Genomic DNA, 70,677 nt, shown 5'->3' on the forward strand with positions numbered 1-70,677 from the left:
TCTAACTACACTGTCCAATTTACAGTAGCTTTTACAGTGAAAACATACCATGCTATTGTTTGAGGAGAGTAGCAAAAACTTGAAAATGTATATATTGACCAATCAGGCACATTTAGGCAGACTTGATACAACATTTTGAACATTTTGAACAGAAATACAATGGTTCATTGGATCAGTCTAAAACTGCACTACACTGTTCCCATCTAGTGGACAAAATCTAAATTGTGCCTAGAGTCCTAAATCAGATTATGGCCTATCTCTTGCATTTCATAGATGATGGAACAAACAAAACATGTTTTTTTTCATTGTATTATCTTTTACCAGATCTAATGTGTTATTCTCCTATATTAATTTCACATTTCCACAAACTTCAAAGTGTTTCCTTTCAAATGGTATCAAGAATATGCATATCCTTGCTTCAGGTCCTGAGCTATTTCTGTTACTTACAACGGCAGTTAGATTTGGGTATGTCATTTTAGACAAAAATTTCAGGTCAGTTAACAACAAAGGCAAGCATTTCGGAGTCGCCTCTTCACTGTTGACGTTGAGACTGGTGTTTTGCGTATTTAATGTATTCATGTATTTAATTAAGCTGGCAGTTGAGGACACTCATGTATTTCTCCTCTTGCTCAGTTTTCCTCTTTCTATTCTGGTTAGAGGCAGTTTGTGCTGTTTTGTGAAGGGAGTTGTACGAGATCTTCAGTTTCTTGGCTATTTCTCACATGGAAAGCCTTCATTTCTCAGAACAAGAATAGACTGACGAGTTTCAGAAGAAAGTTCTTTGTTTCTGGCCATTTTGAGCCTGTAATCGAACCCACAAATGCTAATGCTACAGATACTCAACTAGTCTAAAGAAGGCCAGTTGTATTGCTTCTTTAGTTAGCACAGTTTTCAGCTGTGCTAACATAATTGCAAAAGGGTTTTATAACGATCAATTCGACTTTTAAAATGAAAAACTTGGATTAGCTAACACAACATACCGTTGGAACACAGGAGTGATGGTTTCTGATAATGGGCCTCTGTACACCTACAGTGCCTTGCGAAAGTATTCAGCCCCCTTGAACTTTGCGACCTTTTGCCATATTTCAGGCTTCAAACATAAAGATATAAAACTGTATTTTTTGTGTGAAGAATCAACAACAAGTGGGACACAATCATGAAGTGGATTGACATTTATTGGATATTTCAAACTTTAACAATTCAAAAACTGAAAAATTGGGCGTGCAAAATTATTCAGCCCCCTTAAGTTAATACTTTGTAGCGCCACCTTTTGCTGCGATTACAGCTGTAAGTCGCTTGGGGTATGTCTATCAGTTTTGCACATCGAGAGACTGACATTTTTTCCCATTCCTCCTTGCAAAACAGCTCGAGCTCAGTGAGGTTGGATGAAGAGCATTTGTGAACAGCAGTTTTTAGTTCTTTCCACAGATTCTCGATTGGATTCAGGTCTGGACTTTGACTTGGCCATTCTAACACCTGGATATGTTTATTTTTGAACCATTCCATTGTAGATTTTGCTTTATGTTTTGGATCATTGTCTTGTTGGAAGACAAATCTCCGTCCCAGTCTCAGGTCTTTTGCAGACTCCATCAGGTTTTCTTCCAGAATGGTCCTGTATTTGGCTCCATCCATCTTCCCATCAATTTTAACCATCTTCCCTGTCCCTGCTGAAGAAAAGCAGGCCCAAACCATGATGCTGCCACCACCATGTTTGACAGTGGGTATGTGTTCAGGGTGATGAGCTGTGTTGCTTTTACGCCAAACATAATGTTTTGCATTGTTGCCAAAAAGTTAAATTTTGGTTTCATCTGACAAGATCACCTTCATGTTTGGTGTGTCTCCCAGGTGGCTTGTGGCAAACTTTAAACGACACTTTTTATGGATATCTTTAAGAAATGGCTTTCTTCTTGCCACTCTTCCATAAAGGCCAGATTTGTGCAATATACGACTGATTGTTGTCCTATGGACAGAGTCTCCCACCTCAGCTGTAGATCTCTGCAGTTCATCCAGAGTGATCATGGGCCTCTTGGCTGCATCTCTGATCAGTCTTCTCCTTGTATGAGCTGAAAGTTTAGAGGGACGGCCAGGTCTTGGTAGATTTGCAGTGGTCTGATACGCCTTCCATTTCAATATTATCGTTTGCACAGTGCTCCTTGGGATGTTTAAAGCTTGGGAAATCTTTTTGTATCCAAATCCGGCTTTAAACTTCTTCACAACAGTATCTCGGACCTGCCTGGTGTGTTCCTTGTTCTTCATGATGCTCTCTGCGCTTTTAACGGACCTCTGAGACTATCACAGTGCAGGTGCATTTATACGGAGACTTGATTACACACAGGTGGATTGTATTTATCATCATTAGTCATTTAGGTCAACATTGGATCATTCAGAGATCCTCACTGAACTTCTGGAGAGAGTTTGCTGCACTGAAAGTAAAGGGGCTGAATAATTTTGCACGCCCAATTTTTCAGTTTTTGATTTGTTAAAAAAGTTTGAAATATCCAATAAATTTCGTTCCACTTCATGATTGTGTCCCACTTGTTGTTGATTCTTCACAAAAAAATACAGTTTTATATCTTTATGTTTGAAGCCTGAAATGTGGCAAAAGGTCGCAAAGTTCAAGGGGGCCGAATACTTTCGCAAGGCACTGTATGTAGATATTCAATTTTTTTTTAAATCTGCCGTTTCCAACTACAATAGTCATTTACAACATTAACAATGTCTACACTGTTTTACACATCAATTTTATGTTATTTTAATGGACAAGAAATGTGCTTTTGTTTCATAAACAAGGACATTTCTAAGTGACCCCAAACTTTTGAACGGCAGTGTATATATATTTTTACTCAGACGGAGTCTCAAATTACTATTGAGAGTAAGATGAGTAGAATACACCAGCAAATTTGGTTGTGAAATTTGGTTGTGCATCAGCATTTTTTCTCTTGTTATGTCAGTCACTCAATTAGTCATGTCAGCTAACAATGTTTTGATTTGTAGTTAGTCTAGCCTTTCCAAACTTGTAGTAGTTATGGCTGAATACCGACTGGGCACGCAGGGAACATCCCCAGGGGCCCTGATCTCCAGGGGAAACCTATTGATTAGTTTAGTCATTCTCTCTCAGATATTGTATTATCATGGCATAGGTAATTACAAAATGGGTAGAATTGCAGGTACTTTGCTGAAAAACTGCAAAAATGTTCTCTCATTTTTTTGTATGTTTTCCAGATTCTATGTTTTTACACACCAATAGTGCCTTTGACAACAACAATATAATGTGCTTTTATCATACTAATCCCAGGTAATGAACTTAACACCCTTGAACCAATGTGGATGTGATACAATGTCTTCCTTTGAAAAATCACAAAGACCAGAGATAGCTATCTCAACAGCTCAAAAAACTATACATCAACAATCTGCTGGCCATTAAACCCCAGTGAAAGGAATGTGGTGGTGTTTATTGTTATCTGTTTTCAAACGCCCCTTATCTGAGGAGCTTAGGACAGATTCAGAAAATCCATTAATTCCTTGATAAAAAGGTGTGTTGCCTTATATGAAATCAAAGGATTTGTTGGAGAATAAATACAACCTGTAATAGATTCACCTCAGCAGTGCACATTGTCAGAGAAGTCAGACTGAATGACTGCACTTCATAGATAAGGCCCAGTACTCATGCTGCGAATACTAAAAGAGAGATTGTCAGAAGCCTTGGCTATCCATACCTGTACATTTTGACTGATGTTTCATCTCTGAATATGCTCCCTTTGTGAATGGCTGTTATGCTGAAAAATGCTGAATGCCGGCTGCTCTGCAGCTGATCCTTGCTACTCCCAGCCTGCTTGTGTTTTGTGTGGTGAGGATGGGTGCTGTGACAACAAAAATTACAAAATTAAATTGTCTCTGTACAAAGGCTCAATAAGTCGTATTCGTATTGGAACTGTATGATTCAGATTGATTGAAAACTAGGGATATAAACTCTGCTGTTGTGTTTTGTATTTAAATGGTGAATCCCTCTAAATGTATAGAAAATAAATAGAACTGTGTGAATTTTGATGGTGAACTCAAACAAACGAGGACTGCAAGTGTTGTGAAGAAAGGAATTCAGGGGCAAATCCCCAATAGGTCCTTGGTCACACCAAAAGGTTCATCTATAAGTCCATGTTTCTAATACCAAGCAATCTCTTTCTCTAAAACCACAACAATAAGGATCTTAGAAGCTCTGTACCCCTAATTTAATACAGTGAAATCTGATTTATTTTTCAGAAAGCAAAGCAATGGGGCCAGATTAGCTGAATCTCCCATCCCCCCCTAACACCCTCACCAAACTGCCCAGATTAGTTGGGAATTAAGTTTCAAACATTTTATATGTGTCTGGTCTATAGGCGGATTATGTTTTTTGCTTTCTCTTTTTCTTTGTTAAATTTCTCTTATAAAATGAGAACGAGTGGGTCTGTCGTTGAGCACAGATGCATTAACTGGATGCCTTGGCTGGCACTTTAAACACTAGTTTGAATTTCAAGTGAATTCTTTGGGCAGAAAGCTTGTCATGGAAGGGTCAAGTAGGATGGAGAGACAGAAGTTTCCATTCACCATTGACAGTATACTGAACAGATTTCCAAGTAACAGTGAGGAGAGTAGGCAGTCTGGTGCCACCCACAACCCTGTACCAAGTGAGGATGGAGCAAGATCAGAGAGTATTACTGCTGGGAGCCACATAGAACATCCACAGCACACCTGTTCATGCTGCTGCTACTGCTCCCACTGCGGAGAGGTGTTCCAGGCTGACTATCCTCCTGAAAGTAAGACTTAAACCTATGACAATTTTGACACTAGGATCACGCTTCATTTTACTCTCGCAATATATGTTTGTTTAATGATGATGTTTAAAGCAGTTCAGTTGTTTTTCCCATTAGCCATGAAGGCCTATATGTTCATGCTTTGATCTGAAATCAATGTTCTTTAAATCAATGTGCCTAAAACACTTAAATGTAAATTTGTAAGTTGTTGTTCGTATGTGTATGTTTGTTGTGAGAAAAAAATATTATTCAAAAATAAAAACACTTACATGTAAAGTTATTTTAATTCAGCATGCCAATATGCATGGTCCAGAAGAATGTTTCCGGAGCCATGCAGGCCAGGAGGAAATACCCACAGAGAGGAGCAGTCCTTCAGTCAGGTCCAGAGGCGCACCCGGCGACACCGCACCATATTCACCGAGGATCAGCTGGACGCTCTGGAAGAGCTGTTCCTTCAGAACCAGTATCCAGATGTGAAGACGCGGGAAAAACTAGCACTGAGTACTCATTTACACGAAGAGCGAGTAGAGGTAGGCAGCTACGTGTTTCTTTTTGTCCGCTTTTAAATCAGTTTGTTTTATTACGTTTAAAACGTGTAGTCAATGTAGCTTAATTTGATTTGATTTCGATAGGTGTGGTTTAAAAACCGAAGAGCGAAGTGGAGGCGACAAAAAAGAACAGCATTTAGTGTGCGAAACCTGGAAAACTAGAATATTATGTCGGATATGTCCATCGTGAAGACATTTTTGGATACTTTGCATCCAATGCAATAATGAGGCTAGATTAATTCTAAAAACGCCAGACATTTCTGGTGACGTCACGCGTGTACATTATCCCAATGACGTTCCTTGATTAGCAAAACGTCAACTAAGAACTATTGATATAACTACGTGAATTAAATTAAGGTATTCATACGCTTCTATTTTCAGAGGCTCTTTTTAGTTTATAACGGAATTATTTACATTCAGCAAGGTTTTGTTTGGCTTGCTAGCTAACAGAGAAGTCAAGGCCACCAGAGACCATTTCGCTAACTTCTTCTAGCGACCGACAATGGAAGGATTTGGAAAGGCGCTGATGTCTGGAACCCTTGTCCCATCCAATCCTGTCACAACAGTTGCTCTTCGACAGCCACCCGAGGAAACAAAGAAAACAAACCGAAAGGTTCTCGATGAAGAAAACTACATAGAGGTAACGTTAACGTTGTGGAACAGGCAGCTAACCTAGCTAGTTAGCCAGTGCTCATTTTAGCCTACCTGCAGCTGTCTAATAATACAGTAGGTTTACAGTGTTGCTGCAAATCTAAGTTAAGGTCAATACAGATAAATGTGATTTAACAAACACAGTGGTGATGTTATACATACAACCGCATTGTTTAGTATGTGCTGTGTGTGTTAAAGGCTAGGCCTTGTTGATAGTTGCCGATGTCTTCCTAACTTGTCTGTTTTGTATGACTTTCAACAGAGTTTAGAGAAGATCATCCAGAGGGACTTTTTCCCAGATGTGACCAAGTTACATGCACAGAAGGACTACCTCGAAGCTGAGGAAAATGGGGATCTTGGGAAGATGCGGGAAATATCCATTAAGTATGGGTCATCTTTAGCCAAGTCCACACCACGCTCCACTGCCCCATGTGAGTAAGGTGATAAGTAAATTGTGTCAAGGAAACTCTTTTCCACATAATGTACTGGTTGTCTATGAATGCAGCAGTGGTGCCATAATAATATGCCACCCACTGGTTTGTTTAGATGTTACTCCAGCTTCCTTTGAGACACCAGAGGGTCGTCCTGGGTCTCCCTCTTCTGTACTGGGCAAAAACAAGAAAGGAACAGATGTGGGTAAGTTCCTGTTCACCAGGGTGACTGAAAATGCCACTACTCTGTCTAAAGTTAACCACACCTTTCACAATTTAAAAATTTGATTTTGCAATGATTTGCGATCCACAACTAATTTCTGGGATCACAGGTAAATCCTAAAAGTCGTAGGTGCCGACCAAGACGTTGTAGGTCGCATAATGTGAGCGATTGAAAGATGTGCGATTTGGGTTCTTGCGCTTTCCTGATAAGCATATTAGGTCCTGATTTATTTATTTTTTATATAAAAAATAAAAAAATAATTCTGACATACGACCAAAAATGTCTGGTATCTTGTGTAGTGAAGGGGTGCGCTGACCAGCTGTCAAGTGTCTATACTTGACAGGAGCTGATCATGGACTATAGGAGGAAGAGGGCAGAACACGCCCCCCCATCCACATCAACGGTGCTGTAGTGGAGCGGGTCGAACTTCAAGTTCCTCTGTGTCCACATCACTAAGAATCTATCGTGGTCCACATACACCAACGCAGTCATGAAGAGAGCACGACAACACCTTTGCCCCCTCAGGAGGCTGAAACGATTTGGCATGGGCCCTCAGATCCTCAAAAAGTTATACAGCTACACCATTGAGAGCATCTTGACTGGCAGCATCACTGCTTGGTATGGCAACTGCAAGGCGCTACAGAGGGTAGTGTGTACGGGGCCCAGTACATCACTGAGCTACCTACCATCCAGGACCTCTATACCAGGCGGTGTCAGAGGAAACCCCTAAAAATTGTCAGACTCCTGCCACCCAAGTCATAGACTGTTTTCTCTACTACCGCATGACAAGCGGTACTGATGCACCAAGGCTGGAACCAACAGGACCCTGGACAGCTTGTACTCCCAAGCCATCCCATAAGACTGCTAAATAGTTAGTCCGGGTAGCTATTTGGTTAACTATTTAACTATCTGCATTAACCCTTTTAGCACTAACTTTTGATTCCTCACATACGCTGCTGCTACTTCATTATCTGCCACTTATTCCTGGTTATATGTACATATCTACCTCATTTACCTTGTACTCCAGCACATCGACTTGGTACTGGTACCCCTTGTATATAGCCAAGTTATCATTACTCGCTGTGTATTTGTTACTATTGCGTGTTTTACTTTTCTATTATTTCTCTATTTTCTTTCTCTCTGCATTGTTGGAAAGCGCCCGTAAGTAAGCAAACTCATGTCATATGAGCACACCAATTGCAGACTTTAGGATTACAAGATTTTGCCGAGAGTTCGCATAATGTAACTGCTCCCCCAATTTAAAGATTTTTGTTGTCATATAATGTATGCTTAGCTTAAGGACACCCAACTTTACAATGGCTCTCAAGACTATTTAGAATATAGGTCTTCCAGCTGTTATGATCTAGTGGTAATTTGTCGTTGATTTCTTATATAGTGCTATGTAAAGAACTCAATTACAGCAGTAAGATGTACACCCTGTGTTTTTTGATGTTGTGTGTTTGTAGTGAACAAGGAAGGAGACGAGGAAGAGAAAGAGCTGCCCTGTCTTGATCGCTTCTTGGCTAAGAACACAAGCGAGGATAATGCATCCTTTGAGCAGATCATGGTTCTGGCAGAAGACAAGGAAAAATTGAGGCATGCGTGGCTGTATGAGGCAGAGGCTGAATTTAAACAGGTACACTTGCCATAATCTCTCATTTGATCACATGTGAATTGCACACTACTCAAATGCTGTAGTATGTAATGCTCCTAGGGTGTTATTTCAGGAGTTGAAAACAATTATATTTTCTCCTTCAATGAACAGATATGTTATAACAGCATGTTTCTGATTTTTAGCGACATGAAGAAAACCTTGCACTTCCGTCATCTGAGAAGCAGGCCCTTGAGTGCGTAAAGGCAGGACTGGAGACCTGGGAGTACAAAGCAAAGAATGCCCTTATGTACTATCCAGAGGGTGAGGATGAGCCAAACAATTATTTTCCTGCATGATAAACGTACCTGTTATCTTGCTTGATTATAATGTGGTTTGAATAGGGTGCATAAAGCCACGAAGTCACACATACAAACACTATACTATAGACCAGGGTTCCTCAACTGGCGGCCCAGGCCAAATTTGTCCCTGTGGGTGGTTTTATTTGGTCCCCCAAGTTTTCTGAGCAAAAAAAAACGATTGTGTTTTTTTGTTGTTGGACGTAATAAATTGAGAACAACATAATCATAATCAGTGATTTTAATTCATGAAATCTGTTCAAGTATTCCCTCACATAAGAGAGACGTGATCGTATACAAATGTAAGCAAGGTTTGAGGGGTTTAGCTGTGTTTCATACCTGTTTCGGCTTCTTGTGGTCAATTTACTGTCGACAAATTATTTGCAATTATGACCATCCGCTCAAGAAAAATGTATTTAAATTGAAATGCAGACATATCTCATTTACATACACTACCGTTCAAAAGTTTAGGGTCACTTAGAGATGTCATTGTTTTTGAAAGAAAAGCTAAACAATTTTTGTCCATTTAAAATAACATCAAATTTATCAGAAATACAGTGTAGACATTGTTAATGTTGTAAATTACTATTGTAGCTGGAAACGGCAGATTTTTAATGGAATATCTAAATAGGTGTATAGGCCCATTATCAGCAACCATCAACCATCACTCCTGTCTTCCAATGGCACGTTGTGTTAGCTAATCCAATATCATAATTTTAAAAAGGCTAATTGATCATTTAGAAAACTCTTTTGCAATTATGTTAGCACAGCTGAAAACTGTTATTCTGATTAAAGAAGCAATAAAACTGGCCTTTTTTAGACTAGTTGAGTATCTGGAACATCAACATTTGTGGGTTCGATTACAGGCTCAAAATGTCCAGAAACCAATTACTTTCTTATGAAACCCGTCAGTCTATTCTTGTTCTGAGAAATGAAGGCTATTCCATGTGAGAAATTGCCAAGAAACTGAAGATCTCGTACAACGCTGTGTACAACTCCCTTCACAGAACAGCGCAAACTGGCTCTGACCAGAATAGAAAGAGGAGTGGGAGGCCCCGGTGCACAACTGAGCAAGAGGACAAGTACATTAGTGTCTAGGTTGAGAAACAGAGTCCTCAACTGGCAGCTTCATTAAATAGTACAAAATGTACAAAATATACAATGACGTACCATGAAACACAACAGTGCAAGCAAAAAAAGCTAGAAGTAAAATCTACTGGATTAGAGGTGCTAGTGTCTTGAGTACAACCAAAAAGTTTTGTCTCATTCAGTTGTTGCTTGACCAGTACAAATAAAAACATAGCTTCAAAGAGAGAACCATCAGGACAATTCAAGTTGTTTTAGCAATAAAGTACCACAGTAGGAATCATAATACCTATAAAACCTAGCGGTCAAACGGAAATGGTTCCAATAATTTTTTCACCATTCATTTTTCCCATAGGGGATTTTAGAAACACTTCAAATAAGGGCGGTGTTTTGTTTAGGCTTACCCTGGCGTGACGTTTTGATAACCGTGTAAATCTCTCTAAGACAAGGTGACTTATCAATATATTTGCCTGTATTTAAATCCCAAAAATGAAATGAAAATTAGCTGCTACTGTGGCTATCATAAAGAACTACAAATGCCATGATGAGCTGGGTGAGACTGCCGAATCAAAGCAAAGGTAATAATCTCTTGATTAACTATCTAATGTTAGTTAAAAATAGTAATGATTCAATTGGCTACATTTCTTTAAATTGATAATTCTGTTAAGAGGATCGGACCCTTTTTTTAAATTTTCGCCTAAAATGACATAGCCAAATCTAACTGCCTGTAGCTCAGGCCCTGAAGCAAGGATATGCATTTTCTTGGTACCATTTGAAAGGAAACACTTTGAAGTTTGTGGAAATGTGAAAGGAATGTAGGAGAATATAACACATTAGATCTGGTAAAAGATAATACAAAGAAGAAAAAAAACGTAATAAAATAAATGTTTTGTACCATCTTTGAAATGCGAGAGGGTATAATGTATTATTCCAGCCCAGGTGCAATTTAGATTTTGGCAGCAGTGTGTGCACTGTTTACGACTGATCCAATGAACCATTGTATTTCTGTTCAAAATGTATTAAGACTACCCAAATGTGCCTAATTTGTTTATTATTAACTTTTCATGTTCAAAACTGTGCATTCTCTTCAAACAATAACATGGTATTATTTCACTGTAATAGCTACTGTAAATTGGACAGTGCAGTTAGAGTAACAAGAATTTAAGCTTTATGCCAATATCAGATACGTCTATGTCCTAGGAAATGTTCTTGTTACTTACAACCTCATGCTAATCGCATTAGCCTACATTGGCTCAACCGTCCCACAGGGGACCCACCAATCCTGAAGAGGTTTTTTAACTGTCTTGTGCACTTTTAAAAAAAGAGATGACGTGCAAGAGATGACGTGCAGGGATTTGTAGTTTTGCATTATGTTTACTTTGATGCTAATGCGAGGCATTGGAAAACGTCCCTGGTCTTCGTGGTTGAATCTGTGTTTGAAATTCACTGCTCGACTAAGGGACCTTAGATATAATTGTAATTGTGTGGGGTACAGAGATGAGGTAGTCATTCAAAAATAATGTTCAACACTATTATTGCAAATTTTTACTCCTGAACTTATTTTTAGCTTGCCATAACAAATGGGTTGAATACTTGTTGACTCAAGACATTTCATGTTTTCATTTTAAATTAATTTGTAGAAATATCTAAAAGCATAATTCCACGTTGACATTATGGGGTATTGTGTGTAAGGCCAGTGATGGCAAATCTCAATTTAATTATTTTTAAATTCGTGCTGCACAACAAAATGTGGAAAAAGTCCAGGGCTGTGAATACTTTCTGAAGGCACTGTACATGATGAATTATTTGACGTTGTATAAGTTGAGTTGAACACCTTCATGATCTTTTTTAATAAGGTGTCCAAGATGATGACACACTCTTCAAGAAACCCAGGGAGGTGATTCACAAGAACACTCGCTTTGTGGGAGACCCCTTCAGCAAAGCCCTTAACAAATGCCAGCTTCAACAGGCTGCAGCCCTCAATGCACAGGTAAAGTGCTTTCCTGACAAGTTATTGGTTTTAAGTAAATGGTTGTATCCTATTTTTAGTCAAGGGTTTTAAAGTAGAGGAAGGTCATGGTATCTAAAGATCAAATTAAATGGATTGATCCTGAATGATTTATCTGACTGAGTGTTTATCTCCAGTTCAAACAGGGTAAAGTAGGCCCAGATGGCAAAGAACTTAATGCCCAGGATTCCCCTAACGTGAATGGATATGGGTTTGAAGGAACTCCTTGCCCTTCCCCAGGTAAGTAGTTATATTCAAGATCACTTTCAATATTCTCAACAACTAAATAATTATCAGAAATACTTAGTTATTTAAGAATAGATGTTTTTCCAACATTTGGTGCTGTTAGAGAGGCTTCCATAAAACTTTCCCAACTGCATAAAAACTAAACTCCCCTAACCTGATATGGTCCTACCAGGTATGGCTGAGTCCCCCCTGATGACCTGGGGTGAGATAGAGAGCACCCCCTTTCGCCTGGATGGGTCTGACTCACCGTTTCAAGAGAGGAACATCGGCCCATCATTTAAGGTACAAGCCAATGGCTGCCCCCCGCCCCCCCCCCCCCCCCCCCCCCCCCCCCCCAAAAAAAATGTTTTTTGTTCAGAGTAGTGTCTTAACCTGAGATAATCTGACACACAGATTCCAGAACCAGGAAGAAGAGAGAGGTTGGGTTTGAAGATGGCCAATGAGGCTGCCGCCAAAAACCGGGCAAAGAAGCAAGAAGCATTGCGAAAGGTCACAGAAAACCTGGCAAGGTAAAAACGGATTGAAGTTTTATTTAACTAAATTGCTTTGATCTTTGTATTTGCAAAACCTCATGTTTTTTCATAGCTCAATTCTATGACCTCTTGTTATATAAAATTATTAGTCCTTTTAAAATGCTTTTTTTATTTTAAACCTAATTTCTGTCTTTCAGTCTCACCCCAAAAGGCCTGAGCCCAGCATTGACCCCTGCCCTTCAGAGGCTTGTAAACCGCACCTCCAGCAAATACACAGACAAAGCTCTAAGGGCAAGCTACACACCATCACCCACACACAGAGGAGCAGGCTCCAAGACCCCCCTGGGTGGTCCAGCCACTCCCTCAGGCACTCCGACACCAAGCAAAGCTAGGACCCCCGCCTCCCAGGACCCAGCATCCATCACAGACGACTTACTGCAGCTTCCCAAGAGGAGGAAAGCATCGGACTTCTTCTGACTGGAGTAAAGCAAAACTGAGAGAGAACGGTTGTCTTGAGGAAGTGAACTCTTACATGTTTAAAGCAAGTTGTCATCAAGCAAATTACCGGCCATGTTTCTTTCTAACCCACCTCAGGCCCTCCCCCTGGATTTTATGGACTTGCCTTTTATGGCTGGAACAGTCTGTGCACAATGAAGGGCTCATAATACCAACTCTGAATTCAAGGATAATTGGAAAACTCAGGTCATTACTGTTTTTAGGGTGTTGGACAGAAATGCATAGTATGTACTGTGTTAGAAGCCTTCCAAGACTGGATAACTTACAATATGTGGGATCCAAAGAGATGATATAATTGTACATAGCCTAGGCTGATGTTATTTTAATCTTGGTGAATGTTACGAGGCTTTGTTGATTTTTTTTGTTTGTTAATATGTTCAAATGTAAGCCTCTATTGTATGCCTTTTTCTGCAATCTAATCTTTCAGTCCTCAACCTAAAAATTGCCTTGTTGTAAATCCCAAATGTTGACACTCACCATTGTCATAGCAGACTCGACATCTAAAAATGTAACGAAGTCTATATGGTTCTTCTTGACAAATATGTATGTTCCATTTATTATGAACTATTCAAGTGGAATAAATCCAGGACTTCAACATCAGGAATCAGCAGGGATGTTCCGATGTGGAAGGCCCATCTTCCCGTCTCATACTACCATCATGTGATTTGGACTGCACCCATACATGCTCAAGGACATCGTCAATCTCTACCCTCTGGGCCACATTGTTGTTAAGCATGCGATATATCAAGCCTTTGTACTTTGTTGGGACAGCTTTGCTGTGTGGGAAATCAATGCGATGCTCTTTCTGAATCTTCAGCATCTTTTTGATATTGGAGTCATCATAGGGAATAGAATGACCCCCCATACTCCAAACGTCATACACTTTGGGGTTGTATGGGACCCCCTGTAATACCTCTGGTGATGCATAGGCTGCAGAGCCACAGAACGTTTTGCTGAGAATCATTTGTCCATCCTCATATTTGATCCTCCTGGCGAAACCAAAGTCTGACACTTGGAGATTAAAGTCTTGGTCCAATAGCAGGTTTTCACATTTCAAGTCTCTATGAACAACATCTAGGGCGTGTGGGAATTTTATTGCAACTGACAGCTGTTTGAACAGTTTTCTGGTGAAATCTTCAGGCAAGGCACCCCTGAATTTGATGAACTCCAGTAGGTCCCCTTGCACACCCAGCTCCATAATCATGTACACCTTGCCTTCTGAAGATCTCGAAGGTCTTGACGATGTTGCGGTGGTTTAGGGATGCAAGAATGTCCAGTTCCCGGGGCAAGAACTTCTCAAAACAATCCGGCGGCGCCCTTTTTCTGTTAATAATTTTGATTGCCACATTGGTCTTCAGACGCTCGGGAATAAGCGGATTATACTTTGGCGTACGACCCTCGCCTAAACTGATGCCTCATGTATAGCCCCGTTTCTTAAGCACCAGTGAGTCGTTCATGGCTAAATAGGACGACCCGAACTATTTTGGTGAATGTTATAATACACCATTATTGACACCATGTTGAACTCTGTTCATAGTTGGATATCAAAGATAGTAACAAATACCCTGTGTGTGCTTAACATTCTATAATTTATCACTAACTTGGGAAATTACGAACTTTGTTTCTATTACATGTTTATTTGCGTAATAATGGAATGTTTAATTCCTCAAAAGCAGTCATTGATGTATGACTTTAGGCACATGGCTCATTTCCCAGTCATTGCATGTTATCTGAAAGGATGTTATAACATTAGTGAATTGTATATGATGCCTACATGTAAAATAATTATAATTAATGTGAATTGATAAAAAATAACTTTCATTACATTTCATGAAACGTTTCAATACCCATGCATAACATGTTTAGAACATTATTTTAAAAAGCTGTTGTCCATGAAGTTCTGTTGAAATTCAAGTATAGCCTAATTTGCAATCACTAAAAACCAACCAATTAATCAAAAACGAATGCTGTTTCACTACGGATACAATTATGTTAGCTACTGCAACACATGTATACAATAACCTTAACTCCGCCACCACTCGCAATCTGATCGGCGGTGTGGAGTGTTTTGGATTGTTGTGACTGGAGAATGGAGCCATCTTGTTTTATTTCTGTCCTGGAATACATTGGGCAGGCCGAACGAAAGACAGGGCTTTCGAATAATGATGTAGCTAGTTAGTGCGCTTGCTAACAATATTGCATATATTTGTATGTTTAGTGCTTCCACCACTCTAAATGTATTTGAATGACTAGGTACTGTCTTTGGCGTTTATTAGGGTCAAAGCAAACGCGTTGGTTCAGGTGTCAGTTTATGTTATTTCTGAGTAGAGGAGTTACTATGAATGGAGGATAAATGTTGCCAAAGGCTGACAGCAGCAGTTACGTTCTCCTCTCTCTTCTCTTCGTCCTCACATTAACAGACCCACCACGGGCAGGTAAGACCGGTGAAATGCAATTGGTTGTAATTTGTCACAATGTCGGATCTTAGTATACCGGTGAGCTATGGTAGGCCTATTTGCACGGGAATTTAGTTAGTGTAGATGGCGTTTGTAACTTATCACGGGTCTTAATTTATGCTGCTGGCTAGCCACTTACTGCGTAGCTAACAAACGTTAACGTAAATTATTTTAGCAAAAAAAATGTATTATATGGGGATATAGTTAAATATTGAGCTGTAAGTTAGCTACATTTTGCAGTTCCAGCGTCGGTGTGGCTCGTTGTAACTAGCCTGCTGAACGTTTTTAGTATTGTGCAGTTTTAGCTAGCTAACATTACTAGCTACGTGAAATTGGGGTGCTACACGTTATGTATAGAACCCAGTACTACTAACGTTAGTTACTAGCTAGTTCACCAGTAATTTAGCCGATTAAACTAATCTCCAGGATGCGATGGAGTTGAGCGGCAACTAGTGTTGGCGGACTGGCGCTCCGACGTTACATACAATTACGTTTTTATCCAAAACTACTGATTTCAGCATCCGAAGAATAGCCCACAATTACACACGATATTGATCGGTGTAATTGCGGGCCATTCCTTGGGTAGCTTATGTGATGTCGGAGCTCCAGTCCGCCTACCCCATTCATAGATGCGGTAAAGAGGTCAATGGAATTCAACACAAACAATGGAAAGATCCTCAATCTCCTCTTGCCCCCCAGCAAAATGAACCTACATTTAGGCAAATGTTTGTATTTCACACTGTTGATGTAAACATCGGAGTGTCGTGCTTGTATGGATGTCAACCCGAATACATGTTCATGTCATCGTTTTTGTCCACGCTTGTGTAATTTATGACCATTAGAGGGGGGTTACTCGACAAGCCATTTGTTTTACTGTTACAAACTGTCATACTATTTGTGCAACTAAACAATCAACTGCATTGCAGTTGAAAACGACTTTGACTACCACCACTGATTTCTGTATACCACTAGTTTAATACGCCTATTGACGGTAGTATCTTCTGACCGGGAGTGTTTTGTTAAGAGCCCCGACTCTTGCTCTAAACATTAACACGCATTGCTTGCGGTACAGTTTTGTAAACATAAGGAACGTATCCTTTATATAAGCGAGAATTTAGGGAGGGGGGGATTGAAATTATGTCGATGTGATATGAAAGTAGAGGGATTTATGTTTTTAGAACCGTACCACAATGGAGTCGATTCACGTTTCGATGGCTGTTTTTTGACGTTTGGAGCCAATTCGCCTTTAAACAGAACATGTTGTTAGCAAGCTGCATTTCAGCTAGAAAGCAGATGGGTTAGTTGACAACGTCATGATAACGTTGTGCGCGATTCCATTGGGCACACGTCAGCGTGTTGTGATTCCGAATGGCCGATTGCTTGCAAAAATGATACAATTGCCCCAAATGGCAGTTTAAGTGGCTAGTTTCATAATGTTATTGAAACCATGTCTTGAGGTGTTTTGACTGATTTCATGTCAATGCTAAAATTAGCTAGCTAGCTAACCAGCAACTAACTATCAAATTGCATTAGTCACATGCGCCGAACACACCAGGTGTAGGTAGACCTTACAGTGAAATGCTTACTTACGAGCCCTTAACCAACAATGCAGTCAAAAAAAAAATACAGATAAGAAGAGAAAAGTAACAAGTAATTAAATAGCAGCAGTGAAATAGCAATGTATTTGAGACAAGTGGTCATTGTGCAATTTTGTTTTGTTTTTCAATAAACATTGGAGACGAATTATATTTTACTCGTTAACAATCTAAGCAAACCCTGTCTGTTTTGCCACATAATTACGCGCGTGTCGGTTGTTGCTAAACAACCAATTCATCTACATGCACGAAGTTTCACCAGAGCTAGGTAGCTAGCTAACGTTAGCTTGCTAATTCGCAGGAGCAACAAAAGACTGGGCCAAATGTTGTTTTACGTTAGATATAGCTAGCTATCTAATGTTGTGGCGTTAGTTAGTTAATCGGATTTTAAATCTAACTGAAATACGAAGAAGCATTCTATTAGCTGCTACTCAATTTGCATTGACCTTTAGTTTGCATCAACCTTCCGGTTACTGGCCCAGTGCTCTAACCACTACCCTACTGCTCCGCCAAGCTGTGTTGTCTCCTTGAACCCATGCAATGATTTGGGGTATTATTGCCTTTTGCACACCTGTGAAATGTAGAGAGCTCTCATGATCCTCATGATGCCTAGTTTGTGTCGTTGAATAAAAGCAATGGCACAAATGGTGTAACTTTTTGAGTATTGTTGGCCCAGAGCGCATCTATGGTCATTGACTGGAGATTAGCCTCCTCTGTCAGTATAGCACGTGTTCAGATGGCAATGGGTCCGCCCTGTGTGGGGGTTAACCTCTAAAAGCCGGCGGGGGGGTTTCTTCTCAGCCAACATATGGAATTGTTTTAGGATGGTCATACCATTTAGATATTTGATTTGGAATTTTAGAACCCCTTTAAGTATAAAATATCAATATTTTTGGTTAAAATATTGAATTTGGCATTTACTACTATAGCCCATAGAAATGCATTGAATAACACATTCATGGATTTACTGTACAGTATTTATCTTTACTGTACTGTCAACTTGTGACCCCAATTGTGGTTTGGGACTACTGTGATTTCCCATTGCAGAAATGCTGCTACAGATTTGTAATCCCTTCAAAATACTTCATAAACAAAGGTGATGTCATTAAAGACACAAATTGATTGATCTGCCTTCACCTTAGGAGGGAGAGGATTTATAAAATATCTTAAAGATACAGTGCATTTGGAAAGTTTCCTTTTTCCTCATTTTGTTACGTTACAGCCTTTTTCTAAAATTGATCAAATAAATGTTTCCCTTCAATCTACACCCAATACCCCATAATGACAAAGCAAAAATAGGTTTGACATTTTTTGCGAATTTTTTTTTTTTAAAAAACATACCTTATGTTAATAAGTATTCAGACCTTTTGCTATGAGACTCAAAATTGAGCTCAGGTCTATCTTGTTTCCATTCATCATCCTTGAGATGTTCCTACAACTTGATTGGAGTCCACTTGTGGTGAATTCAATTGATTGGACATGATTTGGAAAGGCACACACTGGTCTATATAAGGTCCCACAGTTGACAGTTCATGCCAGAGCAAAAACCAAGCCATGAGGTCAAAGGAATTGTCTGTAGAGCTCTGAGACAGGATTGTGTCAGGCACAGATCTGGGAAGGGTGCCAAAACAATTCTGCAGGATTGAAGGTCTCCAAGAGCACAGTGGCCTCCATCATTCTAAAATGGAAGAAGTTTGGAACCACCAAGACTCTTCCTAGAGCTGGCCCAACTGAACAATCATGGGAGAAGAGCCTTGGTCAGAGAGCTAACCAAGAACCCAATGGTCACTCTTGACAGAGCTCTATAGTTCCTCTGTGGAGATAGAAGAACAACCATCTCTCAGCACTCCACCAATCAGGCTTTTATGGTAGTGGCCAGACGGAAGCCACTCCTCAGTAAAAGGTACATGACAGCCCGCTTGGAGTTTGCCAAAAGGCACCTAAAGGACTCTCAGACCATGAGAAACAAGATTCTCTGGTCTGATGAAACTAAGATTTAACTCTTCGGCCTGAATGCCAAGTGTCATGTTTGGAGGAAACCTCATGGAAACCTCACCGCATCATGCTGTGGGGGGTGTTTTTCAGCGGCAGGGACTGGGTGACTAGTCAGGATCGAGGGAGAGATAAACGGAGCAAAGTGCAGAGAGATCCTTGATGAAAACCTGCTCCAGAGCATTCAGGGCCTGAGACTGGGGTGACGGTTCACTTTTCAACAGGACAACGACCCAAAGCACACAGCCAAGGCAACACAGGAGTGGTCTCTGAATGTCCTTGAGTGGCCCAGCTCAATCAGACATCTCTGGAGAGACCTGAAAATAGTTTTGCTGCGACGCTCCCCATCCAACCTGACAGAGTTTGAGAAGATCGGCAGAGAATAATGGGAGAAACTCCCCAAGCTTGTAGTGGCATACCCAAGAAGACTCAATGCTGTAATTGCTGCCAAAGTACTGAGTACTCATGTAAATGTCATATTTAAGTTTTTTTAATATGCATTTGCAAATGTAAAAAACAAGTTATTTGTCATTGGGTTTTGTGTGTTGATTGAGGATTTTAATCAATTTTAGAACAAAGGCTGTGTAACAATAAAATGTGGAAAACGTCAAGGGGTCTGAATTTTCGATTGCACTGTATATGCCTTAATTAAAAAGTAGACTCATCTTTCATTTCTCATGGGTCCTTTTACATGGAAATCCTCATACATTTTTAAAGTGAAAAATCTGCATCTCAGCGTAATTCTGTTTATGTAGACTTGCCCTGTAGCGTAAAGTTGCACTGGTCATGCTTTTGGCCAATGTACTTTTTTGTTGCCATATGTGGAGATGAGCTAAGCTATACTTTTTGTAGAGAGAAAAGAGAAGCTATACTTCTCACCAAGTAGTCTAAAAATTACTTAGGTTACCTGTTGTTGCCTTGAAACATATTTTCTTTTCAAAAACATAAATCATCACCTGTTTAAATTGCAAGTAGTGTAAGAAGCTATTCTTTACTTCCAAAACCTCAATGTTTTCATTCAGGAGCTGGGTGAGAGAAGGGTGGTATTGGCTGACTTGCTTAGTTGTGAATAGCCTACATCCCAACCCAGGCTATATTCTATGCTTGCATTTAAACTGGATGCTTTTGCTAATTGACTTTTTAAAAGCAATCAGTGACATTATTGTAACGGTGGGTGGTCCCAGAATTTCTCATGGGCTGGTACCATTGCTCATTGCTGAGCAAAGACAACTGTTTCTAGTGAGATGTGACTCATTTTCATTTTATAAAGGGAGTGGCTCCTAATGCTAGCAGTATCTCGTGCGAACTTGGGGCTTAAGTCATTTTCACACTTTAAAACCGCAATAGCCACCACAATGTGAAAACAACATTTTGTCATGAGTTCAGTTCCATTTGCTTGATTTTGCAGACCCAGAACTGGATCACCTTTTAGCTAGCTAACATTAGCATGCTAGCGACGTTAGCTAGTTAGCCAGAAGGGTTGCATCGGTTTCCATTGGCTATGTGGCTAGCTGGATGACCTGTGCTGATAATGAGGTCAATTTAAGAGTCAATGCTCTAGTAAGTGCCATCGTGCAGAAATGGCAAAGAAAACACGTTGATGAGCTAGATAAGTTAGCTAGCAAGGTATACCAGTTATCAAAGCTGATGCTAGCTAGCGACCAGTGTTGTCAAAGATAGTAGACCTTCTCTGGTGTTGTCAACAATTAAACCAGGACAGACTGTCCCATTCCATGGGACGCAAAACGCAGGCGCCTACCGATGCAGTTCTCATGCAATGAAATGCTATTTTATTAGCTGTAGCTAATAAGTCAGTACACATTCACTTAGCTACCGTATGAGCGAACAGTTTACAACATGCAAAGTAGCTAGCTAGATGTCATCTCCATTAGCTATATATCTTTCACATTTAAAAATGCATATGACAGAATATCTCTCAGTACATTGCATATTAGTCCACAACTTCTCTGGCATTTGGCTTGTAGTTCTTGCACAGGAAAAAAGTGGAGACAGTTTTCAGGGGCCTCCCAGATCACGAAAAAAATAGTGTACAGTGAGGGGGAGAGAAGTTAAGGATAGGGAGAAATAAACCATACGACCACTAGGTGTCATCGTATACCCATAGTACTTGATAGAGTCGACTAGCTTGCTGCACTTGTGTAGAAGTTCACTATTGCATATGATTTGTATATTAACATACCTGTGACATTTGAGGACACTTATGGATCTCTAAGATGCATAAATACATGTGTACATGTGTTTTCTCTGTAAACTGATTTGGATTTTGGGGTTGAGGTGGGCCTAACTAAATGAGAAATGGAAATACAGCATACTTCGTGATCTCTAATGCCTTCTTACACACACTTTAAAATGGGGGCGCAACCAAGCTCACATGAAACCATTCATGAAGACAAATCATCTGAAGTATGTAGGCCCTACCTGCTGAGTATAAGAAACAATTGATGAATATAGGTACCCCAAAATAGCTTGAATGGGCTTGTCATTCACAAAGTACTGATGAAAAGTCAAGTACATTTGATTGAAATATGGGTATACGAGGACATCTAGTGGTTACCTTGTTTTTCATCCTCTCACTAGCTATCATAAATGTGTATCCCCTTCACAAGATTGATGTTGGGTGAGTCCCCTTTCCTATGCAAAGAAACACAACTAGAGATGTTATGCACTAGCATGCAATGTCAATGAGATATATTTGATGCAACATGTATTGTCATTGACTGAAAATATGTTTTTGTACCCTTATACTAGCTAGCTGGGGGAGTCTAGTCCCAGAGGCAGTCTGTTCTGCAAATTGGTTCTGCATGCCTTCTTGACTTGGATACAATGTGTTGTCATGCATTTGTGCATGCACACTGGTTACTGTCACAGTTATCGTGCTAGCTAAATTAGCTAGCTCATCAACCAGTATGTACTTTGCGATTTCCGCACAATGGCACTAATTAAGCCTTGAATCTCAGTGACCTCCCTGTCACCATTGGTCATCTAGCTAGCCGTTAGCCATCTTAGTTGCATCGGTTTCCATTGGACTAGAGCTTGCTAGCTAATTATCATGTATCAGCCTATGCTGACTAATGTCACTAGCATGCTAACGTTAGCAAGCTGGCTAATGTCAATACACTTAGTTGTGGGTCTGCAAAATCAAGGCCAATGGTACTGAACTCATTCCATCATGTTTCGACATTGTAGTGGCTATTGATGTTTTGTCTCATCCTTTATAACTACTGCTGTACATACCTCTTTTTATAATATACTGTCCATACTGTCTATAAACACCATTTGTATAGTGTACCAGTCAAAAGTTTGGACACCTACTCATTCCAGAGTTTTTATTTTTTTTATTTTTTTTTATTTTTTATTTTTTATTTTTTTTGACCACAAGTTCTCAGTGGGATTAAGCTCTGGGATTAAGTCCATGGCCATGGTTCCTGGCCATGGACCCAAAATATCCATGTTTTCTTCCCCGAGCCACTTAGTTATCACTTTTGCCTTATGGCAAAGTGCTCCATCATGCTGGAAAAGGCATTGTTTGTCACCAAACTGTTCCTGGATGGTTGGGAGAAGTTGCTCTCGGAGGATGTGTTGGTACCATTCTTTATTCATGGCTGTGTTCTTAGGCAAAATTGTGAGTGAGCCCACTTCCTTGGCTGAGAAGCAACCCCCACAAATGACTGGTCTCAGAATGCTTTACTGTTGGCATGACACAGGACTGATGGTAGCACTCACCTTGTCTTCTCCGGACAAGCTTTTTTCCGGATGCCCCAAACAATCGGAAAGGGGAAGAGAAAATGATTTTACCCCAGTCCTCAGCAGTCCAATCCCTGTACCCTTTGCAGAATATCAGTCTATCCCTGATGTTTTTCCTGGAGAGAAGTGGCTTATTTGCTGCCCTTCTTGACACCAGGCCATCCTCCAAAAGTCTTCGCCTCACTCTGCGTGCAGATGCACTCACACCTGCCTGCTGCCATTCCTGAGCAAGTTCTGTACTGATGGTGCCCCGATCCCGCAGCTGAATCAACTTTAGGAGACGGTCCTGGCGCTTTTTGGACTTTCTTGGGCGCCCTGAAGCCTTCTTTACAGCAATTGAACCGCTCTCCTTGAAGTTCTTGATGATCCGATAAATGGTTGATTTAGGTGCCTGTGAAGCCCTTTTTGTGCAAAGCAATGATGACGGCACGTGTTTCCTTGCAGGTAACTGTGGATGACAGAGGAAGAACAATGATTCCAAGCACCACCCTCCTTTTGAAGCTTCCAGTATGTTATTCGAACTCGATCAGCATGACAGAGTGATCTCCAACCTTGTCCTCGTCAACACTCGCACCTGTGTAAACGAGAGGATCACTGACATGATGGTCCTTTTGTGGCAGGGCTGAAATGCATTGGAAATGTTTTTGGGAGATTCAGTTAATTTGCATGGCAAAGAGGGACTTTGCAATTAATTGCAACTCATGTGATCACTCTTCATAGCATTCTGGAGTATATGCAAATTGCCATCATACAAACTGAGGCAGCAGACTTTAAAAATGAATATTTGTGTTTCTCAACTTTTGGCCACGACTGTAGTAACCCAAAACAAGTGTTAAAATATATTTTATATTCTTCAAAGTAGCCACCCTTTGCCTTGATGACAGCTTTGTACACTCTTGGCATTCACTCAACCAGCTTCATGAGGTAGTCCACCATCTTAATTTAAAGGTGTGCCTTGTTAATTTGTGGAATTTCTTTCCTCAATGCATTTGATCCAATCAGTTGTGTTGTGACAAGGTAGTGGTGGTATACAGAAGATTGCCCTATTTGGTAAATCATGGCAAAAACAGCTCAAATAAGCAAAGAGAAATGACAGTCCATTAGTTTGACTGACCTTCATGTCTTAATCTGGAAAAATTCAAGAACGTTGAAAGTTTCTTCAAGTGCAGTCGCAAAAACTATCAAGCGCTATGATGAAACTGGCTCTCATGAGGATTGTCACAGGAAAGGAAGACCCAGAGTTACCTCTGCTGCAGAAGATGAGTTCATTAGTTACTAGCCTCAGAAATTGCAGCCCAAATAAATGCTTCACGGAGTTCAAGTAACAGACACAGCTCAACATCAACTGTTCAGAGGAGACTGTGAATCAGGCCTTCGTGATCAAATTGCTGCAAAAAAAAACACTACTAAAGGACACCAATAAGAAGAAGAGACTTGCATGGGCCAAGAAACACAAGCAATTGACATTAGACCATTTGAAATCTGTCCTTTTGGACTGATGAGTCCCAATTTGAGATTTTTGGTTCCAGCCGCTGTGTCTTTTGTGAGACGCAGAGTAGGTGAACAGATGATCTCTGCATGTGTAGTTCCCACCGTGAAGCCTGGAGGAGGCGTTGTGGGGGTGCTTTGCTTGTGACACTGTCTGTAATTTATTTAGAATTCGAAGGCACACTTAACCAGCATGGCTACCACAGCATTCTGCAGCGATACACCATCCCATCTAGTTTGGGCTTAGTCCCACTGTCATTTTGTTTTTCAACAGGACAATGACTCAACACACCTCTTGGTTGTGTAAGGGCTATTTGACCAAGAAGGAGAGTGATTGAGTTGTGCATCAGATGATCTGGTCTCCACAATCACCCGACCTCAAGAGGTTTGGGATGAGTTGGACTGCAGAGTGAAGGAAAAGCAGCCAACAAGTGTTCACAATATGTGGGAACTCCTTCAAGACCTGTTGAATAGCATTCCAGGTGAAACTGGTTGAGAGCATGCCAAGAGTGCAAAGCTGTCAAGGCAAAGGGTGGTTGCTTTGAAGAATCTCAAATATAAAAAACATTTTGATATAACACTTTTTATTTTGGTTAGTACATGATTCCATATGTGGTTTTGATGTCTAACCCATTATTCTACAATCTATGCCCTCACGAACCATCAAAAAAGCAAAGTGTCAATACAGGATTAAAATTGAATCCTACTGCATTGGCTTTGACGCATGTCAGATGTGGCAGGGCTTGAAAACTATTACGGACTACAAAGGGAAACCCAGACGCAAGCTGCCCTGCCCAGTGATGCAAGCCTACCAGACAAGCTAAAGGCCCTTTTATGCTCGCCACGAGACAAGCAACACTGAAGCAAGCATGAGAGCACCAGCTGTTCTGGATGACTGGCTACCGAGAGTGTTATCACACAATGTGAACAAAACCTTTTAAACAGGTCAACATGCACAAAGCCGCTGGGCCAGATGGATTACCAGTATGTGTACTCAAAGCATGCGTGGACCAACTGTCAAGTGTCTTCACTGACATTTTCAACCTCTCCCTGACCGAGTCTGTAATACATACATGATTCAAGCAGACCACCATAGTGCGAAGGTAACCCGCCTAAATGATTACCGCCCTGTGGCACTCACGTCGGTAGCCATGTAGTGCTTTGAAAGGCTGGTCATGGCTCTCATCAACAGCTTCCTCCCCTAGATCCACTCCAATTCGCATACAGCCTCCACAGATGACGCAGTCTCAATCGCACTGAACATTGCCCTTTCTCACCTGCACAAAAGGAACACCTACATGAGAATGCTGTTTATTGACTACAGCTCAGCGTTCAACACCATAGTGCCCACAAAGCTCCTAACTAAACACCTCCCTCTGCAACTGGATCCTGGGCTGCCCCCAGGTGGTAAGAGTAGGCAACAACACATCTGCACTATAAAGGGTAGTGCATCTGGCCCAGTACATCACTTGGGCCAAACTTCCTGCCATCCAGGACCTACAGTGGGGCAAAAAAGTATTTAGTCAGCCACCAATTGTGCAAGTTCTCCCACTTAAAAAAAGATGAGAGGCCTATAATTTTCATCATAGGTACACTTCAACTATGACAGAGAAAATGAGAAAAGAAATCCATAAAATCACATTGTAGGATTTTTAATGAATTTATTTGCAAATTATGGTGGAAAATAAGTATTTGGTCAATAACAAAAGTTTCTCAATACTTTGTCATTGCCAACAAAGGGTATATAACAGAGGTCAAATGTTTTTTCTGTAAGTCTTCACAAGGTTTTCACACACTGCAGTGGAAACGCGTTCTCTGGAGTGATGAATCGCGCTTTCCCGTCTGGCTGAATCTGGGTTTGGCGGATGCAGGAGAACGTTATCTGCCCGAATGCATAGTGCCAACTGTGAAGTTTGGTGGAGGATGAATGTTTTTTTTTCATGGTTTGGGCTAGGCGCCTTAGTTCCAGTGAAGGGAATTCTTAATGCTACATCATACAATGACATGCTAGATGATTCTGTGATTCCAACTTTAACAGTTTGAAGGACCTTTCCTGTTTCAGTATGACAATGCCCCCGTGCACAAAGCGAGATCTATACAGAAATGGTTTGTCGATCGACGTGGAAGAACTTGACTGGCCTGCACAGAGTCCTGACCTCAACCCCATCGAACACCTATGGGATGAATTGGAAAACCAACTGCGAGCCAGACCTAATCGCCCAACATCAGTATCCGACCTTACTAATGCTCTTGTGGCTGAATGGAAGCAAGTCCCTGTGCAATATCCACTCTTCTATTGGAAATCCTTCCCAGAAGAGTGGAGGCTGTTTATAGCAGCAAAGGGGGGACCAACTCCATATTAATGCCCATGGTTTTGGAATGAGATGTTCGATGAGGTGTCCATACTTTTGTACATGTAGTGTATATGGACTCTGACATTGCTCGTTCTGATGTTTCTTTCTTTTGGATTAGTGTGTATTGTTTTGTATTACTGTAATGTATAGAATGGAATGTAGCATTCCACCACACCTGTGATAACATCTGCAAAATATGTGTACCTGCCCAATACTTTTTGATTTGTGGTCCTTTGTAGCTCAGTTGGTAGAGTATGGAGCTTTTAACGCCAATACCACCAATATGTAAAATGTATGCACGCATGACTGTAAGTCGCTTTGCTAAATAGCTTAATATATTATGTGGTGGAACATTCCCAACTAGGAATGTGTTGAGATTTAAGGGGTTAGTTCATCAGAAATTGCTTTTTGTTTTGTTTCAGGTCCAAGGCTAGCTCTGGCAAGATTATTGTCAGGTAAGCAGCGTCTCCTCTGTTAGTGCAGTGTATCTGTAGGTCTGCCAGTCTCCAGCGATTTTGGGTTACTTTGTTCTATTCTCAGCTTGTGCCTATTTAATATTCCCATTCACAGCAGTGCTTTGTTTTTCCATTAACTTAGGTATTTTCTCTAACCAGTTTTTATGCAACATTTCGTTCAACAGTACTAAGCTACTTTCAAAGAATCCTGTTAGTCCAGTGTCTAGACAACCTGTTCAGTGCCATAGAGGGAATAGTTTTTTTTCTTTTTTTCCCCCTGTGTTCTTAGACAGCTGGGCCTAATACTCCTTCCTCACGGGAGAAGCCCTGACAGGCAGCCCCTATGCTGTCTCATGTTAATCACACATGCCACAGAGACGCTGACCCACTTAATACTGCCCCTGTGTTACTAATGGGTATAGGGGTAGACAGTGAAGTAAAATAAGGTTAGGCCTTGTTTTATTCTGATATATGGCCCCTTTAGGCTAACTGATTTTGTTCTGGCCCCTTTAGGCTAACTGATTTTGTTCTGGCCCCTTTAGGCTAACTGATTTATTTTATGGAGGCCTTTTTTTTAGATACTATGTTAGGCCCTAATGTATGTCCCTCATTTCTATTGTTTCTCATGTTTTTGTGAGTCCGTTTAAGTTGTTTCTATGCGCAGGTCTCAAAAACACTCAATGATAACCTCTGTTTGTTTCAGTGATAATGATATGAGTTGTTTTAATGTAGCTAATCTGTTTTATTTTAAGCACCAGACCTGAATTGAACTAAGTCAAAATACCTGAGGTATTGCTGCATTCCCTTCCAGTTTTCCCCTTGATGCTTTATTTTATTCATTTGTTTCCTGGGAAGTTTTTATTCTAGAAAGCATCAGGTGCATGATAAATGGTAAAAGCCTTTTTTCTTATTTGTCTGTCAGTGACATGTCTCTGTAATAATACTAAAAGCTGTAAATGCTAAATCTTTCATTGACTTGTCTTTCAGTTCTTTACAATTGGTAAGCAGGTATGGGAGAGAATAAAAACGGTGTTGCAGTGACCATGTCATAACTACAGGGGGCACTGTGTGGTGTCTTTATCTTTAATCTGTGCTGTATTTCAGAACTGCGCTGCAGCCCTGGACAGTTTGCCTGCCGCAGTGGGAAGATGCAATGCATCCCCATGTCCTGGCAGTGTGACGGCTGGGCGGCTTGTGAGGACAAGAGCGATGAGTTGGACTGCCCCCGTGAGTGAAACATTTTACCCAGACTCCAAGCTGAACTCTGGTCCCCTTTCCAAACAATTAGGGCTGGGAATTGCAAGGGACCTCATGATACCATCATGATACTTGGGTGCCAATACAATAAGTATTGCGATTCTCAGGGTTCTATATTTATTGTGATTCGATACTGCAATTTGATGTTTCAAAAATTATTACTTACTATACAGTGCCTTCAGAAAATATTCACAACCCTTGACTTTTTCCACATTCTGTTGAGTTACAGATTGCCACAAAATTGACTAAATGTTAAATTCTATGGCCTACATACAATACCCCATAATGTCAGTGGAATTGTTTTTTTTATTAATTAAAAAGGAAGTTAATAAATATTCAAACCCTTTGTTATGGCAAGCCTAAATAAGTTCAGGAGAAAAAAATTGTCTGAACATGTCACGTAATAAGTTGCATGGACTAAATTATTGTTATTTAAAACAATTACAAACTGGAGTAAAAGTATCTGCCAAAATAGTATTGCAATATGTAACTATCGATTTGATTTAGAAAACAACTTTCTAAATGTCAGGGGAAACGCCAAACTCATTCTGAGTAAACGTTTTCTCAACGCCTTTTATTGTGAGCTTTGTTTGTTGTTCTCTCTTGCGGAGATGGTTTGATATTGCAGTAGTAAGCGGTTGAAGGAAATCTTATTGTTTCCATTACTTAATTCCTGAATTGGCGCTGGTCCCTTGATCTCTGGCTGCATAATAGGAATTATGGAAAGTATTGGGTTCACACACAGCATGTGACCTTCTATAACACGGGCCATTTTGTTTCATCTTGACTGTGTGCATATTACATTATTTGATAAATGGTGGCAAAAGCAGTTAGAAATGGTTTTATGTGTATTTATTGTCATGGGAAAGAACTAGATGTTTTTGCCATTGATGACCTGTGAATGGACTAAATAAACAGTTTTCTTCCCCTTAATGAGAAGTCCCTTGTCAACAAACAAAGCTGTCTTCAGGTTTGTTATGAACTGCAGCCAGTCACCACAGTACATTCCTTCTATTTAAATACTGCCTCTTACTTCTCTCCCGTCCTCCCTTTCAGCCATGAAAGAGGAGACGTTTCACTTTGCCAATGGGTTTGGTAATGGGTTTGACCAAGTGGAAGATGTCATCGGTGTGGCCCAGCCTGTGTTCTTTAACAGTAAGACCCACGTTTAACTCTCCCTCCATGAACCCTTCACTCACTTTTCATCCCCAAAAATATTTGAATTTGTTGTTGCTAAAATAACCTATGGAAAGCTTTGTTACTGGACATATTGTAGGAGCTCTAAAGTACCTTTCCCTTCCACAGAGAAGTGCCCTAGTGGGTGGCATCACTACGAGAAGACAGCCAGTTGTTACAAAGTGTACCTAAGGAATGAGAACTACTGGCAGGCTGTGGACACGTGTCAGAAAGTCAATGGCTCGTTGGCGACCTTCGTCACCAACGAGGAACTGCAGTTCATCCTCAAGATTGAGGTGGATTTCGATGAGGAAGTGTGTGAGCGCAGAGACCAGTGCAAGTGAGTGTTTGCTAAGGATGTGTTGCATGAAGTAATAATGTTGAAATGAATGCCTGAAGGCTGAAGCAGATTTTGTTACTGTACAGACTAATTTATTATTATTTAATCCACTTTCTCTCTGTTTCAGGTTCTGGGTGGGTTACCAGTATGTCATCACCAATCAGAACCATTCACTGGAGGGCCATTGGGAAGTGTCATATAAAGGTGGGTGCGGACTTTGTTCATTTTAATTAAAGTATATTGTGCTTGAATCCCACTGAAAATGAGCTAAAGGGAGCAAATGCAACTCATTGTCATGCTCAAACAGCCATGATCAGTTAAAGCATTAAACCTGTATTTGGCTTACAATTCATCTGGTTCCTTTCTCTCACGGTTCCCTTACAGGGTCGATGCAGGTGTTCTTGCCGCCAGAGGGCCTGACTAACTTTGGAGAGGCATCTCCGACCCAGGACAACATCTTCTGTGCCCAGCTGCAGCGCTTTCAGATCAAGAGTATGAACGAACGCGGCCTTCACAGCTGGCATGCCGAGAACTGCTACAAGAAGTTCCCCTTCCTGTGCAAGAGGAGTATGTCTGCTCTCATCAAAACCAAATGACCTATGCAGCTTCACAGGAGGTCAAAGTAGCTTGATTGTAACAAGTGTAGACTCCAGCTGAAACCTGGTTGTTTGAGTCATAAGATTCATGTAATTCTGTATCTAAAGCCTTGGGTGCTGTTGTGTTAGTGTAGGTATTGGTTTTGGTTGTATTGGTTGGTATTGGTTGGTTTTGGTCTTAAACCTTTGATTGTCTTTAACAGGGCAGACATGTGTGGACATAAAGGACCAGGTGGTGACTGAGGGGTACTACTTCACCCCTAAGGGGGAAGACCCGTGCCTGAGCTGCACATGTCACAACGGCGAGCCAGAGATGTGTGTGGCTGCGCTGTGCAATCGGCCAGAGGGCTGCAAGAACTTCGGCAAGGACCCCAAGGAGTGCTGCAAGTTCACCTGCCTGGACCGAGGTACTATCCAACTACTCACACAATTCCCTGAACAAAAACTAGAAACTATGGGTGTTGTGAATGTTTCACAAGGTGGAGCTCGAAATTTTGATATCTTGTCCTGTCATGTTGTTCAACAATATTTGGCACTGTAATTTCAGGAGAGAGAATTCAGAAACACTTGAAATGTATAAAAATGTGGACCCTGTCTGTCTTTTAGAAGGCAGCAGCCTGTTTGACTCTATGGCCAGTGGGATGCGTCTGATCGTCAGCTGTATCTCCTCCTTCCTCATCCTCTCTCTGCTGCTCTTCATGGTGCACAGGCTCCGGCAGCGCAGACGCCAGCGCATCCAAACACTCCTTGGAGGTAACCATAGGCATCATATAATCACACTCATAAAAACAACGGGTGGCACCAAGTTTGCATTTTTTAAAAACCTTTAAAAACCTTTATTTAACAAGTCAGTTAAGAACAAATTCTTATTTACAATGACGGCCTACACCAGCCAAACTTGGACGACGCTGGGCCAATGGTGCTCCGCCCTATGGGACTCCCAATCCCTTCTGGAAAAGCCCTGTTTGGCCTTTAAACAAACACAGTGGACTGGTCCTTCCTGAGTCTACCCTGATACCGTCTCTACACTGTCTTTTTCCATCCCATCCCAGTCTCTTCTAACTAACAGACCCCATGTGATAGACCAGTCTGCCACTGCCCTCCTCTCTCAAAGTGTGGGTCCAGGCGGGAGCAGCTCCCTAATCACTCTGTACTTGCCTCTAGCCTGTCTCTGGTATTTCAGTGTATTCAAATGTGTATGCATTTTAGTAGTAAAACCTAATCAACATCATTGAATAATGATTGGTTGGTTTTAATTGGTCTCACTCAGCCTTTCTCTTTTCTCTCTCTCTCTCCTCAGTTCACCATTTCAACCTTGGGCGGCAAGTCCCAGGCTTTGACTACGGCCCAGACGCTTTTGGCACTGGCCTCACTCCCCTGCACCTCTCTGATGATGGAGAGAGAGGTGCATTTCATTTCCAGGAACCTCCCCCTCCCTACGCTGCCTATAAATACCCTGACATCCAGCACCCAGATGACCCCCCTCCTCCCTACGAAGCCTCCAACCCCGACAGCGTCCTCTATGTGGACCTCGGTAGGACCACCCTGTGCTGTTAATGTTAATGTGTTTTCCTCACTTTCTGTGAAAGCAGTTGATTTTTTTTTTCTTCTAGATTCACATACTAGGTTGAGTATCTAACTGTTTCTGAACCCTGTCATCACTGTTCTCGTTGTTCTCCACAGCACGCCATGGCGTTCAGATGATCCCTAGTCAGATGAGGGATGTGGTAGATGCCATGACAGACGCGCCACCTGTCCCTGTGCCAATGTCCTCCCAGGAGCGGGAGGACTCCATGGACAGCAGCACCCTCCTGGTGGGGCCTGACACCCCCACATACAGCCACACCCCTGACTCCATGCCTGTAGACTGCAGCAACAGCTCCTCCCTCAGCACCGTGGTATAGGACTAAGGGGGGCGGGGAGCTGCTCCCGCCTGGACCCACACTTTGAGAGAGGAGGGCAGTGGCAGACTGGTCTATCACATGGGGTCTGTTAGTTAGAAGAGACTGGGATGGGATGGAAAAAGACAGTGTAGAGACGGTATCAGGGTAGACTGAAGGACCAGTCCACTTCTTGAGGTGTGAGGAAAATCGGACTGGTGTGTTTCTTGATCAGGTGAACTGAAACCAAGTGGGTGTTTGTCAGAAACGTAACCTCTACAGTTGAACTTAAATGCAGTGGATCAGACCGCTTTCGTATAGGTGAATACAGATGGATGAGTAAGGCAATCAAATGGATCTGGAAGACTGACTCTGTACAGACAAGACACACACTACACCAGGCTGAGCTACTGCTTTTAGTTTTCATTGGACAAAGCTTTTGAATTATTTGGTTTGTTTGAGCTTCATGCTCAAGATTTCTCCCAATATAAACACTCCCTCAGGCATTACACCAGGTAATAATGAAGGGGGAGGTAGATGGTTCCACTTCAGCTTAAGTCCTTTGCACTTCTTAATTTGCACCCTACTGCTTATGTCCTGGTGGCCGAGGCAGAACTTGGATTGTCAGTTATTGATAATGACTCTGCTCTCTCTCTAAAGTCTCCTCCACAAATGAAATACATTGTTTTCCTATCCCAAGCATTGCCTCTGAACTTGGATTGTTGCCCTCTCCAATCAATCTGATATGCTAAGACATCTTCGAGATTGATAGCACAATGGTAAATAGAACTAGAAATATTTAGGTATGGTTATTGTTAGCTCCAGCTATGTATTGATGATGAGGTAAATGCTACAACTTTTACAAGAATCTTGCAACAATATTGCATTTTGTTCATGAGTTTTTGTTGAAGTAGATGTCCATTGGTTGAGTATTGTGTCCTTTTCTTGGGTAAGAAATAGGCTGGGAATTGTTGGGACCTGAAGATAGATGATGGGTCCCTCATGTTAGTCAATGAGTTCACCACATGAAAGAGAATGTCACTGGTGAGTGAGAATTAAGGTTAGAGCTTCATGTGTAGCTTGTAGCAATGGTTACTTGCTGTTTTGTACCCAATGAAATGTGTAAAAGTAAACTTATTTCGATAGTGTTCTTTTCATTAAATCATATTAACGATTAATACTAATTTCATTGGTAAAACAATCTGTTACTTGACTGCGTATGTGTGAGTGTATGTATGCACGCGTATATAAAAACCAAACTTTGTTTTTCAACATTTTGCACATCACCTGTTTGCCAAGTAGCTCTGTGCATTTGCTTTCAATGTCATGAAGTATTTTAAAACGGAATATATTTTGCAAGCATAACTGATAACGTGGGGAAGTGTAACAATCATCAATTGTGTCATTTTTGGAAGCTGCCACTGGATTCACTGTAATATATTTTCTTGTCAATGTACATTGTCAGCTCAGTGTATTTTAGTTTGACTATAACTTGGCAAAGATGACATTGGAGGTTTACCTGGTTATGTTCTAACAGTAGCATATATGGCATTGGGTGGCCAACCCCCTTTTCTCATGTTTCATGATAAAGACAGACAAGGAACGTAATGTAGTAAACAAAAAAACTACTAGGAAAGCCACATAATTTGAACCCATTGGGACTCAAGGTGTAAAGACCTGTTCAGTTCTTCTGTTGTGCTTGTTCACCTGTAGAGTTGAAAGGCCAAAGGAGTTAGAAGGCTACGATGGCAGGCCTATGAAAGCACAAACACCCCTATCAGGGTTTTGGAACTACTTTGGTCTTTGCCCTTACCAGCCAGGATCTACAAAGCATGGTAATCTATTTGGCTGAAGTCGATCACCAGCAGCACTGAAATTGGGGGGAAGATCCGCCTTGAGAATCACAGCTGTGTGTGTGTGTGTACACTGTGTTTATGTACGTATGTAGCATTTCATCGTTATTTTTTTACATTTTCTTCGGTAGGTATTCGGTAGGTTTTGTATATTTTTTCAACATAGACAATCCTTTTGTGGATTATCCAAGGAAATTATGTTATGATTTGTAAAAAAAAAAAAAAAAATGTTCATCGTAAACTTGGTGTGCATGTATGGGGGGTGGTGTTTGGGAATCAGATCTCACCATCTTTGGACTCCCGAGTGACGCAGTGGTCTAAGGCACTGCATCTCAGTGCTTGAGGCGTCACTACAGACACCCTGGTTCGATTCCAGGCTGTATCACAACCGGCCGTGATTGGGAGTCCCATAGGGCGGCGCACAGTTGGCCCAACGTCGTCTGGGTTAGGCCGGTGTAGGCCGTCAGTAAAGAATACATTCTTATTTACAATGACTTGCCTAGTTTAATAAATACTCATCTTTGGTGTGAGTGTGTTTTCAGCTTGTAGGACCTACAGTACATGTTTTAGTAGAGGCATGATGAGAGAACAGAATTCTAATTTTCATCTTGGCCCAGGTTTAGCTTACAGATGTTTGCCTACAGGTTGATGTAGATGCATGCATTAGAACCCCTGCTGCATTTACACAAGTTGATTTGCTATCGATAGTCACAATGGTGGTGTGAAAAAATAACTTTCAATGTGTTATAAAATGCAATAGCTGATATTTTATTTCATAGCTTTTAAATTGTAATTGTTTGCTTCTTTTGCAGGGGTCTCTGTTTTTCTGAGGTTGAGGTACATCTAATTAAATGAAAAATAAACTGTACCATGAAGGATAGCTGCCTGTTGTGTGTTAGGCCTGTAGTGGTAGCAGAACACTTGAGACCATAGGATAAATAGGCCTACCTATACAAGCCTAGGCTATACATGCTTCATCAGTCTTGGCATATGTCCAGGAAATCCCTCAGCCATTGTGACCAAATATCAGGGGATTAAGATGAGATGTGGAAATCCCTACAGTGAGATGTGTGTTGCTGATGAAGAAGGGGAGCCCTGGAAGCTGTTAAGGAATTGAAATCTACATTTTGGCAGTGATGCTAAAACAAAAGACGTAAGATTTATTAGTCAGACCATATCAAGCATCAGTAGCCTATTACATCATACATCTGCATCTGAGTGGGACAGCAGGTGGATTTTAGGCCTATACACATACCGTATACCTGTCTCTTCCTTCGACAGGTGCCCTTTTAGAGGCAGACCACTTGGCAAGGATATATATAGTACACAAATACATTGGAAAAATGAACAGTGCTAACGTTTCACTCAGATACTGTACATTTTAACTTGTTAATTGTTTTTATAAATAAAATAAAGGATTGACCTTACCTTTTGAGGGCATTTGTGCTCAGCTGTGAGATGCCATGCTCTCCTCGCATCAATGTCCCGTTATGTGACATTCGTCATTAAAGAAAACTGGCAATGACACACTCCACTGACCAAACTGAAGGGTAAAAAAGCTTGACATTCACTTTCCCAGTCCTTTTTAAGCTTGGTATTTGCACAGAACCCAACCCCCTGCCTCTAAGATTTTGATTTTGACTTTAATTAGACCTATTGAGGTGCTGTGCTTGTTTATTGGAAAATGATTTCCTGCTTATTACAGGTTCTCACACTGGTAACAGGTTTATTTTAAATGTCCTTTATATTTTACAAGGTACACTACCGTTCAAAAGTTTATACCACTTAGAAATGTCCTTGTTTTTGAAAGAAAAGCACATTATTTTGTCCATTAAAATAACATAAAGTGGCTCAGAAATACAGTGTAGACATTGTTAATGTTGTAAATGACTATTGTAGCTGGAAACGGCAGGTTTTTTATGGAATATCTACATAGGCGTACAGAGGCCCAATATCAGCAACAATCCCTCCTGTGTTCCAATGGCACGTTGTGTTAGCTAATATGAGTTTATCATCTTAAAAAGCTAATTGATCATTAGAAAACCCTTTTGCAATTATGTTAGCACAGCTGAAAACTGTTATTCTGATTAAGAAGCAATAAAAACTGTCCAGTCTCAATGTCAACAGTAAAGAGGTGACTCCGGGATGCTGGCCTTCTAGGCAGAGTTCCTCTAGTCTAGTGTCTGTGTTCTTTTGACCATCTTAATCTTTTCGGCTAGTCTGAGATATGGCTTTTTCTTTGCAACTCTGCCTAGAAGGCCAGCATCCTGGAGTCGCCTCTTCACTGTTGACATTGAGACTGGTATTTTGCAGGTACTATTTATTGAAGCTACCAGTTGAGGACTTGAGGCGTCTGTTTCTCAAACTAGACACTAATGTACTTGTCCTCTTGCTCAGTTGTGCACCGGGGCTTCCCACTCCTCTTTCTATTCTGGTTAAAGCCTGTTTGCTCTGTTCTGTGAAGTACACAGCGTTGTATGAGAGCTTCAGTTTCTTGGCAATTTCTCGCAATAGCCTTCATTTCTCAGAACAAAAATATAGTTTCTGAAGAAAGTACTTAGTTTCTGGCCATTTTGAGCTTGTAATCGAACCCACAAATGCTGATGCTCCAGATTTATTTTTATTTTACCTTTATTTAACTAGGCAAGTCAGTTAAGAACAAATTCTTATTTTCAATGACGGCCTAGGAACAGTGGGTTAACTGCCTTGTTCAGGGGCAGAACGACAGATCCCCGAGCTGTACCTTGTCAGCTCGGGGATTTGAACTTGCAACCTTCCGGTTACTAGTCCAACGCTCTAACCACTCGGCTACCCTGCCGCCCCAGATACTCAACTAGTCTAAAGAAGGCCCGTTTTATTGCTTCTTTCCTCAGAACAATAGTTTTCAGCTGTGCTAACATAATTGCAAAAGGGTTTTCTCATGATCAATTAGCCTTTTAAAATGATAAACTTATATTAGCTAACACGAAGTGCCATTGGACCACAGGAGTGATTGGTGCTGATAATGGGCCTCTGTACTCCTATGTAGATATTCCATAAAAAATAGTAATTTACAACATTAACAATGTCTACACTGTATTTCTGATCAATTTGATGTTATTTTAAAGGACAAAAAATGTGCTGTTCTTTCAAAAACAAGGACATTTCTAAGTGACCCCAAACGTTTGAACGGTAGTGTAGGTAAACGTGTATTATGTCATGAAAGATAAGAATGTACCCCTGCACCTTGACTGGGTATGGGTACTCCTTGTAGATAGCCTCGTTGTTTTTGTTTTACTATTTCCTTTTAGCAAATATGTATTTTTAACTCTGCAATGTTGGTAAGTAAGCATTTCACTGTGAAGTCTACACCTGTTGTATTCGGTGCATGTGACCAATAAAATTGGATTTGTATTAATGTTCTTTACTGACCATACCTTGATGCTATTGATAATATAAAGTGACTGATGTCATACTCAAAGTCCCTAGCATCCTGATTGACACTGCCTGACTGCTTGAAATGGGGGAGAAATCACATAGTTTGGTCTTGAACTAAACTGTAGCCGACACACTGACACAGACAAGGACAGCGTCTCCCCATTTCTGAATGTTGGTTTATTCATGTTGCTCATCATGGGTGAAGTTATACATGTGTTCTCCATTGAGGTTTCTAACATGAAGGAACCTCTATCCAACATCCTGTGTCAGTTTACTATACATGAAACTGGATCATCCAGTTATTGCTCTGTCCAAACACTGAAATGTAATGTATTCAGTTTAGTTAAATTAACTCGTAATCGTTTGAAAAAAAATGCCTTTATTTCCCATTATTCTTTTTCATACATTTTGTGTAATAGACATGAGAAATAGGCTGGTGATTCCACCCTATTCCTATGCCATTTCTGCACCATAATGCTTTTTTCCCCTTCTCCACACTGCAAACAAGTTTTCATAGAATTTACAACAGAAAATAAAAATAAAGCTTGACACAAGCTGAAAATACTGCCACCAGCTCCACATTCACCAGCTCTGTCTGACACGGATCTCTCAGAGTTGTATTTCTGTAGCAAATCCCCAGGAACAAAAATATATATATATATATATTCACAGTTAAAGTATTTATATATTTTAAGATTACAAAAGAAATGGGCAGAGAAAATGAAGACGTTTCTACAAGAAACAATCTTTCAAAGGGAAGTGGATATCTTTTTTTCTGTACAAGATGCACCTTTACTTTAAATAAACAATTCAACCCTTCAACATTTTTTTTTTTTTTTACAGATTCCTTACTTTTTTTTACTGATCCCTGAAAATTCAACATTAAATACTCAGTCTTTTTTGTTTAAAAAATAAAAGATGCATCATTACATATTCTCCATGTGTAGAAAAAAAAATGCAGGTCTTCTATACAAGTGATCCTGTACAATATAAACATCACGGTTGTTAAACAAATGTATAAGCTATCCAACTGAATGAGAAGCAATGAATGACTTGGTCTTCAGAGTTCTGATTGGCTAGGAGGGCGTAAGCAGAAGTGCAAGCCTCTAGTGCATTCACAAACATTAATGATTCATGAAACTGAATGACAAGAGACAATAACCACGTGACAAACATACACAAACAGAAGATTGGAGCTTGGGGTTGGTAGTGTGGTGATGATTTGATAGAGCGAGGTCTGATGAATTGTTTTAGATTGGAAACACTTCTTTCTGTATGGTGAGTAGAATACTGAGCTGTACAGTGAGGGCTGAGAAAGCACCACGAGGTGAGGACACCTAAACCTGTCATCAACACCACCAAACAGTGAGGGAAAACAACACACATTCATGTTACACAATACAAACACATTCACACGGGTGAAAATAGACAGCATTTCATAAGTGCATGCGCATTAACACAGTTGCAAGCGGCAGCTTTCAGAAACACTCTTGCCTTGTAGTCATGAACACCCCAGACGAGTACACATGGATATGGCACTTACAATAAACTTCAATTCATTAACTGACTTATTTTCTAGCCACACCCCATTCCAAGGCTTTTGTCAAAGTCTCTATAAATGTAAATAATTCCTGTTAATTGCAGTCTGTGTGCTTTCATAGAGAACATTGGAGTTCCATTTAGATAGGTTTCACCTATATTTACTATTATTGTCATGTTGTCATCTTTATAGCGCATTAAATAAATGCTTTTCTCAAGATATAACACTGGAAATGCAGTGGGGATCGGTTTGGTTTCCCGACAGCATTGGATGAGCTTCAGGAAGAAAAGTATGCAAACCTAAAAGTAGTTTGAATCGCTATTCTGTACTGTACAGCTGTACTGATCTGAACCATTTCCTAGGACAGGCAGTCTTTTAAATGGGGAATCAGTTTTCTAACCCTTCTACATGTGAACCTCAACACGCAGTCTGTTGTGGATGGATGTCATGTTGGAGATGAGAAGGCATCATAAAGTCAAAGCATTTCAATAAAATCTGTATACTTCGATCAGCAGTCTCACTGTGCAGCGATAACTAAGTTTGTTATGGAAGGAATTATGTGCCTATGGTCGCTTTTGGAAACACTATACTACATTACAATGTAAAGGTTCAACTGTGTAAATACATTTCTGCGGTACCCATCTTGCGTTCTTTTCCCCATTCACTGTTTCCACAATATGACCTACAGAGGGCAGCATGTAGTGTTTTTGGGGAAGACAAGACGGTAAGAAGAGTGACAACAGAAATGATGGAAAAACTACTGGAATAAACCTTAATACCATTTGTAAATTTCTGAAAGCATATTCCTTGATTTTGCATAAAGTAACAGACAGCAGCATACTCTATATTATTTGCTGGTATGAGCAGGTGTGGATTCATCTCCAGTGATATCCACGTTTGTGAATTGATAACCATTCTGTAGCTTAAATGATAAATGTTTTCTGCATTTACTATAAAAACAAAGGGGTGTTAAGCAAGTGAAGGCATCCACGCAGGCTTCTCCTTGGGCAGCAAACCCATTTCTCAGGGCGCCAATCCTACTTCCTGTCTGTGCCACTATGACCACCACATGGTGAAAATAGTGTCGTCTCCCGTGGGGAGGCTGTGTCCCTCCCACAGCGACAAGTGTTTTCATTGTGAATGTCAACAGTATCAATGAGCAGCTTAATGTAGGTGTGTGTGTGTGGGGGGGGGGGGGGTACATACCACGTGGTCTCCATAAAGCTTATGAAAAGACTAGGTAAAACTGTACAAGCTAAGACCAGAAAGGGGGAACCATGCTGAATGGAAGAGGGACAAGTAAGAGTGCTGCACCAGGAAGCCAGATGGTACAGCATTGTGAAAATTCAAGGGTTACTGGGAGACTATTAGAAAACCCATGTTTAGTTCTGTTTTAAAGAGCACCTGGAATCGTAAACAATCTTGAGTTAATATCTGTGCGTATAAAAAGAGTCCCAGACAGGTAGCTGCACTGTAGCCAGACGATGGGTTGGTTTTCATCCCTGGTTCTTCCACCACTCCTCTTCTGTCCGTGTGTTTTTAGCATGGCGTCTCTGTGTGTGTGTCCAGGGAATGGGGACAACGTTTGTTGGGACAGTGCTTGTTGTTTAACCGGAGTTTCCCCTTGGCCAGGGACTAACGTTAGTTCAACGTTCCCCTACAGTTCTCTGCCCCACACAAGCAGGGGATCTTCTCATCCTCGATGGGGAACTTGTAATCGTAGGTGATCTCCTCGTTGACATTGATGGGTTGTCGGGAGTAGATGACAATCTTTTTCTGTGACTCCACTGTGATCACCTTGGCGTAGCAGTTGGGCTGAGAAGAACAACACAGTGGTGTTAGCATCCATGTGTTTGCTAGCCTAGCACTGTGAAACTGGGTCGATTCATTGACATGGACTTGATTACGATTTGCTCCAGCTCTTGAGAGGAGAAGAGACACTTACATTGCAACTGTGGTTGATGAAGCGCGCGAAGTTGCCACACTTGGTAGCGTCTATGATGGTGTCGTGGTCCACACGGAACATGTAGCTGCTTCCGATGCCCTCGTCCTCGTAACGCTTCTCCCTCATGTCAGCAATCACCTAGACACAGGATTGGATGGGTTTATAACACTCACCTGTATGGCATGATGTTTTGCAGCCAGCACAAAGTGCATGTTAGTGGTGTTGGATCATTTGTAGAATGGTTCCCATCTGTACATAACCTGTTCTACTCACCTGTCTGATGTTCTGCCCCACATACTCAATCACCATCTCATCAGCAGCAATTGGCTCCATTGCGAACAAGCCCCAGTCGTGGATGTGCGACTTACAGAACCGAATCTTCTTCTTACGGAACTGGGGAAGAGTGTTAAAAAGGACAAATTGAAGTGACACAGTATTGCATTGACACACGTACAGTGTAAAATAACAGTAGTTGTGTATGGGCTGTGTTTGGCCTTGGGTACCTTCAGCTGGTTGAACTTGAGCAGGTCGCTGTCACAGCTGAAAGAGGACAGCAGGCGGCGCTGTTCAGACCTCCGCTCAGACCCAGCTCTGGTGGAGACTAGGGGCTGTGCGGGAATACTCATGCCCTGCAGAGAAATAGATGGAGGAAGGGAGAGAAAGAGATGAGCTTCTACTCCACAAGCTCCTACTTCACCTTAAGACAAACACAGACCCATCAAGACACAAACAGATGAACAGAGACACCATTGATGATTTGAACTCAAGCCCACCAGCCCACTCTCTGCTAAAACCCACCTGCATGTCTACAGGCCCCTCCTCCAGTAGGTGCTTGTTGCTGTTGAGGTATTTGATCTTGTCCTTCTTGTCAATCTTGTAGTAGCCCTCGCTACGGGCACAGCCAGTCATGTGATCCCTCATGCCATCGTCCCTCCTCTTCCTCTTCACCGCCGGGATGTTGGTAGGTACAGGAGGAGTCAAGGGAATAAAAAGGCTTTTGGAGAAGGTAAGACCTTGTGTTGGCAAAACCATAAGCAAGCATTTCTAATTTACTACTTTTTAAAATGCCTGATGACTGAGCAAAACTAAAATACCAGTAACAAAGGGACACTAAAGGAACTGCACTTAGTAATGCACTAGCAGTAACTTGCAGAAATATTAGTAACGGCCAGTAGTAAAGGATATGAGGGTGCTGGACCCACAGCGTGTCGTTGAGCCAGTCGTTGCCGTTGTCCTGCTGCAGCATCTTGTCGTAGGTGACCTGCAGGTGCCGGATGTCCTCCTCATCGATGCCATCGTTCCAGATGTCGTACAGGATGGTCATCTCCTCAAACTCTGAGCGAGGAGAGTAGTGGGGCCACGGCGGTGTGGTCACGGGGGAGTGGCTGGCCAGCAGTAGCTCTTCCCACCCTCGCCGCACCTTACGGGCAGGCTTCTGCAAGTGCCCCTCTTCTTCATAGGGAAGGAACTGGTCGTCAGGGGGCAAAACCACATGCAGCTTTGTCTCCCCTTCCCTGAAGTCCAGGCCCACCGTGGATGAGTCTAGCCCAGCGCGGCTGGGGATGTCAGGAAGAGCGGCTGCAGCATCCATGTTTGCAGAGAACTCTCTGAGCTGGGCATCATGAGGCAACGATCGGGGCATGGAGGTGGGAGTCACCAAGAGCTCCATAAACTCAGTCTGAGGAGAGGTCAGTGCTGCAGCCTTTTTACTCTTGGGTCGCCCAGGCTTCCTCTTAGGTGGGGTTGCGTCAGGGGGCACGGGGAGGTCTAAGACTGGGACAGCAGGCAGGTCTTTTGGCAAGCTGGTTAAGGCCTCTCCCTGGAGGGAGTCGGGGGGCAGGGTCTGGTTGGTCAGGGTGCTGAGTGGAGGCTCCTTGAACAGTGGGCTTTCTGAAGAGGCTTTCCAGTGGATGGGCAGGCCAACAGCCAGGGCTGTGTGGTCTGGGAAGACAGGAGTGAAGGTCAGATCTCTGCCGGGGGTTCGGGGGATACCTGCACTCAGGACAGGAGACTGGGCAGGGTAGGAGAAGGGGCTGCCGGATATGCGGGGAGAGCTGAGGCTGGCCAGGCTGCTGCCAGTCAGAGGAGCATCACTGTCAGGTGTGACGGGCACGTTCTCTGTGCTATTCTGGGACTTATCCAGGCCCCTTGCCCGGACCATCAGGTCCCTGCCAGGAGTGCGGGGCACATCCTCGTCTGTGGACAGCCTGGCCCGAAATGAGAGGGGGAGGTCCGGCAGGGCGCTGGGAGGAGGCAGCAGGAGGGAGTGGCCCTCCATGGCCGGGGTAGGGGGAAGGTGCATAGATGGGACTACTAGGGATCTAGGGAGGGCTGTGTTGGGCTCCAGGGATGCAGGAGCTCCTCTACCTGGCGTACAGGGGAGATCCTCGTCCTCTGTGTGGGCCTTGGGTCGAGTGTCCTGGTCGCTGTCAGCCAGGGAGCCTGTTGGCGTGGGCGGCCGCAGGTTAGTAACATCGTCCTGGGGATCCATCTTAAATACAGGGATGGCGACTCCCAGGTCAATGTCTGGCTCCTCAGCTGAAAGACAACCAACATGCCAAGACAAACTGTCAGTTAAAAGCAATATGCAGTGCAACATCTGAAATGGAAACTGAAACATGAAGCTTCTGTGGTTAGGTAATAGGAGAGGGTTAAGACCTGGGACTCCTTTGGGTGAAGCGGGCCGGAGATCCTCCAGGCTGGTCCGGCCAGGCTCCGCTGCCTCCTCCCCCTCACTGAGGGCTCTGTGGTTGGGCTTGAGCTTCAGCCCTTCCCTAGTCCTCTGGTCCTCATCTAAACCAGCCAGCTCTGAGGGCTCGTCCTCTGGGGGAGGAACTAGGGGCGTGCTGGGGGCCTTGGGCTCCACCTCCACCTCCACCTCCTGCTCAGATGAGGACACCGAAGAGGAGGAGGACGAAGAAGTCCGAACACGGTCCTCGTCTTTATCCGGTAGACTCTCCACATCTACCGCCACCTCCTCCTCCTCTTCCTCCTCCTCTGAACTGGAATCATATTCGGAGGAGTCCCCAGTCGCAGAGGAGTCAGAGTCGACTTTAGAGGATGCAGAACTGGCAAGTTCTGAAGGAGTGAGGAGGAGAAAGAAACACAAAGATAGGACAATTACAGAGGCAGCGTTTACACACAGAGAACCAAATAACTAACTAACTACGGTCATTGACATCAGCATGTATTTACCCTCATCCGACGACTCAGATGATTCACCGTCACTGGATGAGGCAGCCTCATCTTCGTCCTCATCCTCTTCACTCTCCTGCAAGGTTCAATTACAGAGGTTAAAAGCTCTTATTAAAAAAATGGTTCTACAGTATGATGCCTCAGGTTGCCTTCTCCCAATGAGATGAAGCACCTGTTGAAGGTTGTAGTGGTCAACACTTCATCTCCCATTCTAGGCCATTTTTAGGTAATTTGACTGACTGCTCACCTTGGCCGATGACAACCTGTCAGAGACCTCCGTCTCGTCAGGCTCCTCCTCCCTGTCGGAGAGGGACTCCTCCTTTCCAGAGGTCTCTACCTTCTCCTCTCCCTCACTGTCCAGCTCCAGTGGCCGGGCATGTCGTCTCCGAGAAGCTGCGCTGTCCTCGTCCACCCTGGCCACATCTTCTGGGAGCTCTGCTATGTCCTCAAGCTCATCATCCACCGGTGTGGAGGGCCGCGCTCGCTTAGTGTCCCCAGTGGAGGCAGCATCAGGAGGGTCCTTCCTCTTCACCTGAACACACACAAACACATTAATAATCTCTCCCCTGGATTTGTGGCAAATGCACTTTGCCAAACATAAAATTCTATAACTATTTTCCAAAGTAACAGAGATCTTTAGACATATTCTTAGTCAATCCTAAAAGTGTCTGGAGGTACCTTGAAGGAGGGCAGGCGGATGGCTCCTCGGAGGACGATGCCCAGGCCCATACCCTCATAGCCAAGGCCCTCACCCTTGTTCCAGTTCTCCAGTAGACTGGAGCCCATGGTCTCTTTGGGCTTGGGCTTCTCCTTCTCCTCCTCCTTTCCCTCACCAGCCTTCACCGGGGTCAGGGACACCTGGAGGATGAACAACAACATGGACTCATATGAAAGCAAGTTAGCTATCTGGCTCAATAATGCAGGAGAATCCTTGGCTAGAAATGTCATGTCATGACAATTCAATTGTCATCCAGAGTTAGTGAAATAGCAAAGTAAAACTTCTGACAACCTAGCCAGTTAACACAGCATTGTCCTTTGCACTCAAATATTTCATTCATTTCAATTAACCAAACTCTTTCAATTAACCAAACTATAAATATATCGGTCTGATATGCCTACCTCGTTTTCACCAGTGTCCATCATTTCAACACATTCAAATAAATCTTCACTCATTATCTAGCTAGTGTGCATTCAACTTCACGGTTAAATTCAAGGTTAGCTGAGCTTTTCTTATTCAAAACATTCCAGGAGTTTTAAATGAGGCCTTTCTCCAAAACATTCTTTTGTATCCAAGCAACAATGGCCACATTCTACTATTAGCATAAAGTTTTAGGGAGATACAGTATATTTTAGGTAACCCAAAGTTTACAGGCCCATTGAGAGCATCCTGTCGGGCTGTGTCATTCGCCTGGTATGGCAAGTGCACCGCCCGCAAACTTAGGGCTCTCCAGTGGGTGGTGCGGTCTGCCTAACGCATTACCGGGGACACACTGCTTGCCCTCTAGGACACCTACAGCACCCGATGTCACAGGAAGGCCAAAAAGATCATCAAGGACATCAACCTCCCGAGCCACGGCCTGTTCACCCCGCTATCATCCAGAAGGTGAGGTCAGTACAGGTGCATCAAAGCTGGGGCCGAGAGACTGAAAAACAGCTTCTAGCTCAAGGCCATCCGACTGTTGAATAACCATCACTAGCCGGCCTCCACCCAGTATCCTGCCCTGAACTTAATCACTGTTGCTAACCGGATACCACCCAGTTACTTAACCCTGCACCTTAGAGACTGCTGCCCTATGTACATAGACATGAAACACTGGTCACTTTACTTATGTTTACATACTGTTTTACTCATTTCATATGCATATACTGTATTTTAGTCAATGCCATATTATTTAGCTATTGCTGTATATATACACTATTCTGTCCTACGTATTCTACAGATATACAGTTGAAGTTGGAAGTTTACATACACTTAGGTTGGAGTCATTAAAACTAGTTTTTCAACCACTCCACAAATTTCTTCTTAACAAACTATAGTTTTGGCAAGTCGATCAGGACATCTACTTTGTGCATGTAATTTTTCCAACAATTGCTTACAGACAGATTATTTCACTTATAAGCTGACTGTGCCTTTAAACAGCTTGGAATAATTCCAGAAAATTATGTCATTGCTTCTGATAGGCTAATTGACATAATTTGAGTCAATTGGAGGTGTAGCTGTGGATTTATTTCAAACTCAGTGACCCTTTGCTTGACATCATGGGAAAATGTAGACCTCCACAAGTCTGGTTCATCCTTGGGAGCAATTTCCAAAGGCCGGAAGGTACCACCTTCATCTGTACAAACAATAGTACGCAAGTATAAACACCATGGGACCACACAGCTGTCATACCACTCAGGAAGGAGACGCGTTCTGTCTCCTAGGGATGAACGTACTTTGGTGTGAAAAGTGCAAATCAATCCCAGAACAACAGCAAAGGACCTTGTGAAGATGCTGGAGGAAGCAGGTACAAAAGCATCTATATCCACAGTAAAACGAGTCCTATATCAACATAACCTGAAAGGCCGCTCAGCAAGGAAGAAGCCACTGCTTCAAATCCACCATAAAAAAGCCAAACTACGGTTTGCAACTGCACATGGGGTCAAAGATCGTACTTTTTGGAGAAATATCCTCTGGTCTGATGAAACAAAAATAGAACTGTTTGGCCATAATGACCATCGTTATGTCTAGAGGAAACAGTGGAATGCTTGCAAGCCGAAGAACACCATCCCCAACCGTGAAGCACGGGGGTGGCAGCATCATGTTGTGGGGATGCTTTGCTGCAAGAGGGACTGGTGCACTTCACAAAAGAGATGGCATGATAAGGAGGGCAAATTATGTGGATATATTGAAGCAACATCTCAAGACATCAGTCAAGAAGTTAAAAGCTTGGTCGCAAATTGGTCTTCCAAATGGACAATGATCTCAAGCATACTTCCAAAGTTGTGGCAAAATGGGTTAAGGACAACAAAGGCAAGGTATTAGAGTGGCCATCACAAAGACCTGACCTCAATCCAATAGAAAATTTGAAGGCAGAACTGAAAAAGTGTGTGCGAGCAAGGAGGCCTACAAACCATACTCAGTTACACCAGCTCTGTCAGGAGGAATGGGCCAAAATTCACCCAACTTATTATGAGAAGCTTGTGAAAGGCTACGTGAAACGTTTGACCCAAGTTAAACAATTTAAAGGCAATGCTACCAAATACTAATTGAATGTATGTAAACTTCTGACCCACTGGGAATGTGATGAAAGAAATAAAAGCTTAAATAAATCACTCTACTATTATTCTGACATTTCACATTCTTAAAATAAAGTGGTGATCCTAACTGCCCAAAAACAGGGATTTTTTACTAGGATTACATTTCAGGAATTGTGAAAAACTGAGTTTAAATATATTTGGCTAAGGTGTATGTAAAACTTCCAATTTCAACTGTAGTAAATATTCTATACATCCCATCACATACAGTTTCTTTATTTATACTATTTTCTACATTGTAGAATAATAACCTGACTACACCGCTCACATCATGTGAGCGAGCGTTGCAAAATAAATTTAGAAATCTATAGTATTCAATTATTGCACCCACACTGCTCGCGAGTGTCTGCATTGCCAAGGGCTAAAATAGAAGTCAGTTCTATTTGTGACGCAGATCGCGGTGCAAGTCCTGCCTCTCCCATCTCCTCATTGGTTTATAGAAGCAGATACCCACGTGCCATCTCCTCATTGGTTATACCCACGTGGTTGATTGAAAGACGAACTGTGTTGTCGGTTGTCGTGGTAATACTATGAAAGTTTAGATGCCAATAAGTTGCCATATAAGTTCAAAGAAGAAAAGTCTGGAAGGAGGAGAGATGACTAGAAACAATTCGGTTGACCGTTTTATGTGTGGATTCATTGTCGGAGAAGAGGACCTTGTGCATTTCAGGTAAAATAACACCTCAATGTTCATATCCCAGGACAAATTAGCTAGCAACAGCAACCTAGCTAAATAGGACAAATTAGCTAGGAAGTGCAAGCTAACTAGCTAAATTGCCATAAATGTTTAATACTTTTCGACCTGTCCCCAAATGAATGTAATTGGTTCAGAGTTTGTTTTGATATTTTAACCTGTGGGTCGTGATCGCGTTTGGTGTGGGGGGACAACATAAATGTATACACGATGGCGCACGCGTACAGCCAGTTTGGGTTCCGTGTAATAGTGAAGACATCAAAACTATGAAATAACACATATTGAATCATGTAGTAACCAAAAAAAAAGTGTTCAATCAAAATGTATTTTATATGAGATTCTTCAAAGTATCCACCCCTTGCCTTGATGACGACTTTGCACAGTCTTGGCATTCTCTCAACCAGCTTCATGAGGTTGTCACCTGGAATGCCTTTCAATTAACAGGTGTGCATTGTTAAAAAGTTAATTTGTGTAATTTCTTAACTTTTTAATGCATTTGAGCCAATCAATTATGTTGTGACAAGGTAGGGGTGGTAAATACCACCGGTCAAAAGTTTTAGACCACCTACTCATTCAAGGGTTTTTCTTTATTTATACTATTTTCTACATTGTAGAATAATAGTGAAGACATCAAAACTATGAAATAACACATATGGAATCATGTAGTAACCAAAAAAGTTAAACAAATCAAAATGTATTTTATATTCTTCAAATAGCCACCCTTTGCCTTGATGACAACTTTGCACACTCTTTTCATTCTGTCAACCAGCTTCATGAGATAGACACCTGGAATGCATTACAATTAACAGGTGTTCCTTCTTAAAAGTTCATTTGTGGAATTTCTTTCCTTCTTACTGCTTTTGAGCCAATCAGTTATGTTATGTTATGGGGACCGCCACAGGAAAGGAAGACCCAGAGTTACCTCTGCTGCAGAGGATAAGTTCATTAGAGTTACCAGCCTCAGAAATTGCAGCCCAAATAAATGCTTCAGAGTTCAAGTAACAGACACATCGAAATATCAACTGTTCAGAGGAGACTGCGTGAACCAGGCCCTTCATGGTTGATTTGCTGCAAAGAAACACCTACTAAAGGACACCAATAAAAAGAAGAGACTTGTTTTGGGCCAAGAAACACAAGAAATGGACATTAGAACAGTGGAAATTTGAACTTTGGTTTGGAGTCCAAATTGGAGATTTTTGGTTCCAACCATGTTTTTGTGTGACACGGTGTGGGTAAACGGATGATCTCCACATGTGTATTTCCCACCGTAAAGCATGGATAAGGTGTTATTGTGTGGCGGTGCTTTGCTGGTGACCCTGTCGGTGATTTATTTAGAATTCAAGGCACACTTAACCAGCATGGTTACCACAGCATTCTGCAGCGATATGCCATGCCATCCCATCTGGTTTGCGCTTAGTGGGATTATCATTAGTTTTTCAACAGGACGATGACCCAACACACCTCCAGGCTGTATGAGGGCTATTTGACCAAGAAGGATAGTGATGGAGTGCTGCATTAGATGACCTGGCATCCATAATCACCCGACCTCACCCAATTGAGATGGTTTGGGATGAGCTGGACCGCAGAGTGAAGCAAAAGCAGCCAACAAGTGCTCAGCATATGGGATCTCCTTTAAGACTGTTGGAAAAGCATTCCAGGTGAAGCTAGTTGAGAGAACGTCAAGAGTGTGTAAAGCTGTCATCAAGGCAAAGGGTGGCTACTTTGAAGAATCTAAAATATATTTTGATTTGTTTTGGTTACAACATGATTCATTATGTGTTATTTCATAGTTTTGATGTCTTCACTATTATTCTACAATGTAGAAAATATAAAAAATAAAGAAAAACCCTTGCATGAGTAGGTGTGTTCAAACTTTTGACTGGTACTGTGTATATATTTATACTCCGGACTCCAACATTGCTCATCCTAATATTTATATATTTATTAATTCCATTCTTGTCAGCATTGTTAGATATTACTGCACTGTTGGAGCTAGGAACGTAAGCATTTTGCTACACCCGTAATAACATCTGCTAAATATGTGCATGCAACAAAAAAATTGGATTCGATTTGTGCTTCATGAAATATTCCACATAATATCAGAATTGAGAAACACGCTCACATGAGACTGAAGTGAGACAAGATAGGAGCTTGCTTTGAAGAATGACTCACCTTGGCTGAGTGTTCTTTCTTATCCCACCACTCGTCAAAGGCCCTAAAGGCCACAACCTCCACCATCTTACGGTTGAGGTCTCTCTTCATGATGGCCTTCAGCTCCTTGACGATGACCAGCAGCACCCCTTCCACGGTGGCCTTATGAGGGTCTTCCTTAGCCTCGTAGCCCGGTGGAGGAACGGCAGGGTTGAACTTGGGCATGCTGGGGTGGGGCCAGAGTTGCTGCCTGTGGCCCCCTGCACTGGCAGCTGGGGTGCTACTCATTGACAAGGGTGGGTAGGGACCCCCAAACTGCATGGCTGCTGACCCGGCTGCAGCCGCCCCTCCTGCAGTCATGAAGTGTGGGTAGGGGTAGGGACCCCGGGTCTGGGCCATGCGACTCAGCATTTGGGTCTGCATCTGGAAGGACATGTGAACGCTGCCCCACTGAGGCAGGCAGCTCATCAGCTCCATCTGCATCATAGGCACCATGCCATGGGGGTAGAGGTGAGGCAGCATAGGGTGTGGAACTCCAGGTGCCAGGTGTGGACCTGGGACAGCAGAGAGGTGGTGTGGAAGACCGAAGCCCGCTTGAGGGGGTAGAGGGGGGAAGCCGGGGGGTGGGAGGGGCATGGACTGCATGGGGGACACAGCAGAGTTGACCACAATTCCCTTGACACAGTCGCCACCGTGCGTGGGCGTGCCTGGCATGTCGTCCTCGTCCGAGATCTCCATGTCTTCCCCAGAGGACTGATGGCTCTGTGTGGGAGAGAGAGGACCAGGTGTCAGGACATCTCTCTACACTACATGACTTGATAGTCATATAGGAAGCATCCACATAATAAGCAAAGGTTCTTTCTAGCTTCTCTACAAATCCCTATAATATCATAATAAATAGCAAACTCTGCCAGCCTCTTCTTTAAATTCCAAAACCCAGGCTGTCTAACACTAACCTTGATATTCGTGTCTAAAAAGGCACTACTAGACTTTAGCAGCATGGGGTTATTTCCTAATCTTTCAAATCATGAACAGTTAATTACACCGACCTGCACCAGGTTTGGCCGATGTAGGCAGTCATTGTAAATAAGAATTTGCTCTTAATCGACTTGCTTAATTGACTTTGAAATTAAAAAAACATACTAATTATTATTTGAAGGATGAGCCAAGTGTAAATACGTACAGCCCAAGTGTTAGTACAAAAATAATCAAATATATACATGATTCTTGGCTACAAAAAACACAACTGTTGATTTAATGTTCTTGAATAGCTGTGTGAAACTAACACAAAAAACTATATCGCAGACAACCAGGTTATGGTCATAGATTCAGTAACAACAGCTTTCATTGATAAATCATATCTGGATGGCAATGAAATCAGGATTCATAAAACAATCAAAACCACAAAGACTGAAAAAGCCTGGGGAGCAGCCTGTGTGTGCCAAACTGCCTATATTATTGAAATGTTTGCTTTGTGATAACATAAAATATACAGGGATGTGAGCCGATCCTGATTGTCAGGCTCAACAGAACCAGGAAGTGGTGAGTTGAGTGTTGAATGGAGCTAACAGCCACCCTGGTAACTCCTCCCATGAGTGTTAAAAAGAGGAAGTGAAAGTGTTTTCTATTCCCCAACAGAAGAATGAGTCAGGTTTCCCAGTCACAGCCCTAGGTGTGGGCCTCCTATTATCATGGCACGGGCTAGTTACAAAAAGTGAGTAGTACCAAACATGAGGAAAATAACCATTTACACATCAACAGAAGAGTTACTTCCCAAAATATTTTTTTAAATCAAATATTATTTGAAACGACAGAGGTAGCCTATTATGCCCTAAAATTGTACTGCCACTTACTCGGCCTGTCAAATTGATCTGGGGTCAGGTTAAAACTTTTGCTTGATGTTTCTCTGATGCATGTCCCCAGTTTGGAGTTTTGGATGAAATTTGTTATCGTGCCAGGTAGAGAATTAACTAGCAACTACGAGCTTTGAATCTATTGCAAAATTATTAATACATGGCTTGCAAACACAAAGCCATTCAAACAGGAAGATCATGGAAACAAATTTCAAAGTACATGACGAGTGTATAAAGTGTATATCTTTATGAGGCAACTAGTTCTGATGGCAGGGGGGGAAACACGAATGTTCTGTGTCACTCACGGTATGTTGTTGATAACTTCACCAAGTTTGGAACAGACCCATAAAAACTGTCACTGTTTTGGTCACTGTTTGCTGTGAAACCAGAATAAACCATTTCCTCTTGTAGTATACAGACAGAAGAATGAAACAAAAGGGAAAGTGCAGGCTTACTATCAGACACTGAAGCCTGTTTACTTCCGGTGCCCCCTCTGTAGCTGCCAAATAGATCTGGCTGCAAGCAGACATCTCCACAGCAATACTACTAATGTGGCCAATAACGTGTCATGTATGGAATGGAGTATCTGTTCCCCCGTTTCCATCTTCCACTTTTTAAACATAGCATCTACCCAAAGTAAGGATGATACTGTTGGTTCTTACCTCCATTTTGTCTGTGGGTGTGTGGTTTCCGAGGCGACCATCCTTCAAGTCACTGGCGTTCTTCCCATGGAGATGGTCTGGAGAACTGACTCCCTTGAGGAGCAAGCCTGTTACAAGGATGGGCTCCTCATCATCGGAATCAGGCAGGGGCGTGGGGCTGACGTCCTCCAGGCCTGTGCTAGAGGGTCGAGAGGTGTGGGTGCCCCCATAAGGAGGGATGGGGGACAGCTGAGAGGAAGAGGAGGAGATGGGGCTGCAGACCATACGCACATCAGTGTCTGACGAGTCGCCTCCAGGAAGGAAGGGAAGCTTTGTCCTTTTCTCCTTCAGAAGCATCTCAATACGAGAGTCCAGGCTATTTCGCTCTGACTCCAGGGTGGGAGTGCCAGGGGAGGGGGGGCAGTGCTTTGGTGTCAGGGCAGGGGGTGTGCTGGGGTGGGCCTTGGGTTCAGGTGGGGGTTCTGGAATGGGTGGAGTAGCTGGCTTGTTCTTGACTGGCTTGAAGTCAGTGGCAGGGGCCATGGAGGGCCTCCGGTACTCTGCCTCCCGCTGGACAGACTGGTGGAACGGAGATTCTGAGGGGGGGAACGCAGGGGGCATTGGGGCCTGCTGGTAGGGGGAAAAGGCAGACTTAAAGCTGGCACTGGTAGGGGGAGGTGGTGTGTGGGCAAATGATGAGGCAGAGGGAGGGGGTTCAGGTGGGGCAGGTTGGTGCTGCTTGAAGGCAGACTGTTCAGAGTTGCCTCGGTAGGAGGAGGATCCTGATCCCCCAGTGCCATGGACATAACGCCTCTCCGGTCTCCGGTTATAGGCATCCTGGAACTTGCTCTCGTGTCTGCGAGACTTGTAGCCTCCAGAGCCTTCGGCCCGGCTAGACTGATAGGCTGGGGTGGCCTGCCTGCTGGAATAGTTGGAGTCCTGAGAGAAGGGTGTACTGGTCTGGCGCGGGGTGTGAGGGGTGCCCTGGGACTGCGGAGTGTCTTGCCTTAGGCTAGAGTAGGCCGTATCCTGGGACAGAGGGGTGGTGTTGGAGGCGGTGCTGCTGGGGGTCACTATGCCTCCCACTGCAGTAGACGAGCTGCTTTCAGAGAGCCGGCGCAGGGGCTCACAGGCCTGAGGAGGGACACACCAAACTCTGCTTAGGAAACACACTCACAGAAGGCACTTCATACATTCAACTGCTGAAACCTATATAACATCCATCAGCATGGCTATATTGCCCATTTAATGTCACAATCAAGTTCAGGCTTTAAAAGGAAAATAATGCAACCTCATGCATCTTGAGCACACAGCAACTGTTATGATTTAACCTAATTAACAGGCCAATAATTATATCTAAAGATGTAGGGTCAGATTGTAGTTTTTCCCAATATGCATTAATTCAAACCGCTGAAGACAGCCGAGTATTGCTTGCAGGAGAAGCTGTGCAGTAAGGCTATGGCTCAAAGGCAGGCTTACAACAGCTCTGCCCCTTTCCTTTGCAGGCAGGCAGAGGTTCTAGACAACATTCCTTCCTGGGCCCCATTTTACCACCTGCTGCACTAATAAACTGGATTAGAGATAAGGGTGTCAGCTTATATTGGCTGGGGGTCACAGAGACTCACTGGAGTACAGCGCAGTAACAATGATTCAGGAATGGGGCAACAGTTTTCACCAAACAAACCTTTGAAGCTGGAAAAGCTACTGACTTAACTATGTCTTCATCTGAAATACCTTTCTGATGACATACAATAAACTCATACTGGCTGGTCTGCAGTTGACTATGGGACACTTTTCATTTTCAATAATGCAAAGCTCCTTAAAGCTGAGAGAACCAGGCTTATGCGCAGAACTTTACAATCTGTTCAAGGTACTAGGCCAGGGCCTTGGCTATCAGTTGGCACTGCAGAAATACTAGTTATGCAAACATGAAAAGGTAAATCAAATAGAATGTTCAGACAAATTAAACACGCTTACCTTTCCTGCGATCCTGTTTTGGAACACTTGCAAATTGTCTCAAATACAACATAACATGGTGCTGCTAAACATCCAACAAAAAAGTGGTGGTCTTACCAGAAGAGCTTCTGCAAGGCTACGAGGGGACACTTGTCTGGCCTCCTCTCCTCCCACTGGAAGTGTCCGAGGGGTGAAGGTGCCATTCAACAGTAGCTGGAAGTACCTAAGGCGATTCTCACCTGGATGGATAAGGTTAAGATATGGTTCAATAAGTGAAATATTTCTTTTTTTCAGTAGCCTTAGCAACTAGACTCATAGTAAATGCAAATCCGGGGCACTAAAATTTGTATGATATGGTTGTGTGAAATTTGTTGATGTCTATCATTCATTTCGTATGATACTTACTGTATGTTAAGAACATAGAGAATGATAGAGGTCTCTAGTGGCCAAAAAGCAGTATTTGCATGGGCAGCGCAATGGAGGGCGTCCACTATTTTAATGTAGTCAATTGGGTGGGACTCCCAACTTCATTGGCTGATCCCTCTTGGTGACCATGTTGGATTCATGTCCAACCGGGTCATCAGGCAGGATCAGCCAAACTACTTCAAAATGGAGATTACCTCAATGGCCCATGCTGTCACAGAAGCAATAATTAATTATAATTCATATTTGTTAGAAATTCCAATTTGTATGATGTTACAAATGCAATTCGTACAATATGTTACAAATTTGCAATACGTATGGTATGTTACAAATGCCAACTTGTTGTGGCTAACTTTAGCTAGGTGGCTAACATGCTAAGTAGGTGCAAAGTAATAAGTAGTTGCAAAGTTGCTAATTAGCTCAAATACTAATGTTGTCGGTGATGAGGTTCAAACATGCAACCTTTGGGTTGCTAGACCTTCGCATTTTACACCCAACCAAGGAGGGGGTCCTTTCGTTTTTGCCTTAAGTAACCTCCTGTCTTATGTAACCATACCAAAAGTAACATATTATACTAATTTGAGTGTCCTGGATTTTCATTTACTGTTATGTCTAGTCTATGAGACCAGGCTGACCTTAGAGGTGTGTAAGAACATCATCATTCACAGCAATAAATACACAATAATGTGTGGTATATTATTAAATATAAAATAAAATACAACTTGAAAACAGAGTTTCTGCATGTGGAGTTTTCCACAAGGCAAATGTTCTAGTGACATTTAATTTGAATTGTAAATTTATCGGCATATGGTAAATCAATGTCAACGATATATGCGTACTATTGCAGGCAGGTGAAATTATAATGATAAATTGGTACTCAGTAAGCCTTAGATTTTCTGCTTGATCTCCAGCCTCTCATTATATAGGCTACCAGTTTAAATGAAATGCGGCAATGAGCACTTTCCCTATGACCCTCTGCTGATGTAAGAGGAACCACTGTCTATTTAAGAGATTAAGAGAATAGTGGTGCTTCCAAGACAATTAGGAACTCATGAGGTCAGTGATCTTCAGGTCCGAAAGTCAGAGCTCTAGAAAGATGACCATTCAAAAGATTTTTCCCAGGTCGAGTTCGTTTTCACCCCCAGAGTTCCCAGTTGTCGTGAACGCACTGATGTTGGAAATTTCCGAGTTCCCAATTATTTTGAACAGGGCAAAAAAAAATAACAGCGTCATGATACGAGTAAATTCTAAATATGATACACGATATTCCATTTAACCGGGGAAATAGGCGAAAGTCCTTCATTACTGATGTTAATGGCTACAGACATATATTAACATGATAAATATTAACATGGTAAAATGCAGCCAACGTCAACAAGTAAAATATTGTTTAGTGAAATATATATATATTTCGGCTATAAAGTTGCTTTAGAATTAGTAAAACAAATCCTAAGTAATTCAAGCATAATTGTATTATAGGCGTTTATTACAGGCACATAAATAATTAAACAGCTATAACTAATTCAATGATGACTGCCATAATTGAATATAAATCAAATAAACCAAACGAAACTGCGTTTTATCTTTATTCATGTCGGAAAATACCATTCTGTAGTTTGCACACGCTATTGATGCTCGTGGGCTCGTGGGTAAATCGCACTTACATTCATTTGAAAGTGCTCTGGTTACCAAGCAACCACCGTAAACGTAGGCTATACACGTGACTAAATGTTGTCCTCCAAAAATGAAATTAGTGACGTTTTATAAATAAAATATCAAGTTTTCACGTATGCATAAATGTTGTTTCTACAACTGAGAATGAATTGCACATGATTTATAAATACTCTCACACACATATATATATATATATACATATATATATAGCCCATGTAAAGATGTATTACCTTTGGGATCCAGCTCCAGGTGGATGATGTTGCCCATAACTGACGTGTTGTGAAGAGTCTGGACAGCATCTTTGGCTGCTTTTACAGTTCCAAAAACAACTTTGGCTATTCCTAAATGCTTTTTGTTCTTCGGATTGTATAGAATTTCCACCTCTTCTATGTCCCCAAATTTCTTGCACATGTCAGTCAAAAAACCTTCTCTGATGTTATCGTTCAGCCTCGCAAACGTCACCTCCTTGGGAGGCACGCGGCCGATGTAACATTCATCAATCTGGAGAAAGAAAATAGTTACATTAAATTATGAATGTTACATTTATTTAGACTACAGTACATTTGTCCAGTAGCCGTTGAAACCTGAATTCTAGGCTGCAATGTGACCAACAAACATTTTTTTCACGTAGCCTATGCCCGATTAAATATAATATTTTTGGACATCTGCAGTTTACATTTTGAGAAACCAAATAACCACGATAGAATAGTCTTGACATACAACATCCAAAATGTGTTCATGCTGTAAGGGATAATAGCTTAGCATGTGTTGCCTGTCTGTAGAACTACATCCTAAATAAAAAGCATGACACTTCCATCAACAATGTCGAGGGGGTGTGTCAGGCTACTTAAAACTTCGGAACCTTAGAAAAGGCTATAGCCCCAAAACATAAAAAGCATGGCACATTTTGTTAAGATCTGAGAGGGGGTGTGACTGATTACCCTACCTTAAACTTCGGAACTGGGAGATCCGTCTCCTTATACTTCGTCCATAGACGACCGATTCTCGGGTCTCGGACGATATCCACTGGTGGCATCCCAGGGTTCTGTAGAACGATAAAATGTAACTATTCCAGAAGTTCTGACAAGCAGGAAGAATATGACGCGCCGATTGCCGATATGTCAAGACGGGGTTTACACCAGACACCACTAGTCATGAAAAAGGTTAGAGTTTAATTAAATTGCTTGGATAAACCTTTGACTGCGTTTAACGACGGGATGGTGACACTTCTGATGCACTGTGTCATGTGCAGAAAGTAACGTATCAATCGTGAGGCAAACACTGCAACAATGTAGCTAAGTGTTTCTCTTTTCGAATACGGATGTATAACTTACGGGCATGTTAAAAGTCGTTCCATCATAGCGATACAATTTGTGCGATCCCTTTTTCAACGCTGGGTCAATAATCAACTTGTAACTTCTACAATGGTGACTTCGTTTCTCCCCCGAACTGCAAACGGGATGGTGGTTGTCCATGCCGTTTGCCAAACCTGTGTAGAAATGTCAAGAAGATGAGAACAACACAGACTTGCGCACAAACACTCGTTAGGTTACATTGTAGCGATAGCTTTGCAAATACTATGAGGAAAACGGGGATTACAAGCGTATCCCAGTTACAGAAACAGACATTACAGAGGAAGGAAAAAAAGAGCAAGCTTACTTGAACTCTGCTTTCTGCCATGGTCTTCGTTTAGTCTGTTTCTTTCCCCTGGCTTGGACATGTTTTGTCCGATCGAACTTATTTTAATAATCAAACGGCGAGATAATTTATCTTACTGATTACATTACATGATTCAAAGAATACTGCCTCCCTTTTTGCGAGCCAACACATATTGTGCCTCCAGTCTGGGGTTTCTGTCTCTCTCACAATAGTATTGAGCTTCGCTACCCCTCATACCATTCGCACTTTCGATTTGAGGTTCTTTACATATGCGTACATTTTGTAATATTATTGGACCATTTTAAACACACAACACATTAATAAATAAAGATATGTAATTGCATTTAAATGTAAATATTAGAAGTTGTTGTATAGTGTATTTTTAGCTCGCACATTGGGCATGAAATAAGTGTTGAATCTACCGCCTACTTTTACTCAAAGAGCAAACAAGATGGACATAGGTCGATGCAAGTTCTGTCTAAGCACAGATCTAGGGTCATTATAACGTTTTAATTCCTGATTGTAAACGTTAGCCTTAGGATATTAAACCTGACCCTAGAGCTGTGTTTATGGGCAATTCTCAGGAAATATGTTGGGTCTGTTTACAATACATTACATAAATAAAACATAAATTAAATACATTTTAAGACTATAGACTAGGCCTACATTATAACCTACATTGTCTGTAATACCCTTATAATATTCAAAGGCCAAATATGGGTACATTTTAAGGTAACTGTTTATTTTAACTGACATGTTTTTCATCATAATCTGTTTCATTGTCTTTTTGATATGTTGTGTTATGTTGGCTGAGGAGATGTGCCATCCATTGCTTGATATTTTTGCAGTGCCTGGGCAATTGGCTGGTTAACGTTAGCAGTTCCACCAGCCAATCAGAGTGAAGCACCATTTTAGCTTCTGCTATTAGAGGCACGGCTGAGGAATCTTTCAACAGAGAGCAGAGAGAGGGGGCTGGGCGCGCTCTCAGCAGCCATTTTCCTGAAATGGGACTCAATGGCCAATATGGGTTTCCTTTGTTTCAAAAGGGATCTTATACTTTATTTCCACATCTCTTTCTGGACTATGATAAATAACAATGATTCCCCATTGACAGGATGGAGAAGAAGGAAGATAAAATACTGGATGTTATCCCTTTGACATTTTTAACCTTTTTCCTTCTCTGCTTGGAATCCATCTTTGTCCTAACTAGGTCATGGCACACCCATATAAAATTATTTTGGATTCTAAAGTAAAAAGAAACAAGTCTAGTGAATAAACAGCTTGTAGTTTGAAGTTGTTATTAAGAAAAGCACAGTAAATGTAAAATGAAATTGTGTAATGGCATTTTGTTGACATTGCACTGTAAATGGCCATGTATGATTTATAGCATGTGTAAGTTAAACTGTGTTACCTTTTGTATATGTAGGAAATGTGAACTTATTGTTATTAAAGTATCACTATACTGTTATTTTTATTGACTTGGTCATTTTGGAGTAATGGTGTCCGTAGAATTTTTAACTCTCTTCAATACATTAATTTGCATACTGTTTTAACTATATCCATCAGAGGCTAAGTATATTTGCTCATCTAATGTCAGCACATAAAGCAGGCCAGAGAGCAAATGGCCTTTAGCAAAACTGCTGAATCATTTATAACTGGAAATTGGCTGTTGGTACTCAAACTAACCCCCTTTACTTGTTCTACATTAAAGAGTGTTTGCTTCTCATCTTTCACATGGTACACCATCTAGTTACACAACAGAGACGTTTAATACCATGAAGGTCAGTAAGTATTCTTCTTTCAAATGATGGCTTGTGCACTGTGTCAAATTATGCATGTTTTGTAATAGCTCATAGTAAGCAGTAGGCTATACATTTGGGCAATAGACAGAACAAATGTGAGGGTATAATGTACCTGATGTTGCTTCATGGGCATATTTATATTTCTGTAGAATTCCAGACACAATCCTACACTTATTGTTATCCTCAAAGGCTCACTACATTGACATTGAATCCAACTGGAAGCAGATGAAAAATGAAACTAATGAAAATATTTACCTTAACATTGTGAGGAAATACATTTATCAGGCCTAAATGCAGGGGGATATTTAACATTCTTATTCCCATCTTCGGATCCTCTTATAGTGGTTTAAAGGATGAGTGGGGATGCAACTCCTAAAAAGGAAGAAAACAATTAGCCAAAAACTATGTCTATTGAAGGCTTTTGACTTAGTCTTGACTGCTATTTGACCAACGAATAGCAAATGCTGAAAATCTTCAAGCAGCATCAGTAACTGCAGTATGCAAACCAGCTCCCCTCTCTCTTCCTGATGACAGGATTGCAGTCAAATCCCCCACCCTCGAATTTAAGATATCAAAAATAAACCTAAACGACATAACCTACTGCCATGGAAATCTTGTCATTTAAAGGTAATGGATTTTGATCTGTCTCAATGTATTAGTTCTAAACAACAGTAATGTTACATTTGATTTGTTTTAGGACAGGTTCACCAAAGAGGGATTTGCCTAAATTGATCTCATTAACAACTATTATATTGTAACATTAAATTGTGAAATGTTGTTGGAATTAGATGCTAATAATAAACTTACAGTTAATTAAAACATGTAATCCAAGAGAAAGATGTCTTATAGGGAACAAATGCTTTTAGGGGTAAAATTAATCTGGTAGACCTCTCATTGCTCCCCCTTGTCCAAAAACGACCTTTCATATGTACTTTCGTTTAATGGCTTCTGTCTGCTGTTGTTCTCAATTTCAAAATGGCTTCTTCACAGACAAAGGAGATCACTGTGTGTTGGTTAAGTTGCTTCGCCATTGCTGGGCGAGGTAGTCATTCGCAAGAAAGAGCTGCAGTTTCCCACACACAGGTCTCTGTTTGCACACTGGAAATGTATCAATGGTGCGCAAGAAATATGACTTCAATTGGTGTATTTGTAAAAGTGTAGGCTACAGCAAAATGGAAACGACAGAGCGAAGAAACATGGCACATTCAGTCCAGTCGTCTAGTTGCAGGGCTACAGTTGATAGACTTTAAACGGGTTTGGCAAACATCAGTAATCTGAGGATCTGGCCAGTTGCCAAATGTATGAGAGAACTGCACCCACACAGCCATATAAGGTCAGAAGAAACGATTTCGAACAGTGCTGTATTTCTTTCAGGATACTCAAAGGGGATTTCAGACTTCTTCGTACTCTGTCTCCCCTTCAAGATAATGATTCGATGTTGTATTTCGAGGTGTTGATCAACTACACACGAAGATTTTAGGAGATGTCATACAAGCAAGATGTAATCCACCCTATAGGTAAAGGAGAAAATAGGAACAAACCTGTCTCTGTGTGTACACTGTATGTATGTTTTCCTGAGTATTAAAGTGTCTCGAGTTGAACTCTTCTGGTTACAGTTGCAATGAATATACCATGGATTATGTTGATCATGCGATTAAGATTTATCAACACAGCGGTTAAACAACCTAATTTATGTTTCAGAAACAGAGAAATAGTCTACATGTCGGAAATGTTTTAGTCAACTGTAGAGGAGCTTGTATTTCCAGGCAGGGCTCAATTCCTATTGCACAATTGCTACGTAAATGGCCCAGGGTAAAAGGAGTGTCGAACCATAAGGTCACGAGCCTCCATGCAACGCCGCAAACCATGCATCCAACAAACTGTTGTTTACACCCTCTGAAAACAAAATAGACGCGTTGGGCAAGCCAGATACCAGCAATCGATGGGCCTTTCTTGTAGAGAATAGAACATGCAGGCCATTCCATCCGCTCCCTCAGTGCTCAAATTATTGAAGACCATGTTTTTGCTATTATTGAAGCAGCTAGAGCGGAAGTAATGTGAAAATAAAAAAGTGTTACCCAAATGTCTTATTCTATGACCGACAGAGCACTGTTAAATCCGACTGAATCATAGTATAAAGGCTTGTTGTATGGCAAAGCCGACCAGCTGTTATTACGCAAGCAGAGAAGGAACACATTAAAGCACACCCAGGAAAAAAAAGGGAATGGGCCTCTTGTGCAGAAGACCGACTGCTCGCAGCACAGTAGGGTATATTTATTTGCCTATACTCTCGGACCATTGTATGTCAAGCTGTTATATTTAGGCAAGGTATTTAGGCCTTTAAAAAAAGTTAATAGTTCAAATGATTAGTGTTTTCAATGACAGCATAACTAAATTCGTTTTATAATTCTTTGGTTTTCAGTTAATCGATACTGTTGTTTTCGATAGGGTTTTTGTCAGGATGTATTTGTCAAAACAGAAAAATGAGAGGTTCTGTACGTTTGAAAGCGTACTTCAAATCCCATTGAGTATTTAATTTAGAATAATGAATTCAAACCTTATTCAACCAACAATTAAAGCCTGTAACCTATCGACCCGGTGTAATTTAGATCATCTCCATTTTTTTAAAGCACTGTTAAATGTTACACAATCTATTGGCCAACAAACATTTCAATCGGCAATCATTTAAACACGTCTTTTTATAATCGCATGTTTTTTGTCCTTTCTAATCTGGTTTTCAGTTCCACAGAAATATAAAAGATTATATGGAGGGTTTTTCATTTATCAAAATAGTAGGAGTCCCGTTGATTTATGTTGGATGCACGACGGCATTTTAGCTCATGAATTGTGATTAAGCATGTTGCAGGAAAATAAAGATAACATTTTAAGATGTACATTTTGTTGCATAAACAATTGATTTCCATCTCCAACACTATCCAAATCACAATGATGCATAGAATTAATGTTGTAATCGTTCTGTGGAGGCTGTCAACATGTCCACTGTTACAGCGTGACCAATCACACACAGTCCAAAATGGACAGGAGAGAGAGGCCATAGTGGCCTATTGGGATTTTAAACATTATTTTACTCAAATTTATTGTGAATATTGAAGGTTTATTGACGCAGTAACAGAAAAGCTAACGCTATTATTCATATAGGCTAACATTCCACTTCACATACATCCCATTCGTTGTTCCATGATTCGTTGATCTGTTATTTAGATTAGAAAAATATGCTGATATAAACATTTACATATATAGACTATTGTGTGTATTTTGCTTTTATTTTTGTCTGTATTTATTTTTCCATGAACTGTATATGCTATCTAAACTAAATAGATGTTTTATTGGGTTTCTCTCTCTGTATTGCTTTTCACACACATTTGCATGTCGGGAAGTCTACATGACAGACCTACTTGAAATAGTCCCTTTGATGGCATTCCTGTAGGTGACAATGAAACAGTAGTTTGATTGTTACATACAATTATACATTTTTTAAACATTTACATAAAAAACAACCCAATGGTAGGCTATTTCTCTTATTAAATGTGAATCAAAATATCATTGTTATCCTGCTACCATTTTAAAGAAATTGTGTTTCAAATGTACTTGCTCCTTCAAAATGTTAATTGAAATATAATTTTGAACTGCAAATAAATATAAATTAATCAGATGTCTGTTATGTTTTCTTTTGAGTTTTTGTCATTGATGGTTTTGATATCTGAGACAATTAAGGAGACTCAGAGATTATGATTTTAAAATAGATTGTAGCTTTACTCTAAGAAAAATATGATGCCAATATACTATTGGTCTAGTGGTCACATTTTCATTATAATTTCAAGGGGCTTAGTTGAACCACAGTCTGTGTAGCAGTCTGTTTAGCTATCATTTTCTCCTTGTCACTCCTGTCATGCTAAATGTTGGCATGCAACATGGAATACAATTAATGGAATGTCAGCAAAACTGACTGGTACCCAGACTAGAACCACACAGGGTGATATACTGAATGAATCAACACAAAGAAGAGCCTTTTCTTCCATGGTGGTAAATTACAAAAAACATATATAAATGCAACATGTAAAGTTTCATGAGCTGAAATAAAATATCCCAGAAATGTTCCATGTGCATAAAATGCTTATTTCTCTCAAATTTTGTGCACAAATTAGTTTACATCGCTATTAGTGAGCATTTCTCCATTGCCAAGATAATCCATCCACCTGGCAGGTGTGGCATATAAAGAAGCTTATTAAACGGCATGATCATTACACAGGTGTACCTTGTGTTGGGGACAAAAGGCCACACTAAAATGTGCAGTTTTGTCACACAACACAATGCCACAGATGTCTCAAGTTTTGAGGGAGTGTGCAATTGGAATGCTGACTGTAGGAATGTCCACCAGAGCTGTTGCCAGAGAATTTAGTGTTCACTTTTCTACCATAAGCCACTTCAGTCGTTTTAGAGAATTTGGAGTGCGTCCAACTGGCATCACAACCGTGCATATCTGCATTCCCAGTCATGTGAAATCCATAGATTAGGGTCTAATTCATTTATTTTGACTGATTTCCTTATATGAACTGTAATTCAGTAAAATCTTTGAAATTGTTGCATGTTGCGTTTTATATTTTTGTTCAGTATAAAATAAGAGCGCTCTTAAGGTATAGGCACAGGTTACTAGGTCAAGTCAAATGTTACTAGGCCTGTGTGTGATCCTAACCCCAGCTAACCCAGAGTCCACTCAGTTACAGCTCTCTATATCACAGAGCACAAATACTTCAGATGCCACTGATCATTATTGGTTACTGAGTGGCACAGCGGTCTAAGGCACTGCATCTCAGTGCTAGAGGTGTCACTACAGGCCCTGGTTCAATCCCAGGCTATATCACAACCAGACATGATTGGGAGTCGCATAGGGCAGCGCACAATTGGCCCAGCGCTGTCCGGGTTAGGGGAGAGTTTGGCCAGGGTAGTCCGTCATTGTAAAATAAGATTTAGTTCTTAAATGACTTTCCTAGGTAAAAAATAAATGAATACATTGGTTTCTGCTCTGAGAGGGAAGGGGAGAGCACAGAGCAGAGTGAACTACTCAGAACTCTTCTACAGCCCACTAAACACACCTTTCTAAATAGAGGAAGTGGCTCAGTGTGAGCCTCAGCCCCACCCAGTGATGTGATGGAACAGGCCAGATGACTACAGAGCGGTAGAGAGCGAGAGAGAGAGCGAGCAGCTGTAGACTGACTCTATTGCGTGACTGAGCTTTTACCACAGAGACGCTTTCAGTGAACAAATTGATTAGGAAGAGAAGGATGTTCAGGGTCACTAGGAAATAACTGAAGTTGGAAAGGACCATTAAGTGGTGAACAGAGCAGAGTGAGACACCTGTTCAAGATGAGACTGAGCTTGGTTTGTTCCTCTTGTTGACACTCATTCTTCCCACTTAGCCAGGTTCTCATTATAAGTTAATTGGGTGGAACTGACATGTGTTCAGACTCAGTTGGGAGGGACTGACTTTATCCTGACTTCTGTCTGACTGCGACCCGTTGGACTCTAGATATGACACAGAATGGTACTATGATTAGCAATGGCAACGCTAAGAAGGGAGAAGAACTAAAAATTGTTATTGTGGGTGATGGGGGATGTGGGAAAACATCCCTTCTAATGGTGTATGCCAAAGGAGACTTTCCAGAGGTAAGGACAACATGGCATCTAGTGGCATCTCTTGAGATGTTTGCTTATTAGAGTAAGGAAGTAAGTGTGTTTATGAACATAATTGTTTTAGATGAAAGTAATCACCCTTTAAAAAAAATATATTTACTTATGCAGTCATTATTAATTTGTGACCTTTTGAGGGTAACATCACCAAGCCATACTCAGATTTAGTTCCTGTCAGGAAAGTAGCCTCATGATTATCTCCACTCTACCATGAAATGAATGTAAAAGTATATTGTTTATATCACTAATCTTACTAACTTATTTCTTAATACAAATAAAACACGTTATTTTATTGCCATCTCCATTATTGGTCAGCAGATTTATGCTTAGTTCATTATTCAAGTTAAGACTCTAATACCAACACTGTCAGTTCCAGCATAAACAACCTTTCACTAATACCAACACTGTCAGTTCCAGCATAAACAACCTTTTGAATAAACAGTTTAGACTATGCAAATATATTCAGTTTTCACTAAATTAACTCTCCCAAAAGAAGTCATGGTAAGTTAGCACAAATAAGTAACACTATTCTAAATATAGGCTTCCTTCTCCAAAGATAATGATTTGTAACATAATTAAGAAATTATCCTAGACAGAGCATTACATGTTTTCAAGATCTATGGCACTGTATCCAGTTTTGGTTGAATTACATTGTCTCAATTATGTGCATTTACAGTATCCCTTGGATGAAATGCAAAATGATTGAAATACTGCATTTTTTTCTCCCTTTGTCATTTTCGTTTAACAGAAGTATGCTCCGTCTGTGTTTGAGAAATATGTCACCACAGTCACGTATGGAGGGAAAGAGATTCGGCTCAACCTCTATGACACAGCTGGTAAGGTCCCCTATGCAACATAATCATTATGAAGTATCTATAGATAAAGAAGAGGGTTCTGTTCCTGCACAATGGGCAGGTATGTAGGGTGTGGATCGTTGTTCTGTGGGTGTGGAGTCATCTTGCCTGTAATGCTGGAGCAGATATATTCTGGTAGCATATCTTTGATCAGCTAGGTGGAACATAAAGCTAGATAGAACAATATAATTGTGTCAGATCAGTGCAATCCATGCATTGGGTTCAGAACAGAGATTCTGAAATGCTTTCAATTTTTGAATAATATAGCCATCAGTTAAAGATATTGTGACTTATTTATCCTCTTGTTTTCTGGAGAATAAACAGTAAAAACAAACATGGGACTAGTTTGCTGGAGGATGAGAACTGAAAATGTGGCATGACTTTCTCTATGACTAGAAACATTTTCTCCAAGCAATGTGTTTTGTTGAAATGTCATAATGGAGTATTGTAGATTTACTGTCTGACTGTAGTAGATTACATTGTTTTTGTAAACGATGAGTATGACGCGACATCTCACTGAGTATTACACCTTGCCCTCTCACAGCACTGATGCAATGACAAGCAGCAGCGTTGCAGAAAGCTGCTGTGACAGAGGATGTGGTGGAGGCTCATCTATAGAAATAATGTTTGTAACTGTATTTGCATCTGAGTGGTTCTTTGATACTTTAAACTAGACATTGTCAGTGAAACCTCAGATTATCAACTCAAATGGCTAGATATTGAATTGAAAATCTAATAGCTTCTAAATAATAACTTTATTCTGTTGAATTGTTTACTATTTGATTAAGATCATGTCAAACTTGATTTTCTAGTTTTTCAGCTTGTTGTTATGGATATTGTAAATCACAAATAGAGTACCACGGTATGAGTCACATTACCCATAAAACCTAGCGGTCAAAAAAGGAAATGGTTCCATTCGTTTTTTCACCAGACATTTTTCCAATAGGGGATTTTAGAAACACTTTTAGAAACACCTTCTTTAACCTGTCTCCTCCCCTTCATACACACTGATTGAAGTGGATTTAGCAGGTGACTTCAGTAAGGGATCACAAAACACAGCCATTATTTTAAGCGTTTCTAAAATCCCCTATGGGAAAAATGAATGGTAGAAAAATTATTGGAACCATTTCACTGTTTTGACCGCCAGGTTTTATGGGTATTTTGACACCTCCACTATGTGGTTCTATACCAGCATACACTGAGTGTACAAAACATTAGGAACACCTGACTTTCCATGACATAGACTGACCAGGTGAAAGCTGTGATCCCTTACTGATGTCACCTGTTAAATCCACTTCAATCAGGGTAAATGAAGGGGAAGAAGAAGAAGAAGGATTTTTAAGTCTTGAGACAATTGAGACATGTCTTGTGTATGTGTACCATTCAGACGGTGAATGGGCAAGACAAAATATTTAAGTCTCTTTGAACGGGGAATGGTAGTAGGTGTCAGGCGAACCAGTTTGAGTGTGTCAAGAACTGCAACACTGCTGGGTTTTTCACACTCAACAGTTTCCCGTGTGTATCAAGAATGGTCCACCACCCAAAGGACATCCAGCCAACTTGACACAACTGTGAGAAGCATTGGAGTCAACATGGGCCAGCATCCCTGTGGAAGGCTTTCGACACCTTGTAGAGTCCATGCCTCAACAAATTGAGGCTGCTCTGAGGACAAAAGGGGGTATAACACAATATTAGGAAGGTGTTCCTAATGTTTTGTACACTGTATTTTATGGTTTTATCAAGACTTGTGGAATAATTGGCTTCCTGAGAAGTTAGTTTCAGAAATGACTTTATACTTGTTCTCTATCAATACTGGATATTGCAAACCACTCCCCTCTAGAAATGTAAGTTACACGTATTGAATAATAACAGTGGCAGAATGATCTACTTATTATGTCGGGGGCTGATTTTGGTGTTTCCAAGGACAGCCTATCACGTGTCCTAGTGCAGTGTCTCCACTGTGAGTCACCGGCTTATCTTAGCCTAACTGCCGCAACAGCCACTGTATTTGACAGGGAAAGGAAGTTGAAGCCAGGATGTGGTTTTAAAATGGGTTATAACATGGTTCAGTATCAACTCAACTTTTATTACTAGAGGTTGTTAAGGGGGGGGTGTAATATTATCTATTTTTCCTTCTATAAGTTCACCAAACACTTTACATTGAGTGTATTTGTGTGTCCATTTTTTCAGGCCAAGATGATTACGATCGTTTGAGGCCACTCTCCTACCAGAATGCCAACCTGGTGTTAGTTTGTTATGATGTGACCAACCCCACCAGTTTTGAAAATGTCTTAATCAAGGTAAGCTCATTGATCATGATTCATCTACGATATTACATTATCCAGTGACAGCCAATGACATTCATATTCTGCCCAACAACAGCCAACGCTAAGTAAGCAGCTAACCACAGTGAATTTAAGGGCCTGCATGTTTTGCTAGGATCCCGGTACAGTGCATAATAGATCTAGTGAGTATTGTCGGTACAAATAAACAAGCACAACATTAGTCACCACAGAGAGGTGGGAAAGGGATTGCGAGTTCACCCCTTATAAGTGGTTAGACATCACATCTAGGCAGGAATTTGATGAATGATTGTTGGAGATTGACTTTGATGTGACTGTGTACATTCTTTTGACTTTGCTCGCTACTTGTGACTCAACCAGAGCACATGAACTTTGACCGCAGTGGCTTGGCCTGAAAAACAGACGGGAATGTGCTGGAAGCCTCCCTCAATGAGCAGGGAGATGTCAATAAAGAGCCATAAATGCATGCCATGTGATAAAGTCAAGGGGAATGCAGTCAGAGTGAGACTTTGTAAGCACAAAACATTACAGCAAGGGAGGGGGTAAACACGCCTACTTGTAGAACTGATACCTGGGTGGACGTAGAGCGAAACCAAACAACCTGTCAATGTAGTATTTTTGTAGGCTATTTTATAAGTATCTGTTTCCTCTGTTGGGTCATTGATTAAACTTATTGCTAATTGTTTATGGGTCCAGTCAATGAAAATATGAAAACAGTACACACACACAGTATGCAAACACCATGATCCCGAGTATAATCCCAATGTGACAGTTTGAGCTCCTTCCTACCTTGACCTCTTACCTCTACATTCACTATTGTGTTCTGCTGTCTCACACAGTGGTACCCGGAAGTGAACCACTTCTGTCGCGATGTTCCTGTCATTCTGATTGGCTGTAAGACTGACCTGAGGAAGGATAAGGAGCGTACCAGGAGGCTCAAAGCCATGGACCAGGCTCCCATCACTTACACACAGGTGAGGATCAACCTGTCCTCCTGATGACAGGGTTTATACACATAACTTGAGGTGTGGTGCTTTGACTTTAACAATTTCATGTGAATTATGGATAATGGCTTTCAAATGCTTGATCCTAGAAAACCTTCTCTGCTTTGCCATGTTTACCAGTCTCCAATTCTGGTCCAGTACTCCCTGTCATCCAGTGACTGCTCATTGTTTGGTTCCACAGGGTGAGGAGACCAGGCGGCATATGAGTGCTGAGCTTTATCTAGAGTGTTCAGCCAAATACCGGGAGAACGTAGAGGACATTTTCAGAGATGCCACCAAAAAAGCCCTGGCATCAAGCCGCAGAGCAAGACAACGTACGAAGAAGAGGCATTGTGTCATCCTGTGACCTCGTTCTAGTGAAAGGACAGAGGCTTGAAGTCCATTGACACAACAGGGGACACTGTCACTTACATGCCAAAGCTACACATTCT

The 70,677-nt window shown here is 41.5% G+C and overlaps 4 protein-coding genes and 1 pseudogene across 12 annotated transcripts in view; 3 read left to right on the forward strand and 2 right to left on the reverse strand.

The window, feature by feature from the left end:
* Positions 1-5,092: 5,092 nt before the first annotated feature.
* LOC110537195 (splicing factor ESS-2 homolog) lies at positions 5,093-14,737 on the forward strand. 3 transcript variants are annotated; one of them, XM_036937202.1, is made up of 12 exons: positions 5,182-5,320; positions 5,423-5,695; positions 5,832-5,978; positions 6,252-6,420; positions 6,536-6,625; positions 8,110-8,279; positions 8,441-8,558; positions 11,536-11,669; positions 11,825-11,927; positions 12,106-12,215; positions 12,327-12,442; positions 12,604-14,737. In XM_036937202.1, the coding sequence occupies exons 3-12, from the start codon at positions 5,841-5,843 to the stop codon at positions 12,881-12,883; spliced, it is 1,428 nt and encodes a 475-aa protein (XP_036793097.1). In that variant the 5' UTR covers positions 5,182-5,320; positions 5,423-5,695; positions 5,832-5,840; the 3' UTR covers positions 12,884-14,737. The 3 variants fall into 3 exon arrangements, with proteins under 3 accessions (XP_036793095.1, XP_021478721.1, XP_036793097.1); XM_036937200.1 differs by lacking the exon at positions 5,423-5,695 and having other exon boundaries at positions 5,093-5,320; XM_021623046.2 differs by having other exon boundaries at positions 5,167-5,320; positions 5,423-5,978.
* LOC110537196 lies at positions 13,441-14,379 on the reverse strand (annotated as a pseudogene).
* Positions 14,738-14,946: 209 nt separating the features above from the next.
* Positions 14,947-35,009, forward strand: LOC110537193 (integral membrane protein DGCR2/IDD). Of its 4 annotated transcripts, XM_021623042.2 has the most exons (12): positions 14,947-15,357; positions 26,995-27,027; positions 28,132-28,254; positions 29,225-29,254; positions 29,341-29,439; positions 29,590-29,800; positions 29,928-30,004; positions 30,185-30,367; positions 30,600-30,803; positions 31,003-31,149; positions 31,697-31,930; positions 32,080-35,009. In XM_021623042.2, exons 1-12 carry the CDS (start codon positions 15,276-15,278, stop codon positions 32,298-32,300), a joined length of 1,644 nt encoding a protein of 547 aa, XP_021478717.2. In that variant the 5' UTR covers positions 14,947-15,275; the 3' UTR covers positions 32,301-35,009. The 4 variants fall into 4 exon arrangements, with proteins under 4 accessions (XP_021478717.2, XP_021478719.2, XP_021478718.2 ...); XM_021623044.2 differs by lacking the exon at positions 26,995-27,027 and having other exon boundaries at positions 14,948-15,357; XM_021623043.2 differs by lacking the exon at positions 29,225-29,254 and having other exon boundaries at positions 14,951-15,357.
* A 2,896-nt stretch (positions 35,010-37,905) lies between these two features.
* LOC110537198 (histone-lysine N-methyltransferase SETD1B-A) lies at positions 37,906-60,753 on the reverse strand. Of its 2 annotated transcripts, none has more exons than XM_021623048.2 (17): positions 60,632-60,753; positions 58,250-58,404; positions 57,862-57,960; positions 57,146-57,416; positions 54,936-55,057; positions 52,884-53,996; positions 50,390-51,130; positions 44,905-45,084; positions 44,474-44,758; positions 44,227-44,302; positions 43,690-44,109; positions 42,217-43,569; positions 41,830-41,996; positions 41,535-41,660; positions 41,305-41,424; positions 41,032-41,169; positions 37,906-40,901 (listed from the first exon to the last, which is right to left on the reverse strand). In XM_021623048.2, exons 2-17 carry the CDS (start codon positions 58,388-58,390, stop codon positions 40,728-40,730), a joined length of 5,526 nt encoding a protein of 1,841 aa, XP_021478723.2. In that variant the 5' UTR covers positions 58,391-58,404; positions 60,632-60,753; the 3' UTR covers positions 37,906-40,727. The 2 variants fall into 2 exon arrangements, with proteins under 2 accessions (XP_021478723.2, XP_021478722.2); XM_021623047.2 differs by lacking the exon at positions 60,632-60,753 and adding an exon at positions 58,575-60,368.
* Positions 60,754-60,865: 112 nt separating this feature from the next.
* The window catches only part of LOC110537199 (rho-related GTP-binding protein RhoF), a 10,177-nt gene continuing 365 nt past the window's right edge, over positions 60,866-70,677 (forward strand). Inside the window, exons 1-5 of one of the 3 annotated variants that reach the window (XM_021623050.2) lie at positions 62,375-62,639; positions 66,834-66,921; positions 69,130-69,239; positions 70,082-70,216; positions 70,428-70,677. The exon at positions 70,428-70,677 is cut by the window's right edge and continues 365 nt beyond it. In XM_021623050.2, the coding sequence (XP_021478725.1) occupies positions 62,601-62,639; positions 66,834-66,921; positions 69,130-69,239; positions 70,082-70,216; positions 70,428-70,592 (537 nt within the window). In that variant the 5' untranslated portion in view covers positions 62,375-62,600 and the 3' untranslated portion in view covers positions 70,593-70,677. Of the gene's footprint in view, positions 61,004-62,374; positions 62,640-65,453; positions 66,062-66,833; positions 66,922-67,483; positions 67,578-69,129; positions 69,240-70,081; positions 70,217-70,427 lie in introns of those variants that run through there. The other 2 variants (XM_021623049.2, XR_005034913.1) reach the window with 2 other exon arrangements.

This window comes from Oncorhynchus mykiss, chromosome 12 (genome assembly GCF_013265735.2).
Source record: "Oncorhynchus mykiss isolate Arlee chromosome 12, USDA_OmykA_1.1, whole genome shotgun sequence".
In the NCBI taxonomy this organism is placed as follows: Eukaryota; Metazoa; Chordata; class Actinopteri; order Salmoniformes; family Salmonidae; genus Oncorhynchus; species Oncorhynchus mykiss.

Bases quoted from the DNA above. Each gene is read 5' to 3' on its own strand.
- LOC110537195 (XM_036937200.1), top strand. From the start codon at position 5,108: ATGTTTCCGGAGCCATGCAGGCCAGGAGGAAATACCCACAGAGAGGAG. The intron at 5,979-6,251 runs GTAACGTTAACG...GACTTTCAACAG, and splicing joins ATGAAGAAAACTACATAGAG to AGTTTAGAGAAGATCATCCA. The intron at 8,559-11,535 runs GTGAGGATGAGC...TTTTTTAATAAG, and splicing joins CCTTATGTACTATCCAGAGG to GTGTCCAAGATGATGACACA.
- LOC110537193 (XM_021623042.2), top strand. From the start codon at position 15,276: ATGTTGCCAAAGGCTGACAGCAGCAGTTACGTTCTCCTCTCTCTTCTC. The intron at 31,150-31,696 runs GTAACCATAGGC...CTCTCTCCTCAG, and splicing joins CATCCAAACACTCCTTGGAG to TTCACCATTTCAACCTTGGG. The intron at 31,931-32,079 runs GTAGGACCACCC...TGTTCTCCACAG, and splicing joins CGTCCTCTATGTGGACCTCG to CACGCCATGGCGTTCAGATG.
- LOC110537198 (XM_021623047.2), bottom strand. From the start codon at position 58,635: ATGTCCAAGCCAGGGGAAAGAAACAGACTAAACGAAGACCATGGCAGA. The intron at 41,170-41,304 runs GTGAGTAGAACA...TCCTGTGTCTAG, and splicing joins TGGGGCAGAACATCAGACAG to GTGATTGCTGACATGAGGGA. The intron at 40,902-41,031 runs GTAAGTGTCTCT...TGTTCTTCTCAG, and splicing joins TCATCAACCACAGTTGCAAT to CCCAACTGCTACGCCAAGGT.